The 60,948-nt window shown below is 46.2% G+C and overlaps 3 protein-coding genes across 6 annotated transcripts; 1 reads left to right on the top strand and 2 right to left on the bottom strand.

The window, feature by feature from the left end:
- Nucleotides 1-1,131: 1,131 nt before the first annotated feature.
- On the bottom strand, nucleotides 1,132-9,470 carry NDUFS5 (NADH:ubiquinone oxidoreductase subunit S5). Its single transcript, XM_048501894.1, has 4 exons — nucleotides 9,343-9,470; nucleotides 8,308-8,367; nucleotides 6,854-7,071; nucleotides 1,132-1,436 (listed from the first exon to the last, which is right to left on the bottom strand). Exons 3-4 carry the CDS (start codon nucleotides 7,067-7,069, stop codon nucleotides 1,332-1,334), a joined length of 321 nt encoding a protein of 106 aa, XP_048357851.1. The 5' UTR covers nucleotides 7,070-7,071; nucleotides 8,308-8,367; nucleotides 9,343-9,470; the 3' UTR covers nucleotides 1,132-1,331.
- A 2,528-nt stretch (nucleotides 9,471-11,998) lies between these two features.
- On the bottom strand, nucleotides 11,999-39,276 carry AZIN2 (antizyme inhibitor 2). 3 transcript variants are annotated; one of them, XM_048501413.1, is made up of 11 exons: nucleotides 39,183-39,276; nucleotides 31,548-31,665; nucleotides 27,573-27,747; nucleotides 25,606-25,779; nucleotides 23,920-24,092; nucleotides 21,900-22,034; nucleotides 21,317-21,482; nucleotides 19,843-20,005; nucleotides 17,792-17,904; nucleotides 15,864-16,078; nucleotides 11,999-14,273 (listed from the first exon to the last, which is right to left on the bottom strand). In XM_048501413.1, the coding sequence occupies exons 3-11, from the start codon at nucleotides 27,669-27,671 to the stop codon at nucleotides 14,129-14,131; spliced, it is 1,383 nt and encodes a 460-aa protein (XP_048357370.1). In that variant the 5' UTR covers nucleotides 27,672-27,747; nucleotides 31,548-31,665; nucleotides 39,183-39,276; the 3' UTR covers nucleotides 11,999-14,128. The 3 variants fall into 3 exon arrangements, with proteins under 3 accessions (XP_048357370.1, XP_048357369.1, XP_048357371.1); XM_048501412.1 differs by lacking the exon at nucleotides 39,183-39,276 and adding an exon at nucleotides 32,067-32,226; XM_048501414.1 differs by lacking the exons at nucleotides 25,606-25,779; nucleotides 39,183-39,276 and adding an exon at nucleotides 32,067-32,227.
- A 770-nt stretch (nucleotides 39,277-40,046) lies between these two features.
- AK2 (adenylate kinase 2) lies at nucleotides 40,047-52,849 on the top strand. Of its 2 annotated transcripts, XM_048500963.1 has the most exons (7): nucleotides 40,048-40,210; nucleotides 43,211-43,336; nucleotides 45,924-46,034; nucleotides 46,977-47,071; nucleotides 47,565-47,637; nucleotides 48,922-49,117; nucleotides 51,860-52,849. In XM_048500963.1, exons 1-7 carry the CDS (start codon nucleotides 40,106-40,108, stop codon nucleotides 51,865-51,867), a joined length of 714 nt encoding a protein of 237 aa, XP_048356920.1. In that variant the 5' UTR covers nucleotides 40,048-40,105; the 3' UTR covers nucleotides 51,868-52,849. The 2 variants fall into 2 exon arrangements, with proteins under 2 accessions (XP_048356919.1, XP_048356920.1); XM_048500962.1 differs by lacking the exon at nucleotides 51,860-52,849 and having other exon boundaries at nucleotides 40,047-40,210; nucleotides 48,922-49,290.
- Nucleotides 52,850-60,948: the final 8,099 nt, after the last annotated feature.

Below are 60,948 nucleotides of genomic sequence, written 5' to 3'. Positions count from 1 at the left end.
TTTCGATTCCACATTTTGCAGTCTGCAGAGAAGAAATGCAGACTTGCCCAAGCAACACTAGGCAGCGCAGCCTTCTCTCTGAACTGCCCCTTCCCCTTTCCTCCCAACCATACTTCCAGGTACCTTTCACCCATCCCATGGCACAGACTCCATGCCAGTAATACAAACTTCTGTTCCTTCAAAACACAGAACCCACAACTAGGGCATATGGTAAGCATATTGACAGAACCCCCACATATACAGACCATCTGCATTGTGTCCTGTGGATTGCTCTCTGGGAACTGTTCTACAGATTGGAAAATCTTCAAGAAACAGTAGTACTTCACAGCAATTAGAAACAGAACTCACTACAGACAATATTGACACAGAAGAAAAGCAGACGCTAGCTGAGGAGGGCTGTAGCTCAGTGGAAGAGCCTCTGCTTTGTGTGCAGAAGGTCCCAGGATCAATCCCTGGGATACGCAGTTACAGGATCTGGCAGGAGCTGATGTGAAAGACCTCTGCTTGAGACCCTGCAAAGCTGTTGCCAGTCTGAGTAAGTAATACAGACCTTGATGGACAGATGGTCTGATTCCATATAGGGCAGTTTCATGTATGTAAATTCATGAGTGTCAACAGGATATAAAAGAAACAGAACCTCTCTCCAGGTAGATGGAGCCACAGACTGACAAAGAAGAGAGCAGAGGGAGGAATGATGCTCAGGCCAAGTGGTGGAGGAGGAATAGCAAATGTATTGCGGCTAAGCCAGCCTGAGATAGAAAACATAAATGGCACACCCTATGTACCGATAGTGGCTGCAGATCCCATTTATTCAATGGGGCTCATGCTGGATGGCATCTCAGTCAATTGCTATTCCTTTCCCATCACACCCTTAGGAGCACCCTCCAATCTGCTTCCATCACAAGAAGCTTGGCCAGGTAAGAGAACAGGGGCAGAGAGGGGAGGCGGCTGCAGACAGAAGGGACCTGATGCAGAGGAAGTAGACAATGGCAGGTGGGTTCAAATGAGACGGCAGTGCGAGGTAGCTTCTGCAAGCTCTTTTCAACAGCAGAAGCTTTGGTGCCAGGCTCACTCTACCCCTATTTGGTGAACGGATTATCTACCCTGGCCTTACAGCGAGCAATACTTGAGAACCAGGAAAGATTATTTTATTTCAATGTGGGACAGACTGCAGCATTCACAGGACCAGAGTTGGACAGCAACAAGAAAAAAGCAAGACTCAATCTTGGCGTTCTCCGATATAGCACTGGTAGAATAAAACCCACCAACTCCAAGCCAACAGGGAGCATAATGCTTTTCAGTCTGCTGTCTTGATGGTCTGCAGCAAGTGTTCAAGGGTCGGGGTCCAGTTTTCCGGTGTGGTAGTCAGGTGGGGTGTACTTCCCCTCCTTTATCATCTTCTTTTTCTGCGCTGAAATGGTCATCAGGCGTCGGATCTGCCCAAGGGTGAGAGGAATAAAAAACAGTGGCAGGAGAATGTGGATGCCATCTGAACAGAGCAGGCAAGACTCTTCTGCTTGTTTTGTTTTTTTAAAACAGGTGTGAGAGATGTTCCTGCCCCTGACAAGGCTTCATTTTAACAACCCTCAGCAGACTCTCCCTCCCAGGTCTTCAAGACCCTTTTGTGGATTGTGCTGCAGCTCTATACCCCTCTTCTCTTAAAAGGGGAGAATCACCAGGGTGTCTGTTTCTGTGTATAAGGAAGATAAGAGTGTCCCTTTGGCGAGGACATAAGAGGAGGAATGCCAGCAAATGCTCCCCTGTGCAAGATACAAATGCATCTGCCAAATCCCCTCTTGAACCCGACCACTCAACAATCAAGGAGCCTTGCTGTCCCCTTTTACCACTTAGCAGCAGAAAAGAAAGGCATCTGTGGAGAGATATTAGAAACAAGTTCCCACACTGCAGGTTGGGACAAGAAGTTTCCAATGATCAATAACACCACTCTGATTCTTGAAGGGTTCTAATTTCATTTATCTCAGGGACATCTGTCAATGTCTGATAAGAGATGGGGGGGATGGGCAAAAGCAAATTCTGCCAGCAAGCAGTCCTTAAGTGGCACCCCTCCCCCAGCCCTGTACACTTCTACTTGGCAGCAAATGAACACAATCTGCCAGGTTCATGCTTAGCCAGCCACGATGCTCAATCTGTCCTCTTAGACTTAATAGCCTGGCATTTGGATTTCTGCTTTGCTTACAGCAGACCCTGAAAAGGTGGCAGGTGGACAGGAGAGGGAAGAGAGGCAGAGAGAAAATTCGGTGCAGCAAAGAAAAACCTCAAAAGACCCAACAGAACGCAACTGACAATGGCAAAAAGCAGTGGACTGCTCAGCAATAATGTATCTCCCAAATGATATCCAGCTGCACCCAAATTTACTCTGTGGAAAACAAAGGCTACGGAAAGCCACCACAGTCCCCCTAAGAAAGGTACAGCTGAAGGGCATCAGACAGACAACCACAGAAGGCCATCTAGAACAATTATCCAATGCAAGGTAGAAGCAAGCACCAGCATGGCCCCTGCCCCCACCTGCACAATCCTCTTCCTGCGCCCCCAGTGGAAAGCCTGCAAGCAGCAAAGCCACAAAGGCAACAGTGGCTCTCACTCCCAGCTTCCTTGCAGTGACTTCCTTAAAAGGGGCCAATTACTCCCTTGCTAAATGCAAACTCTCAGCCAGGAGAAGCCAAGGCTTTTGTTCTCCATGCTGCAAGGAGGAGGTGGAAGAAGAGTTTGGATTTATTCCTCCCTTTCTTTCCTGTAAGGAGACTCAAAGGGGCTTACAAACTGCTTTCCCTTCCTCTCCCCACAGAGGCATTTTGTGAAGTAGCTGGGGATGAGAGAGTTCTGAATGGCAAGTACTCCAAGGTCATGCTGCAGGAATGTACGAATGGGAAAACAAATCTGGTTCACCAGATAAGACTCTGCCACTCATGTGTAGGGAATCAAACCCTGTTCTCCAGATTGGAAACCAGCTGTTCTTAATCACTAAACCATGCAGGAGTGGCCCTGCGGAAGTGAAAGTGAATCAATACCCAGCTAGAGCTGCCCCAGGAAGCAGAACTGTCCCCAAAAGGCAGTGGGGAATAAAAATCAATGACTTAAATCGTCAAAAAATAAGAAATGGGATTTTGTTTGTTTCTGCGGAACAAGTTGCTCTGTTTAAAGTGAAATCTGAACTTCGGATAACATAATCAGATGTATGTTTGTATGATGGCTGCGTCCCAGATAGGAGAAATGATCAAGTCGCTCCAGATATCTTATAATACATAATTAGCAAAGGGTTCAACTGTCCGACGACAAACTCTTAGCCAACTGCTGTTCAGGACACATATTCGAGCAAGCCCTTTGTTTCCTGCATGGCCCTCCACCAATAAGGGAGAAGACATTCCATCCCTACCCCCAAGCAGTAGCCAGTGCCTTAGCAATGCTGCTCCAGGGTTGCACAAGCTCTCCTAGCCTCCCTGCCAGCAACCTCCTTGGACTACAGATCAGTTGATCTGTGGGCCAAACAAGTCCTTCCGGTATCCCCAAACCCACCCAAAGCAATCACCCCAGCCCCAAACAAGCCCTCCCCCCGATCCCCAGCAACCACCCCAGCCCCAAACAAACTGATCCTGCCTCCTCCCACCCCCAGCAACTACCCTGGCCCCAAACAGGCCCTCCCTGTCTCCCACCCACCCACAGCAATCACCCCGGTTCAAAACAAGCCCTGCCCACCACCTCCCACAGCACTTCCCCCCGCCCGCCCGCCCGCCCGCCCGCCCAACCTTACCCATCTCCCAAAGACAAGGCTGACTGGTGGGTCAGCAGCCCTGCTGAGCCTGCCACCAGCCTTCCCATTCCTCTGCCCAGCTCAACCCCACTAAAACCCCTTGTGGGGGGAAATGCTTCCTCTTCAACCCTTTGCTGGGGACCACTGCATCTCCCCTGCAATGGACTTTGCTGCTACTCATGTAATGATCATCAGGAGGACCCTTGGTTCCCATTTGATGCCTAGGATGTCTGCAACTGGCTCTGTCCTCCAGCAACAAATATTGGCTACTTTGGATCACCTTGGACTAGCAACTATCACCAGTTCTTGGTTTTGGCTGAGAGTATTCACATATTTGTGGGGCAGGAAAGTTATGACACAGCAGAAGGGAGATGAGAACAGAGAGAAATTTGGGGAAAGAAGCAGAGCTTTCTAGAACCAGTTCAAGGAGGCATTTGAAATTTAAATTAAGAATCTAAAAGGCCGTCATTTAGAGGAAGGCAGGAAGCTGTTCCTGTTGGCAGCAGAGAATAGGACTCACAATAGTGGGTAAAGATGTTGGCTGGATAGGGAAAAAATACAGTAAGAGCTGCTCAACAGTGGAATCAGCTGCCTAGGAACATGGTCAACTTTCCCTCTCTGACAATCTTCAAGGAGCAGATGGAATAACACTTGCTAGGGATGATTGCATTGAGCAGGGGTTTGGACTAGTTGGCCTGTATGGCCCCTTCCAACTCTAAAAGGGACACAATTTGAGAACTACCTAAAAATAAATAATGATTTCTGAATGTAAAGGTAATTATTTACTTAAAATATTTATTCATTAATTAAAATATTTCAGACTTTCTACCTTGCAAAGCTCAAGGCAGCTTACAATGGAAATAAAGCGATAACAAAAACACCTAGAAGGCCACAATTTAAAAACTCAATTAGACTGCCCCCCAAAAGAGCCAGTGGACAGAACTTCAAGACTGTGTAACATTCTCTCGGATAATATTTTTTGTTTTTGTTTGGATTTATATCCCCCCTTTCTCTCCTGCAGGAGACTCAAAGGGGCTTACAATCTCCTTGCCCTTCCCCCCTCACAACAAACACCCTGTGAGGTAGGTGGGGCTGAGAGAGCTCCGAGAAGCTGTGACTAGCCCAAGGTCACCCAGCTGGCGTGTGTGGGAGTGTACAGGCTAATCTGAATTCCCCAGATAAGCCTCCACAGCTCAGGCGGCAGAGCTGGGAATCAAACCCGGTTCCTCCAGATTAGATACACGAGCATTTAACCTCCTACGCCACTGCTGCTCCTAGTCCGTTTAAAATTTCAGTTTAAAATTTCAAGATCCAATGTGCTTGTGCTAATAATCATACAGCTTTTGGGTAGCTGTATTGTCTTTTCCTGTTTTCTTTGTTCGATTTTTTTCCTGCTTTAGATTTCCTTAGGACTGCCACAAAATAAAAACTAGATTAGTCAATTGCAGCCGTAAATAAAACTGTCTTCAACAGCTTCTTGTAGATCAAAAATGAGATGGTCAGGACCATCTCTCTAGGGAGATTGTTCCACAATGTAAACAGTCAAGAAACTATGTTTCTTCTTTATAGCTGAACTCTCTATCATGTCTAATATCCTATGCTTATTCAGGTTTCTATAATCCATTGCTAAACAGATGCTCCTTTATATTGACTGATTTAACTTAACACTGCGAAACCCACTTGAAGTCTCAGTGATAAAAGGAAACTAAGCATAGTAAATAAACTTATAGCACAGAATGCTCTCTGCTAGGTTTTAAAAACAGCATGTCTGATGGTTTTAACCACCCCTAGTTTGCTGTTCTAGTTATGAAATACCTAAAACAAGCAGAAAACTCTGGTTTAAATCCTTGACTGAAATCAGTTGTCCTTACACCAGTCTGTTCAGATTCTGCCTTTCCTCAAAGAGGCTGAGCCTGGTATTCAATGTCCTGCCTTCTGCCATTTTTCTCCCTTGAGGTCATTTTGACCAACAGAGGCGACCCAGTGAGCTTCATGGCAAAGGAGAGGTTTGGACATATGACGAAACACAAAACAAACGTAGCACACTAGAGCTGCATAATTGGCTGATAAATATATTTGTATGTATTGTCGGAAGGCTTTCGCAGCCAGAATCACTGGGATGCTGTGTGGTTTCCGGGCTGTATGGCCGTGTTCTAGCAGCATTCTCTCCTGACGTTTCGCCTGCATCTGTGGCTGGCATCTTCTGAAGATGCCAGCCACAGATGCTGGTGAAACGTCAGGGGGGAATGCTGCTAGAACACGGCTATACAGCCCAGAAAAACCACACAGCACCCCAATATATTTGTACTTTTCTAAGCCATAAGTGCATATAAATCACAGTACAATCTACCCATCATCAAGTGATTATACAATAATATCCTTATACTACTCAATGTGAATAAATTATCTTTGAGGATATAGGCATTCCCAAACATGTGGCTATTATTCCTTTAATTGGTGAAGCTGACAACTTGCTGGAAAAGAACACCAAACAGGTGGAGTTAGTTGTGGTTTGTGTGCGATAGTCCAGAAGCTTTCCATCAGCAGCTCACGCAACTCTGAAGAATCACAGCGTGGGTGGAAAATCAAGAATATGTTAAAGGACTAAAAGACACTATAATTTAACCGATACCACAATGATTATACTTCTATTCGCATTGAATGTTCATGACTTACCTGTAGAAGTAGGAAAGCCTAGATAACAGGAAAGCCTATGCCTATATCCTCAAAGATGCATGAACTGTTTTAACAATATTTATTCACATTGAGTAGAATAAGGATATTATTGTATAAGCACTTGATGATGGGTAGGTTGTATGGTGATTTAAATGCATTTATGGTTTAGAAAAATACCAATATATTTCTGAGCCAATTATGCAGCTCTAGTGTGCTATGTTTGTTTTGTGTTTCATCATAGATCCATTGGTTCATTGGCACACTGTTCCATAAAGGAGAGGTTTGAACATGGGTGTCCTCTGGGCCTTATCCAACACTGCCTACCCTACTGCGTTCTCCAAGCATTCCTCCCAAGCATTCTACGGGAACAAGCTCTTGCAGGAGGTGCCCTCATCCCCCTCAACTTACCATTTTGTAGTTGTTCAGGCATTCAAAGAGATCGTCCATCTCCACCTTGCATTCAGTCTTGGATCGGATCTGCCCAATGCCGTCAGAGCATTCCAGCCACTCTTTCTCAAAGGCATGGCACACGGCAGCCCGCTGGTAAGGCTGCTTGGCGCTCTGGATGGTGAACCACCTGTCAATATCAATGCCCAGCTTGTCTTGGATGTCCAAAAGTGGCATGGCTGAAATGTAGAAGAAAGCAATAATGGGCACTAGGGTTCTAAAAGCAGATCACCCAGGTGAGTGCAAGTGCTGGTGAAGCTTTGGAAGGGACCCTGACTGCAGGGGAAATGAACAGCAGAAGGATTAAGCATTTCACTGGCGGGGGGAATCTCCTGCTACTTTGACGATTACTACCTGCTGCCTAGCCCACAAAGTCATCACAAAGGTGCTCGATGTGGTGCTCGATGAGCCTGTTCAAGGCGCCTTTCCATCACAGAGAACTTGCCTAGCTGGCTTGAGTTCCAAGTCAATAGACCTCAATGAGGAATTCTTAAATCCCTTCAAGAGAAATCAGCCCTATGCCGCTGCCGCCACCACCACCACCAGAGTCTTATGCCACCACTGGTTCAGTCCGTCTGGAATTTCTTTCTTGGCTCTTTAAAGACCCTTTAAAGATTCTTCTTCTGGTCTCACCCAGGGAAGCCTTGCCTACCGTGGTTATTCAAACATACACAGGAGCCTCCTCAATTTCTCTTTATGCACTGGAACATGTGTGCCAGGCTGGACTTTGGGGGTGTAGAAAGGTCACTACACTCCCACAATAATTTTAACTTAAGTGACTCATTTTAATGCTAAGTTATGGAATGAATTCATTTTAACACTAAGTTATAGATTGAATATATTTTAATGCTAAGTTATGGATTGGACTTATTTTAACGTTAAGTTATGGATTGGATTTATTTTTAATGCCGTTATAGATTGGATTCATTTTAACGCTAAGTTATGGACTGAATGTATTTTAACGCTAAGTTACCGTATGTATGGGACAAGTGAAACAAATTAGGCTTCAGTGTTGATTTTAGGGTATTTATATATTACAATTACACGGGGAATTAAGGTTGAGAGTGTGTATAGAATTTGTTGATTCGCGACTGCAATTTGCTGTATAGAATTTGTCGGTCCCTGACTGTAATTTGCTGGTCTTTGACTGTAATAAAGTGAAATTGAATTGAAATCTCACTACACTCCCACTAAATTTAAGTGCACTTTTAGTTGCGGTCAGTGATTACAAAAAGGAGGAAGACTTTTTAGCAAACACACCTCATGTTTAAGACAGGTCAGGCTAACTTAGTGGTCATATTTCTGTTGCCATGTGTTGGTCATTTCTGAAGTCCTATGTTGTTAGATGGATAGCAGTCTGCCTTCTGCCAAGGAACAGGCAGACAACTTAGGAGTGAATCTGCATCACACCCTACCTGCTTACTCAGCCTCTGCTCTTAGAAGCCAGTAGGAACTGTAGACGCTAGGAACTTATCCTGTATGGAAGGAAAGAAGAAGAGGATCAGGGACACAGAGAACACACAAGGAAGGCTTAGATCACTCCTTTTGCTAGGCTCTCCAACCCCTGCTCCCTTCAAGACTTGCCATTTCCACACTGAGAAATTTCTGGAGATTTGGGGGCAGCCCCTTGGGAGGGTGGGACTGGAGAATGGGGATGGATCTAAACAGAGTTGTCATCCATTAAGTCCATCCTCCAAAACTGTCTTTTCCTCCAGGGGAACTGATCTCTGTAGTCAAGAGATTAGTTGCAATTACAGAGTTACCACTTGGATGTTGGTAACCCAACACGCACCTTTCCACAGGGACCAGAAACCTCAAACCCTCCCCCCTCAGTAGTTATAACAGCAGCAATTCAATATGTTTAGCTCACATTCACTGAGCAGAATGGGGAGGGAGGGAGTTAGCAAGTCAAAATAGCTTCCTTCCTGAGCATAGGTTCAGAGTCACTGAAACTGTGCAAGGCAACGACATACCTACTCTCTGTTTGCCCACGATAGCAACATCCACAGACGGTGCGCATCTCCAGTGCGAAAATAAAGCGCATACCTGCTGTGCGAAGGATGCAGCCCACCAGTTCCCGGCCGGCATAGACAGACTGAAGAACGAGGAGGTCGAGGGCCAAAATTGGCAGGATGGGCCACTACAGCCCGCTGGTTCCCACCCAAATGAAAAGCTCCCCCTACTCTGCTCTTTTTCGCGAGACTTTTTAAAATCAATGGCGAGATGTTCCAAAACGGGTGCCTCCGCCTACTTCCTGAACGAAGCAAGAAAGTACCAGCCCCCCCCCCCCCCGGTTTCCGCTCGGATGTAGACTGCCTCTGCATACAGAGGCTCTGCGTCCCCACAGTCCGCCTCATTTTAGAGCTGCGTCGGCAGAAGATCAGCTCCTGGCAGCAGACCCCTCTCCCCAAAAGCGGCGCCATTAAAAACCTCGTTTAGCCACCCCTCACCTGCTCCTTTCCGCGTCCTTGCCGTCCTTTCACAACACCGCTACCGTCACGCACACTGCTCGCGTTTACGACACTAGGGCAGCTCCTGCGCCACTGAGGAGGGAGGGAGGAACGGCACTCGAGTTTCAAGATTACCGCCCCCTAGAGGCCCGGATGAGAAAGCAGCACCGCCGCTGAGTCTCGTTCCTGTGTGTTGCACTCTTTTCCATCCCCGCCAGGCGCCCTCTGCAGCACAGAAGAGGGAACAGCAGCCGGGAGTGATGCTTGGTTCCTTTTTTTCTTTCCAACCTGGATGGGCCATTCCAAAATGCGCACGCGCGCAGAGATTTTGACATCTGCCTACACTAGGTGACAATCTGGGAAATTGCCTGACGGAGGATTTTTTTTTCCAAACCGCTTTGTTATGCAGTCTTGCCTCACAAGACATGGTGTGATAAAAGCTGTTTCCCTCCAGAATCTTTTAAGCGGAGTTATGACCCTGGGGCATCTACCAGCAGAGTATAATTATATGGGGAGATGTAGGGAGCAACACACATTTGCAACCCCCCCCCCAAAATTAGAAATTGATGAAATGACAGCTGCATTTCCTCTGATTTGGGAAGCCGACCCCCTTACCAAGGTCACAAGATTCAGACTGTGACATTGTTGCAAATATTTCAATTACTGGTTCATTAAAAAGTTCCCCATTTTGGCTGGGGAAATGATAGCCACAGGGGGACGAGCCAGTAAAAAAATTTTGGGGAAAGCACAATGCCCTGTTGCTGCTGTGAAATGAGAGTGACATGGAGAGTCGTCTGTGTGGAAGCAGCCCAGAATGTAACTGATGGGGTGAACGGTGGGAAAGGCTTATTGCCTTGATGACGCAGCAAAATCTGGCTGGCCTTTATTCGCCAAAAGATGCTAAAGCAGAGTCCATATTCCACTCCTACCAATCAGAAAGGTACACCCAGAGGTGGGATGCAGCCTATTCGAACCTATTCGGTAGAACCGGTTACTAAAATTTTCTCAGTTCGGAGAACCGGTTATTGATGATTAACTCCACTAGGGACAAGGGGGTAATCTCTGTCCCTGCGTACAACAAATCTCATCAAGTGGGGGATGCAAAATCACCCCCCAGGGGCCCTGCGGCCCCCCTGCCTCCCATGGCACCCCCACCCCCACGTGTGTATGAACTGTATGAAATAATACAATATATGGTAATTCTATTTTTTTGTGCATTGGAATAAAGGTTGGGAAAGTATTATAGGTAAAGATTTTTCATTTTCTTTTTTCCCCTTGAAATTTATATTGGAAAGAGAGGAGTTTAAACTACTCGTTTAGATTAAGGATTTTGGATCTCTCCCCCGTTAGTTTTCTTTCAAGTGGAATAGATAAAGTAGTTATAGGACTCTGAAGGGGAAGTAGAAAGGAGGGAGGGAGGGAAATATGGGAAGGAGGGAGGCAATATAGGATGTTTTAGTTGGGGGGGGGGTTTGAGAGAGATAGACAATTAGATATGTTTGTAATATGTTAACAATTGTAAACAGTTTTTGGTTTCTCTCCTTACTTATGTTATTATTTAAAATCAAACAATATAATTATATAAAAATGAAATAATATACTGCCTTTTGGTATATTGCTTTTTTAATACTTCTAACAGTCATTATTTGAATCTAGAGGCGGGCCAAAGGGGAACTTCGTCCTTGCCCTGTATCCTTGCCCTGCGTCCTTGCCACAGCCCCGCCCAGGAATGACCCGCCCCCGTCGTGCCCAGCCCAGTCCCATTGGCGCTACGCCACTGTTTGATTCCCACCACCATTGGAACCTGTTACTAAAATTTTTGAATCCCACCACTGGGTACACCCACACAATTCCACCAGCAACTATTCAGGGAAAGCTTTGGTTTGGGGAAGGCTCCTTGGACTTGGTCAGATGCAGTGTGGGAAGGCCCCAGAGCTCAACTAGACTCCAGCATCTCAAACCTCAAAGCATTCCTCACCTCCATTCAACTGGAGCACCACTGCAACCTGTAAGCAAAACTGCACTGCTTAGAAAAGGACAAACATTAACGGCTTTTAACCAGGGCCGCACCCACATGGAGTGCAAAAGCATGCCTAACATACAAACATTTCCATACTGCTCACTGCTGCTTCCCCACCCTTCACTCCTTCTCTTTTCTCTCACTTTGCAAAAGTGCAGGTGCATGGGCGATTCCACCAGAAACCCCCCCCCCGCCCCCCGGTCCTGACCACCACCACCAACCCTTTCCCCTCACTCTTAGTTTCCCTGGGGGGCCATGCTGGAGACAAGCCCTTTAAATGTCTAAAAGGGGAAGGGAAATTGTACATAACAGTAAGCTGCCCCTAAGTATTTTGAACATGGAGCATAGTTCTGCCCCCCTTCCCAGTAGGGTTGCCAACCTGCAGGTAGTGGCTGGCAATCTCCTGCTGTTAAAACTGATCTTTAGGTGACAGAGATCAGCTCACCTGGAGAAAATGGCCACTTTGGAAGGCGGGCTCTATGGCATTATGCCCCGTTGAAGTCCCTTCCCTTCCCAAACCCCACCCTGCTCAGAGTCCACCCTCAAAACCGCCAGGTACTTTCCAATCTGGAGTTGGCAACCCATCTTGCTGGTCAGGCCATAAAGTGTCCACACAGATGCTTCCCACAGCAACTCTAAGAGAAAAACAAGTTTATTTTTTCCTCCAGTTCAAAGAGGAAACTCCAAGAAAGCCATAAATCACACCCAGAATGAGTGCAAATTGATATGGACATTCCTCTTTAATGTGGCCAGTGGGGGCTTACTGCTTCAGATGTGGTGAGGGAGTAGCTCAGATCCAACAAAAAGCATACAAGCCTCCTACAGAGATCTGTGCAAACTCCTTTTGGGGTATGTGTGGAAACAGTATTCAGGACATCCATACGCATCTGTAATCGAGAGGATGCTATACACTGAACTGCACCAGATATTCACTAACAGGTGGAAATCTCTTTGGTTGCCACCTGTTCTTTCTGGTAGATCTCCTGTAGGAGGGAACATGGCATGATACAGATGGGGATCTCTTCAGATCTTGGAATCCAAGCAGGATCAGTACTTGGGGACCACCAAGGAAGCCAATGGCAAATCACCCCTGCTTCTCACTTGCCTTGAAAGACCCTTGTTGAGGTCACCATAAATCAGTTGCGACTTGATGGTGTTTACATAGGTACACAGAGTTCTTGTATCTTTAATGTCAATATGCCAAGTTGAAATTCAACAACTGAACCTTTTCCCTGGGAGTGGAAATGCAGTGAAAGGAAATGGGGGGTGTAGTAGATTTCTGTTCCTCATACAGGAGTTGAGGGACCCACCACAGAAGAAAAAGGGCAATTCAAGGGGCTTTTCTAAAGCCTGACAGTTGTATTTGTTGCCAAAAACTCCCAACATTTCTCTGGGCTCTTTCGGAACCTCTGGGTAGAGGGAATACATATCCACAATGCATTGTTCTGTTCTGATCCAAAGGTGATGACCTCCCCCATCTTTTTTTTTAGCACACAGGTTGCAGATCCGTGCAACACTTGTAGCAATACACTGATAAGAACAACACAAGCAGGGTCACTTTTTGCCCTTACCCCACCCCCCACACTGCTCTGCTTCTGCCCTCCCTGATGATCAGGAGGGCTTTTTGCAACTTTATTCAAACAAGGCTGCATTTTAACACAATTTTTCTGGTTGCAGCAGCGGCAGGGAGAGAGAAAGAGAGAGAGAGAGAGAGAGTGTAGAAGAGAAGGGGGATTTTGTACAAAGTCCCCATCTTCAGCAGTGTGTGGTCCAGGGAATGGCTTTGCCTCTTTCTTTTTTTGGTGGGGGTTACGCCAGGAAAGGATCTACAATATTGACATGCTTGCTATCACAGGCATGTCGATATAAATGCAATTTAAAGTGCTTTAACAGTGCCCTTTATCTTGCAATTATGGGTGTGATGAGATCTGTGCCTTTAAGAGGAATTGATAGGCGGAGTTAAGAGAAGCAGGAAAAGCTGCAGAGGCCCACTGAGACCAGCAAGCTAGCTTCAGAGCAGGCAGACAATGGCTCCTCATGTGTAAATAGAAAAACGAGAGGAGATTCCTCTGCAAGCCCACTGTGCACTGAAGAGCCCCTGAAAAGCCCCGAGATAAGTATTCCATGCATAATGGGCCACACTATATGATCCACCTCAGTGAGAAAGGTGAACTACAAATAAAGCAAATAAATAAATAAAGCGTGGCAGCTAGCCAGAGGACTTATAACACCTCTGCCAGGCAACCTTATGAACAGTGGGCTGCAAACAGATGTAAAAATGGGACAGGCGGTGGGGCGGGGTGGTTCTCAAGTTTGAGGATGTGTTGATTAGAACCAGCCTGGAAACAGTGTAACAAAGTGACATCAAGAATGCATTTTTTAAAAGTCCCCCTGCCTGCCCCTGTGAATATCTGCTGTCAAGTGAGGTGAAGACACAAGGCCATCATGAGCCAGGCTATGCTAGAAATTTCCAAAGGAGTCAGGGAGGGTTGACTGACCCCACTCCAACCCATTGGGTTCAAGGAGGGGGATCCTGGCCAGCGCAGGATAGTAGTGAGGGATCGTGGGTGCATGCAGATAAACACAGCAGCAAGACCATGCGTCAGGAGGAACAGGATTTATGTTGCATACTTAAAAACCACACAGCATTGGGAGGGGGGACAAGCTCCTACTCAAGGAGGCAGGAAGGCTGTTGAGAGAGGAAGTGTGGCAGAAATCTGTTGGGAGGACCGTCTCCCCTCCCTGGTGGTGACTGATATGTGCAGCTCACATGATGCTTGCTGGAGCAAAGACAGGAGTCACGCACAGGGTCTCCGTGATCTCCCAGCCACAAGACAATGGGGCACATGTGCTCTCCTGGTCCTCTTCTTCCGGCAGGAGCAGCTTCCCCTGCAGGAGTTGGACTGCTTCCCTGCAGGCCGCACCAAGACCCAAACAAAAAAGAACCTAATCAGCTCCCAGCTTGTTTTTCTGAGCCAGCAAATAGCAGCTGTCTTGGGACTGTTATGTGGGGGAGGGAGGAGGTGTCCAGTAAATGTGTTTCAATAAATTACTGAAGGTCCCAGGCCAAATTTGGGGCTCATTTGCCCCAGTCTCCCCACTGAGTGAGGATAAGGAGATGTAAGCAACAACCTTTGAGAGTTTAAAGATAATAATAATGAAGAAGAAGAGTTGGATTTATACCCCGCCCTTTCTCTCCTGTAAGGAGACTCAAAGGGGCTTACAAACTCCTTGCCCTTCCCCCCTCACAACAAACACCCTGTGAGGTAGGTGGGGCTGAGAGAGCTCCGAAGAACTGTCACTAGCCCAAGGTCACCAACCCGGCGGGTGTTGGAGTGAACAAGCTAATCTGGTTCACCAGATAAGCCTTCACAGCTCAAGTGGCAGAGCGGGGAATCAAACCTGTTCTTAACTGCTGAGCCACTGCTGCTCACACTAATGACTGGATTTATACAGCAGTTTTGGGTGTTCAAAACAGTTCATGTACATTATTTACGATCAAGATGAGCTCTGCTCTCCCTATTTTTCAGAAGGCTGAGAGGAGTTGCCCACATCCACTGGGGGAGTTCATAGCAGAGGGTGAGACATTTAAGGAGCACAGATTGGCCTCTTAGAATAGGACCAGACATATTCCCAGCAGCTGTTAAATGGAAACACAAGCAGCATGGGCCCCTGAATCAGACCAGAGCAACTCTTCCCCAATCCCCAATTCTTCAGATGGGGCCTGGAGATCTGAAGGAAACAGAGCTCAGTTCCCCTGGAAAAAATGTCTGCTTTGGAAGATGGAAGTTTGACAGTATACCCTGCTGAGGTCCCTCCCCCTCTCCAATATCCACTTTCCCCAATCTCCACCTCCAAATCTCCAGGAATGTCCCAATCAAGAGTTGGCAACCCTACCCCAACTGTTAGTGACTCTGGAAGGGCTAAATAGAGCCATCTGCTCTTTGGAAGGGTGCAGTTTCAACCGGCAAAAGCATCAGGGAGGGAGAGCTTTCCCTTCGTGCCGTGGTGCCAATATGAATCAGGGCCCACACAGCCGCTATTCCCTTAAAAAAACACTAGGTGGATGCACTTCTGGATCCCTCAGCACCACATCTGGCTGTTCACTAGATCTACATTGTGCTGACTTGTGCCAGTGTGAATTTAAAGTGTGCTGTAAATTAGCGTTGCCAACTCCTGGTTGGGAAATTCTTGGAGACTGGGGATGGTGGTGGTTTGGGAGCAGGAGCGTTGGGGGTGTGGAGTTTGGGAAGAAGAATTACCTCAAAAGGATACAGTGCCATAGAGGCTGTCCTCCAAAGCAGCTGTTTTCTCCAGGGGAAGTGATTTATATAATCTGGAAATCTGCTGTAATTTCACCTCCTGGTTGGAAACCCTAACTGGAATCCACACTATATGATGCAAATATGGCCCCTCCCACATCCAATCCCTCCCTTCCCTGCAGAGCTGATTCCACCACCCGCTTTCTTTCCTCTCAAGGGGTTCTAGGAAATCCTCTCACCAAGCCACCCTAGACATGGCATAGTAGATCCGTGCTGGCTGCTCTCCGCTGAGAGAAGAAGAAGCTGGTCCCGTGTAGGCCCCCATGGTCTCAAAGATCAGCCAGTCTCCAACATGCAGTTCAGGGAGTTCCATGCCCTCTGCAATGCGGTCCAGGTTATCCCCCGTAGGACCCCAGAGGCTGCTGTTGTACAAGGGGGGATCAGGAGACAGCTTCTGCATTGGGAGCGGGGAGTTAACAGACAGTAAAAATGCTCACGGCCATCTGTGATTCCTTGTAGCCCAGAGGACAAGACACTGAAACAGAATAGCTGAAATTCTGAATTTCTATATCCAAAACCCATTTCTGTACATACTGAGCCACAGGCTCTACCAACTGATTTATTGTCAACAGTTCTGATCATTTGAGTTCTCTCTCTCCTCCACTCCCCCCGCCACGCAACCTGGCCAATGGCTTGGTGCTATTCGGGAATGTGAAATTTAACTACTCGGAATGCGAAATTCGCTGGATGCCGTTTTATTGCATTAACCGCTGTTTTTAAAGGGATTTTAGCTATTCTATAACTAGTGGAGCTTATGTAATTTGTACTTTATCTATCTGCATTTAGTTCTTGCTCCCCTTGTTCTGATTGTATTTCTAGTGGAATTTTATGTTGTACACTGCCCAGAGCCTTTCGGGGATAGGGCGGTATTATAAAACCAAATAATAAATAAAATAAACAAACAAACAGTATCAAAACAACACCAGGCAACCAACCGTTTAAGGGTTGAATCCAGCAAATGGTAAAGTTCAAATTTCAATCCTATTTGGGTTGAACAGTGCATATAAATGTTTTAGACAGATACATAAATTGATACCCCACCTTCCTGATCAATGGGGACCCAAAGTGTCAATCTCCTCTGTTTTATACTCACTTTAACCTTGCTAGGTGGGTTTGGCTGAGAGAGCCGCTTCCTGGAGGTTGCTTGCACAAACAAGGCAAGCCAGAAGCAAAAAAGTCAACTGCCAACCTTGATAATTTTTGTTTAAAGTCAACTGACAATCAGATCGAGGAATGGAAAGGGAATCAGGAGTCACTGCTAAGGACAGGCCAGCCATTTCTGATAACCTCCAAGGACTATTTTTGGACCCAAGGGGAAATCTGTTAATAACAGCAATCCAAGGAGTTGTGCTTTGAGTTTTATGACAAACCAAGTAAGACATTCAGTGATCAAGAGTTGAGTGGGATTTTTTTTGCTCTTTGTCATTTTTGATATTTGCTTTTTCTTTCTACCCTTTATCAACCTTGGGCATCTTTGGCGGAGATCAGAAAGCTCTCCACTGTGTTCCCAACAAACTACTTAGCTGCTTCTCTAAGGGCAGTCTCACATGTGAACTCACACAGATGGGACTGCTTTACACTGAATCCAATCCTTGGCGCATCAAAGTCCATATTGTCTATTTAGACTGGCTAGCAGCACTCCCAGGTATCAGGTAAAAGTCTTTCACATCACCTGGTACTTAAATGGAGATTAAACCTGGGACCTTCTGCATGCCAATTAGGTGCTCTAGCACTGAGCCATGATCTTCCTCTCCCTCATCTCATTTATTTTGTATATGCAGGAAGTGAGAGAAGGAGAGGAAGATCATAGCTCAGCGATAGCGTATTGCTCGGCATGCAGAACGTCCCACGCTCAGTTCTCCCTCCAGAAATCAGGGCTTGGAAGCATCAGAAGGCAAACCAATCAAAACCACAAACTAAGACTATTGCTTCACATATCCATACGTTTGTGTTATTAAAATATAAATATGTATTATTTCCCAATATATTTGCCAGCTGAAGCCAGTCTCCCCCCGGCACTTTAGCACCCCACAGATTTGAGCAGATTATGTACCAAGCGAGGCTGGGCTTCTGCTTGTGAGACCCTGAAGGGCAAAGATCCTTTTACCTTGTGCAAGACTGGGACAGGGCATGTGTTGTTGAAGATGACAGAACTGAACGAGCCATAGACGCCGTCGTTCAGGTGGTAGACGAAGCTCTTCTTGCCTCCAGGTTCCTCATCTGGGAGACAGAGGGGAAGAGCAATACAGGGCAAGCTGGTGATGTCTTGAGACACTGGAACCCCTGTCTGACAGAGGAGGGCATCTGTCAAGGATGACCCTGCCTTGGGGCAGTAACATAATCAAGCTTTACCTGGGTTTAGTCTTTGTAACTTCCCTGAACAACACATGTCATAAAGCAGAAAAAAAAGCTTTATTGAAGAAATGATATTAAAACAAGGCATGCAGTTCAGCGGCAATGAAACACATAAACAAAAATAACGAAACTGACTAAGTCTCTTACTTACTGGCATCCTAACCCAGCTTAGTTCTTACAGCAAAGAGTCCCAGAACATAATACGTATATCTTCTTGGCAGCAAGGAAGGGAAGGGTAAAGGGATAAAAATGATTTTGTCTAGCTATACTTATAGAAAAATGCTGGCCATAATTTCCTGACCTCCTCAACCAATTACTGGGCAGTATCCAAGGAACTTTCCAGGATATGACTGCGTTCCCTTCATACCAGATTCACAACTGAACAGTGGGAGCTAATTAACAAGACAGCTTTGACCAGTAACCATGGGAGGGGCGTGTATGCGGCAAAAACCTGCAGAAAATCAGAAAACAGTGAACTTGACTGGAACTAACTGGAAAATTCTTCTAACATGGCTTCTCCCTTGTATCTTCTAAGCCCACACCTGCCTTGTGCATAGTGGTACTTCCACCTTAAATTGTGACACCTCTTGACCAGTGACAAGTAGGTTGCATTCTGTACTCTGACTATGTGCAAAAGCCACAATTTTGCAAACTTCCACCAACCTAGAGTAGGTATGCAAGCATTATTTTGGGGAAGTTGCTTTTTTATTTTTAAAATTTGAATTAATAAATGGCCCTGAGTTGTAGGAAAGACCAGGGTGTAAATAGTTTTTTAAAGAACTTTTACTTCATCAATGACCAGAAGTGTCCGAAACTGTAGCTACTGATTTGGACAAGTGCATCTGCCCCAATAGCAATTCCCCTGAACTGTTTAAGGAAGGAAAAAGTGGGAAGGGGGGGGGGGGAGATTTAAGCCTCTCTCCCACCAGGTTGAGATCCCCACCTGAATCCATGGCTTTTCCACTTAGGGGCTCATTCACAGAATCTCACTGTAGATGGACAAGTTTACCCTGAGCTGGGAGAGTGCTGTGGGCAGAAGAGAGAACGCTGCTTCCACATGCCAGGTGACAGGTGAGTGCTTAGGTGGAAAGGAAATACACTCCTTGTGGCTCCCACAGTGCACCTTCAAGGTCTTAAAATGAAGTTGCTGGGAGCAGGCAAACTATGCCTGTGATATACCAACAGAACCTACAGCAGGATCTAAAGGCTTTCAGCATTTGTTCAGGATCAACAAGCAACGGGGGAGGGGGGATTGCCAGCAGACCAGCAGCACCTGGGCTCTTTGTTGGCACTGAAGTCAACCAAATTGGGGGGAACATGCTCTGTTGCTAGCTGCCCAGGCTTGGCACTGCCAGCGTTCCAATAAAAGTAAGCTTCGTTCCCTGGCTGTGTGCCCTTCCCAGGCAGCCCAGGGGCCATCTTAAGCCTGGCTGCTCTATCTCAGCTTAGCTCAGGAGGACCAATCTGGTCTTTTCAGCAGTTTTTTAAAATTAACACTTTAATATATTTTTACCATTAAATAATACAACTGTTGAAATTACCTTTAAAAAGAGGCACAGGTGGGTGAGGAGAAATGTGAGAAAAACCTTGGAAGGAAAGACCCCATTCCCTCCCCTACCATATGTAAATAGGCTGCTGTTACATGCTCAGAAGCCCTATAGTTTCACAACTTCCAGGGCTGAGCCCTTGGCTCTTAAAGTAGAGTCTGAACTCAGGCCTGGCTCCACTGCTCTCCAAGCACAGACCACTCACGGTGTTTGAAAAATCTGCTTGGTGACTGTCCCATTCTGCAACCAAACCTACCATCAGAGCCTGGTTGGTCCAGGGGAACTTCCTTCTTGCCAACAATGTTGACCACAAAGGTAAAGGCCAAATCCACGTAGTAGCGTCCCAGTTCTGCAATGATCTCCACCCCACAGCCTTCTGGGAAATACAGGTCTAATGCAGAGTTGACCACAGTTGTTGTCTGATTAAGCAGGGAAAAGAGTCCAAAATTCTTTTGTTACCACCGTGCAGAAACAATTCCAACCAAATACTCTGTCTTGTTCTCCAGAGCCATAAGTTCAGTAGTGCACTCATCTCTTCTGTCACAGGTTCCCTGATGTTTCTGTAGGGACCAGGCACACATGCTCTTTAATCTGCTGTGCTAGCACTCCCACAGAACCTGTATACTGGTTCCTTCCCCTTAAAACTCATCAAATCAAACATATCACATTTTTGGTGTTTATTCAACAGCTGGCCCGACCAGCATGGTAAGCTAATCTGATCTTGGAAACTAAGCAGGGTGGTTGACCACCAAGGAAGCCCAGGGTTGCCACACAGAGGCAGGCAATGGCAAACCACCTGTGAATGCTTCTTGCCTTGAAAACCCTACAAGGCCTCCATAAGTCAGCGGTAACTTGATGACATGTCCCGCCACTATTCAACAGTTAGTGCCTTAATATATCATCCACCCAGAAACCAATATTTCTATTATTACTCCTTGATCATTAATCAAATACATACTGGTGAAATGCACAGCATTACCATGGCCCGAGTGTTTGTGGTGATGACACTGGTGGACTAGTGTATTTCAGGGAACCCTGGGAATGGTCAGTGTCCCTTCAAGTGCAGTGCACCCCGCATATGCACCCTTTCCTGCACTCTGCCAGGAGGAAGCTGGGTCACCTGAGGGTAGGCACAAGTCTTGCATCTGCATTGCCCTGGTGCTTCCACTGATCAGTCCCATCTGGGGCTCTGTTTTTTTGGTGTATGAGTGAAGAACTTTTACTCCATGGGTGACAAGAAGTGTGGGACACTGTAGTTTCTGCAGCTACTGATTGGGACAGGTGTGTCTGCCCCAACAGCAACACCCCAGAACTGTTTAAGAAAGGAAAAAGTGGGAAGGGGGGGTGGGGCTTAAGCCTCTCTTCCACCAGGCTGAGGTCTTTTTTAAGCCCACCAAGGAAACTTCTTGGCTTAGGAGGGACTGAACACATGAAGCTGATACTGAATCAGCCCATCAAGATCAATATTGTCTACTAAGACTGACAGCAGCTCTCCAGGATCTGAGGCTGAGAGGTCTTTTCCATCACCTACTGCCAGTTATTTTTTAACTTGAGAGGCCAGAGATTGAACCTGGGACCTTCTATATGCCAAGCATGGACTTTAAGCCATGGACTCCCCCTATCGCTTTTGCCCATCTTGATCCAACTTCCTCTCCTGTGCTCCAAGCTGGCCAAGGGCCTTTCCTGTTCATTCCCGACATGAACGAGAGTGTATTGAAATATCCTTGTACCTCTTCAAAGCATCCTTTGGCTTCTTTGGCACCAGGAAATCCACCTCCAATATCCAAGAGGCGCATCTTGTAGCCCAATTCTGCACCCATTTCAAAGACCAAGCGAGCATCTGCTATGGACTGAGTGAAGATCTGAGTATCGGTAAAGCCTCTTCCGATGTGGAAGCTAGAAAGGAAGGCAGGTAGGTAGCCACATCATTTTTTGGAAACATTAATCACATTGCAGACCTGAGCCCCTGCTTCATAAAGGAGCTTCCTCACCCCCTTGTTGCTCATGGAAACCACCAAGAACCTAACCCTAGCCACCATCTTGGATGTGAACATGCCATGTCCCTCTCCGTTCTCTTCAGCAGAGTCACTCCCTGTCGTCCTCCTCCATCCTATCTTGATATGTCCTCCTTGTTTGTCTCCTCTTGTTTTAGATAGGCTTCTCAGAATCAGGCCGTAGCATCAACAGTGAGGGAGGGAGGTATGAAGGGAGAAGGAGGGCCAGGCCCAGTAGGCCGGCCAGATCACCTTCACGAGCCAGAGGGAGTAAACCAAAATCCCCTTTTTTACTAGTGCATGAAATTCTGTTGCTTACCTGACTCCAACCACCTCCATGTTCATATCCTTTGCAGTCTCTAGGAGATGCCGGCAGGATTTCAGGGTGGCACCAAACGTCACACTTGGACAGCCAGGGGACTTGGACTCATCAGTTGCCAGACTCAAAATCATTCTGTGGAATTATTGGTGGGGAGGGTGTCACTCAGAGGTGGGATCCAACCAGTTCTCACCACTTCTCTAGAAGTGGTTACTAATTTTTTTTTGAGTGCCGAGAAGGGGTTACTAAAGCAACCTCCCTGCCCAATAGGGACTGGAGGTGCATGTGTGCGGCGGCACCACTGTTTGAATCCCACCACCATCTGTTATTAAAAATTTTTGATCCCACCACTGGTGTCACTGAATTTGGTCCACTGCTATAGCTACTGTCCGATCTCAGGCTCAGGATGCTAGTCTCATCAGATCTCAGAAGCTACGCAGAGTCAGCCCTGGTTAGAATTTGGATGGGGGACCAGCAAGGAAGTCCTGGATTATTATGCAGAGGCAGGCAATGGCAACCACCTCTGTTTGTCTCTTGCCTTCTTAACCCTATGGGGTTCCCATAAGTTACTTTCATGGCACTTTTTACCACCACTGTTACTACTGTCTCTGCTGAGGGGTTACTACTCATTTCACACCAACAGAAGTGAACAAACTGTCTCAGGTTGTGCTAGGGAAAAACATCATGTTCTACATATAGGATGACTTCTTAAAATCACCTTTTCTTATCGTTATATTTGATTACTTCTCTTTCCTCATGTCCAAGAACAAGGTTATCAGTGGGACAGTGGAGCATTGTGGGACAAAGACTTACAGCTACAAGATCTGGGCAGAAAAATCACATGATCCTACTCTTCTTGGTGGCACACTTTTTGAATGTGGGTAGGGAATGCATTTTTGAATGTTTTCCCATTTTAAAAATGCTGACATTTAGCAAAAGATTGAACAGAAGTCACCAAGGATTTTTTTTCTCTTGTGAAGATAGTTACAATGTCTCCACAATGCGGATGTTTTTATTTGTTTACTTCAGTAATTCCTTGCCTTTCTATCCAACGGAGAACCAAAGGGGCTTACATCATTCTTATCTCCTCCATTTTATTCTTACAATCCTCACAGTGTATGAATGGTCCAGGGGAAGACTTCTTTAGATCTTGGAAACTAAGCAGGGTTGGTACTTGAAAGGGATGCCACTGAGGAAGACTCTGCAGAGGATGGTAATAGCAAACTACCTCTGCTTCTCACTTGCCTTGAAAGCCCATTGCTGGGGTTACCATAAGTCGGCAGCAATTTGACAGCACTTTACATACACGCACACACACACACACTTGACTGACCCAATGTCACCGAGTGAGCTTTCACGGGATTTGAACCTGGGTTTCCCAGAGCCCAGCTCTACATTCCAGCCACTACATCACACGGGCTACACCATGCATAGTCATAATAGAATGGTTGCCTGTTGTTAAAGCACCACTTGAATATTTGTTCATTTAATTGTTTATTCCTTACCTTATTTTTATTTTTAATGCATAATAGTGTTAAAAGGGTTGGAAATTTTGGGAAGAAAAGGTAGGTGAGATGATGGCTGCCCAGGCCGAGTTGATGACTGCCAATCAGCACTGTGTACTGCCAATTTCTTCTGCAAACTCACAGAACTGTCCTGTCCCCCGCCCCAAGGAGTTCATCCCTGGAGAAACCATGCTTGCTTTGTACAGTATTTAGTGTACTTCTACAATAGCCCAACTGCTCCTGTGACATTACACCAGCTCGCATGCTCACATATCAAGGTGAAAACATCAAGGCTAGCCTTCTCCTTAATCTCCTGGATCTTCTTTACAACCATGAGAGCTAGAAACTGTTTTTCCTTGAAACCTGGCTGTATCTCAACAAAGGAACTATAACCTTTATGGAACTCTGAGGTCTAAGTTCCACAACTCATGTTCATATTGCTGAAGGCTCTTCTGTTGATTGCAACAGCCCCCTCTCCCACATCCCTTATCTCCACAAGAGGCATGTGTGCCTACCTAGCAGTTGGGTGGCTCCTCGCTACCTTCCCGAGTTCCACTTCATTATCGAAAGTCATCAGCTGCACTCCTTGGCTGGCTGCATATCTGATCTGGGACATCTGCTTGCAGGGGCCCGTGCAGATGATTCTGTCCACTGAGACTCCGACACTTTTCACCAGTGCCAGCTCTGGCTGAAGGGAGACAGCAAAAGGCATTGGAAGAGGTTCATTTTCTGGGCACTGTGAGGTTCATACAGGCTCTGGACTTCCCTGTCTCTGTACAACCAGGAATGCTAGTGGGCAGAGCTAAAGGTAGGCATTTCAAGCCAAACAATGCAGAACAGAATCCTCCTGACCTGGGAGCCAGGTATGCCAGAGACTGACTGTTCCCCACTACCTGCAACACAGCTCCCAGGTTAACAGCAGCTCTTCATTTTGAGACTTTCTGTCTGCTTCCTGTGGATTCCTACTTTTGTAAAACAAAAATGCTATTGTCATCAATGCAATATTTTACAAATGTTTTGTATGAACTAGTACTTGTCAGCTGTAGGATCTTAAAAGTACAATGCATGTATTCTTCCTTGTGCATGTAGATTAGTTTCTCCTCTCCCGCTTTGTGCTGTTATGATCATTATATAAGTAGCAGATCATCACTGGGGATAGTGTATGCCTTATATCGACTCACTATAACAGGGGTAGGGAACCTGCGGCTCTCCAGATGTTCAGGAACTACAATTCCCATCAGCCTCTGTCAGCATGGCCAATTGGCCATGCTGGAAGGGGCTGATGGGAATTGTAGTTCCTGATCATCTGGAGAGCCGCAGGTTCCCTACCCCTGCACTATAATAATAAAGTGTCTGAACTCCGCAACAAACACAAAAGCAGAAAAATTGGACCCCCATACTCAGGGGAACCCGCCAGAGATGCAGACTTTTTAAACCCGTAAGTCTCAGCTGGTCACAGGCGTAGCTCCAAGGGGGCGGGGACAGGAGACGCACTGGGCGCACGCCCCTATGGGGCGTGACGGGGAGCGTTCGGGGGCATGGCAGAGGACACACCAGTGCACTGGGCGCTTTTCCCTCTTGCTACGCCTCTGCAGCTGATTTATGGAGACTTTGTAGGGTTTTCAAGGGAAGAAGAGGCATTCAGGCCCCTTCCGCACATGCAGAATAATGCACTTTCAATCCACTTTGCAGCTGGATTTTACAAGTGTGGAATAGCAAAATCCACTTTCAAACCATTGTGAAAATGGATTGAAAGTGCAATTCTACATGTGCGGAAGGGGCCTCAGAGGTGGTTTGCCATTGCCTGCTTCTGTGTAGCTTCTTATTGATGGTCTCCCATCCTAGTACTAACCACAGCTTGGCTTAACTTCTAAGATCTGATGAGATCAGGCTAGCCTGGGATATCCGGGTCAAGGAAGAAAAGCAAGATTTTTGTAAAACATGTAACATTAAAAAACAACAACACTAAATTGTCTGAAGAGGTCTGAGGAGGGTCCAGAAGGAGGGAATGTTGAGAGAAAAGTCAGAGGGGGAAGCTGCTGAGTGCTTGTAGAAACCTGGTAGAAGTATTGGGGGTGGGGGGTGGGGGGGCAGGACGTCCAGTTACATCTTCCTGCAATTCTTTACAACCCACACAGTGCATAAAATTAAAATAAAATCCAGATTCCTTTTCATGGAGGCCCAGTTAACGATGCTCCTACCTTACTGGTGCATCCAAATCCAACCCCCAGGCTTGCCAGCATCTGGACCACTCCCTTACTGCGGTTACATTTCACAGCATAGAAGGGCTTGACACGGGGCAAAGCTTTGAGGAGGCGCAAATGTTTCTTCACCACATCTCCAAGATCTGCCACAAAGAAGGCTTCTTGGCTACCCTGGAGACCATGAAGGAAATTCAGCAGTCTTATTTCTGAGGCAAATCACCCAATTTATTTTAAAATTGTTATATCCAGTAATTTGGATAGTTATTACCTAAGGCACCTGATAGTATATGTGGTCAACCTCTAGTGAGGGCTGAATGCATTTTACTGAACTAGGCCTGAGTGTTCCAGGTTCTAAACCCTCAGACAGGGTCTAAGTGGTGGTGGAAAGCGCCATCAAGTCACAACCAATTTATTGTAATCCCAAGAGGTTTTCAAGGCGAGGGAGAAACACCCTTGTTGATCTCCCAACCAGTGGCGTATTTGCCTAGGGACAGGGGGTACCCTATGTCCCCAGACGCCACTAATCTGGTCACGTAGGGGCGCAAAATCAGAAGACGGTAAGACAGCAGAAAATCTTTGCTTGTCGTCTTCTGGTGCTATCAACATGGGCAAGGCCAAGGAAGCCAGAGGACGCCCCCCCCAAGCCTCGCCCCCCTCCCGGCTACCAGCCCCAAGCCCCATCCCCCTCTCGGCTGCTGGGTCCCCGGCAATCCCTTCTGCCCTCACCTCTGGGGAGGACAGAACCAACTGGAAGTCTCCATGCTGGAGCCTTTGCTTTTATAAGATCAGGGGGGGTGTCCCTGCCGCTCAGGGGCATGGCCCCACCCCCAAGCTTATAAAAGCAAAGGCCCCAGCACAGAGGCTTCCAGTTGCTTCTGTCCTCCCCAGAGGGAAGGGCAGCCAGGAGGGGCTGGGGCTTGGGGGTGGGGCTAGGGCGGGTGGTCACAGACCCAGCCTTGCTGTTTGACAATGGGCCAAAGGGCCAAGAGCACTTTCTGTCAGCCATGTATGGTTGCCTGTCTCTCTCCAAAGACTCAGCTGACATGGCCATGCTTCTGTAGGCTCGTGGCAAGATCACTGGATGGCACTCTGCTTAAGACTGGCCTTGAAGGCAATCCAGAAACTGCATCTGGTCCAGATTGCAGCAGCCTGATTATTGACAGGGGCTAGCCAATAAGAACATATGTTACTCATCTTAAAACAGCACAATTAGCTACCAGTTTGTTTTCCGAGAAACCCTTTATGGCCTGAGCACCCACCTACCCAAGGCCTCCCCACATATGTCCCTGCATATGTCACCTTCACCGTTCTCGCTGTTCTCCCGTTTAAAGTAGCTTTCCTGGCATCAACCAGAGCCCAAGCCTTTTGCCACTGCAGCTCCCACACAAATTTTCAGAAGGGTTGCAAGACCATCTTATTTGTCTGGGCTATTCATGAGGGTATAACCCACAGGCAATCTTTTGATTGGAGGAAGGTTATCTGGGGGGGGGGGGGGTTATTTTGTTAGCTTTAAATTGTAATGCATTCATAATGTTTTAATTCCAAGCTGCCTTAAGCTACAGAATATAAAGATTTACATACATAATTAAATAAGTAATGCAAAATCCAAGATGCAGGATGATTACTCTCATTGTGCATAAATCATTCTCCTTATCAAGTGAAAGAGCAAGGGCTGCACCGCCAACCGAAGCCTCATTCCTTGAACATTTCGTGTTCAATAATTTTTCTAGCTTCAGAGGTCTCACAACATACTGTGCATACTCATTTAAGGATTTTTTCCTCAGTGCTAAAGGACAGAAATATCTCTATAGCCTTGAGATTCTCATGAAACTCCCTTGTCTTTGGGGGACATGTCCCTCCACTGCTGACTTCTGGGAGAACAGTCAGGCTGTGTCCTCACTTGACCCCTTCTTGCTACCTTGACTGCCTATTGGCAGGGGGGAAATGCATGAGGAGCCTCTTACGCTCTGGGAAGCCTCTTTTAGGAGGCCCTCCAGAAGGTCCTTGGTGGTAAAGCCCTCCTCCACTACTGTGATGTCCAGTTCATCCAAGTAGCCATTCATCGTCACCACCGAGGGAGGATCTTGCTTCTCAAGTCTCTGTCAGAAGGGGGGGTATAGTTTTTAAGTATGCAACACACTGCAAAAGAAAGGAAAATGGAAGAATGGTTAAGATCTTTCTCAAGCCATCCAAGCCCAGAGAAGATGTTGATCAGCAGCCTTCCCACTCACTGCCTGTGCACATCCAAGTTCTACTTCCCTACCAACCAGTAAAATTCTTTCTTCGCCCTGAAAACACTTTTTAGAGGTGTGACAGAGTGGTCACCTTTAGATCTACCAGGTACTAACTGACATGGTGTAGTGGTTAGAGCATCAGACTGGGTTCCAAGAGACCCAATTTTAAATCCTTACTATCACATGGAAGCTTGCTGGGTGACGCTGGCTGAGTCTCACACACATACAAATAGCTTAATTGATCTCACAGGATTGTGGTGAGTAGAAAATGGAGAAGAGAAAAAGGTAAGTGGCTTTGGGGCCTCATAGGGGAGAAAGGCAGGGTATGACAAAAATATGTAAATAAATGAATAACTACCCTAGCCAATTTTTAAAAGGCCAAATTCAAGCTCTTCTCCCTCATAGTGATTAGACTCCACTCCAGGGGTCAGAGCTCTCCCAAAGTTACAATTTATCTCCAGACTATAGAGATCAGTTTTTTTCTGGAGAAAATGGCAGCTTTGGAAGATGGACTCTACCAAACCCAACTGATGGCCTTCCCCTTTCCAAATCTTGCCCGCCCCCCCAGACTCCATATCCAAACGTCCTGGTATTTCCCAACCCAGAGCAGGCAACTCTGCTCCTCCATCTCCTGTGCCGTTTGGAAAGCAAAACCAAAGCAGAAATGTGTAATTTAATTTTTTTAACTTTTGTTTTCTGGTAAACAACACAGCTGAAAAAGAAAAGAAATTAGATAGTTGTTTTTTACATCATCAGGAACTTTGAGCAGACATCTGTAACATGATAACAAGAATAATACAGTGTTCTGGGGAGAGGGGGCATGCAAATAACTCAGAGGGATAGAGATATCCCATCACCCTATTGACCTTTGTTGGTTCCTGTCTTTGAACTTCACCTCTTCTTCCTTCTCCCTCCCCAACCTTCCCCCATTATATTCTCTCTAATACTACTGTCACTTCCACCCTCTTCCCGCACTCCCACCTCTCTCTCCCTCCCACTTACCCTTGTATCTCTCCTATTGTCATCGTTCTATTGCCATCTCTCTTCAAGCCAGCTGATACAGCCCACCTGCTTCCTCTGCGGCATTTTCTACTGCAGTTGCTTGCAACCCCCAAAATGGCATGTAAGATCTTGCGACATAGCATTGTGAGATCTTGTTTTTTCTTTAACTCTCGGGTATTTTAAATCTCCTCACTTTTTAAACTTTTCAGAGTTCTTCTGTAAACTTGGCATTCCCCCAGGTTTGTAGAGAAAGTGAGATCCCCTATCTGTATATGGCCCTCGTGTGCAGATTTTTTGATCTGCATTCTGGGGCCATGCTCAGAATTAGATATAGCGTCAGGGAATCTTTGCTGAACCAAAAGTTGAATTATAAGTGAGCTTTAATACATAGAAATGAATGTAACATAAATTGAGTTTCCTTTCAAGTTTGGGTTGTTTTCCATGCGTAATAAAAAAGGATACTTTTTTAAACAGTGGTTTGAATTTTTTTCATATTTCTGTCTTCATATTTGTCAATGATAAGTATTCTATCTCTGCCAAGCAATTTTTTTTTATCAGCACATGTTTTTCCCACTTTGTTGTAGAATTAAACTGAGATTTGTACATGCAATTCAGGACAACTTTGGGGTTACATGATGCTTGGTGGCCAAAGATATGAGACAGAGCTCTGGCTATACATCTGCTAATCTTGGGGGAGATCTGCCATATATAACAATGAGAGCCTCCTTGCCTTCTACAGCAAAGTTCAGGCTTATTTGCGAAGACTACATTAGACTACTGGATGGGCGGTACTATCTAGTACTATCTAATACTTTGGATGCCGTTTCATCAATTATGAGACAGCTTGATGTTAACAGTTGTGCTCCCCAAATCTCATTTCAAGTCTCTTTGATAAGAGGTTCCTCAAAACCCCTACCCCAGAGTTCCACTAATTTTGGATGAGACTCCCAAAATAGTGACTCTAATTGTTGACAGAGATGAAGGACAGTCCCTCTATGATAGGTGATCAATTATTGTAAATGGATCAAGTCTCTGTTTATTTGGGGGCAGGCAATAAGAAGTGGTTTGTCAGAAATTGGCTATTTGCAGATTTGCAGCCACCATGAACCAGACTTTGGATGGGAAATGGTGGGGTAAAAATCAGATAAACTAAACTTATATTGATTCCATGAAACATGAGTGCCTTCCATTTTGGGTCTTAATTTCCTCCTTGGTTAACATGCTTGTGTAGGACTCAGAGGCATAGCAAGGGGGAAAAACACCCGGTGCATTGGTGCGTCCTCTGCCCCCGCCCCGTTCCAGAACGCCCTGCCCTGGAACACCCCCACCCCGCCCCCAGAACATATTCACCACACCCCCATAGGGGCGTGCCCCCCACCCTCTTGGAGCTACGTGTCTGGTGGGACTGGCTATCATAGAACTGGTTCATCTTGTCATAACCCAGTTTTCAGATCTGTACATTTGAGGTGCCTGACTAAAACTGAGGTAAATATTCAATGGATACACCAGTCAAACCACACTATCTTCTCTATCTTTCCCTGAGTTACTTTTATTTCAGGTGGATTACCATATGTCTATAAACTCACACTCTGGTATACTAGTGCTCATACACTCACACTCTCTGGTATTTGAACTTGGGTACAAAAGGTTGTGAATAATGTCAACCCCCATGATTTAACATTCAGTTTCCCCACAATTATCATAGAAGCAGGAGGCTGGTTGCTGTTTCCCACACTTAGGATGGGGAAACTTGCCCAGTTAAACACATCTGAGTCACTTGCTCATTTAAACACATCTGAGTCACTTCAAACACCCTGTTCGCTTTCTCAATGAATGAGAGATATTGCCAAAGAAAAACAGCTGGGTCAAGTCTGATGTGTTTGTGTTGCTGGAAGAACCAACAGATTTCTGGCAACTTTCAGAATGTCGCTTTATTCATTTATTTGGACTGTACTATGATGAATACATAAAAATTATCCACCCAAGTAACCCAAATTATGTGACTGCTACAGTTTATGCAAATGATGTAATTTGCATAATTCTCATTTTTGTGAATAATTTGTCTAGGGGGAGGCGCACAGACCAGGCAATTACTGGATTCTGTTTGAAAAATGCATTTCTACCCCCTGCCCAGCTCTGCTAGAATATTTCTGCATGTAGAACAGCAAAACTGGTGAAATAACACCCCAAAGTGGGTTTTGCACAGTACACTACTTGGGTGTGAGTAGGCAGAGAGCCCACTTAGGCTCCCCTTTTATTTTTAAGAAGGAGCTGCCACGTGGCTTTGGGGAACCCATGAAAACACATGAAAATAGATCATGTGTAGTTTGGTTCTCAGGTGGAGGTCTTCCACATCACCAGGTATCTGACCCTTTCAAACTGGAGACACCAGGAACTAAATCTGGGACTTTCCACATGCCAAGCAGTTGCTCCATTATGGGGTCCTAAACCCTTCCCTAAATGGAAAAGCTTTCTCTACTCTTTCAATGCTTTTGGATATAAGAGTTTCTGCAGTTAGCTTTTTAATAGGCTTCTAGCAAACACAGGTCTCCGTGCACCAATGGCTCTCTCATGCTTGGGTCGTGAGGAGTAGGAAGTGGAGTGCAGAGTGGAGAAAATGTGTCTGATGTTCTGGCTTTTTCCTCTGCCTTTGCCCCCTCCCAGTTCCATGGGTTCCTTCAAAAACTGAACAGGAGGCCTCACCAGGTCCCGAAGCCTTCCTCCTTCCTGGTGGCTAGATGTAATGTCAGGGAGGTTCGCCGGTGAACTCTGAGCTTTTGCAACACCCCGAGGCACAGTTGCTGCTGGGGATCTGAGATCTCTGCAAAAGGAGAGAGACCCACATCATTACCATGATGGTCAGACAGACATTATAGGTTGACAACCTCCAGATGGGGCCTGGAGCTCTCCTAGAACCACAAACGATCCCCAGGTTGACAGAGATCAGTTCCCCTAGAGAAAATAGATGCTTTGAAGAGTGGCCTCTATGGCATTATACACTGCTGAGGTCCCTCCCTCTCCCCCCCACAAACCCTCCCCTCCCAAGGCTCTACCCACAAATCTCCTGGAGTTTCCCAACCTGGAGTTGGCAACCTTAGACAGAGAGACTGGGAGACTTGGCCCATCCATCTAGTTCATCACAAAACACATACACCCCTTCTCCCCTGCCTCCCCAAGACTCCATCCCTTCATCAGCACCACCTATTTTTCCCCTCCACCCACCTTAAAAAGCATTTAAACGGATTTTGCCCATGAGTCTCCCAAGAGTAAATATAGGCTTCGGCAGTAGCTGCTGCTCCTCCTCCTCTTCCCCCCACTCCAAAGCCTACACCATGCAAAGTAGCACCAGCTAATCTTGCCCTCAGGAGGCATCCTGGTCCCTTATATATGCAGCTCCCCCTCCATCTCTGCCTCACAAGGGTTGCCTTGGCAACCGAGCTCAGCAATCTGATTGGAAGAAAGAGATCAAACACAGCCCAGGCACTCCATCCCTCCCCCCCCTCGCATTCCCCCTTGTCATCTTCTGCATTCAGAAAGCTAGAGGCTCTGGGCCAGAGCATGCTGGAAGAGTGAGGAATTCCCAGAAGGAAGGGGAGGGCAACTCTCACATTCATTACCACAGGCTGTTGTGGGGTGGTTAATGCATTTCCAACAGGCACAGAGACTAGACCAAGGCTGTCCACACATAGCATTTGTCCCACCTGCATGTCCAAGAACTACAGGCCTACAGATGTGGGCCGGACTCTAGGGCTCCCCTTTGAAACTGTGGAGTACAGCCAAATGCCTCTGCTCCCTTCCAGTTGTAGAATTGTGACAGTGACGTGCGTTTCCTTCTCTCTTTTCCCGAACACAGAGATGGTGCTTTCCAGAATAATCTTTTTTTTTTCTTTGAATAAACTTTGAGGCTAGGCTGACAGAGACCCTGTGCTAGACTGTGGATTTATGGTGGGCTGCAGGGCCATGTTTCAGCTAGATACCATAAGCAGTCAGACCTCCTTCTCCCACTAAGTAGTGTCACAAAGCCACAAGGATAACAGCAAGATGCCATCACAGACGAGCTCTGTCTCCAGCTGGACTGAGATGGGTCAGTGCTGCTGGTGCTTTTAGATCTAACTGCAGCATTTCACACTGTTGATTATGATCTTCTGACCCACAACCTTGAACTGGTTGGCCTCATTTCTCCTGGAGTGGGGACAGTGAGTAGCACTGCAGGGAGGGAAGGTCAGCAGCACCCACAGGGGGCAATTCTTTCCCTGATATTATTTAACATCTACATCCAACTCCTGGCACAGATGGATTGGAGCTTTGGGCTGGGTTGTCATCAATATGCTGATGACACCCAGCCTCTTCTGTTAATGGAGGGTCAGCCGGTCGCCACCCAGGATATTCAGGCTCAGTGTCTGGAGGCTGTGGCAGGATGGTTGCATCAGAGCAAGCTGAAATTAAATCCAGTGAAGATGGAGGTCCTGTGCCTGGGATGAGGGGTGCCGGAGTGGGGATTCCAACCATCCAATTTAGAGACCTACCTCTACCACAAAGAGCCTGAGTGTGATTCTGGACTCCTCCTTGTCCATGGAGGTCCAGGACGCACATACAGCCAGGTTGGCATTTTCCATCTCCGCCAGGCCAGGCAGTTGGCCCCCTGTCTGTCCCACGTGAACTTTGCCACAGCGATCCATCCAATGGTCAACTCCAGGCTGGACTACGGTAATTCGCTCTATGCTGGCCTGCCCTTGAGACTGCTCCGGAAACAACAACTGGTCCAGAATGCGGATACAAGACTCCACATTGGAACATACAAGACCAGCACTCTACTGGCTGCATTGGGTTACCAGTTGAATTCCGGATTGTCTTCAAGATTTTGGCATTAACCTTTAAGCCCTTGAGCAGTCTGGGACCATTGCATCTTTGGGACTGCATCTCCCCATATTGCCCATGGAGGACCTTTCGATCCTCTGACAGCAATCTATTGGTGGCCCTCAGCCACAAGGACATTGGGCCAACTTCCTCGAGGGCCAGGGCCTTCTAAGCCCCAGCTCCTACCTGGTGGAATTCACTCCTGGCAGACATCAGGGTTCTGTGGGATATAAATCAATTCTGCAGAACCTGTAGGACCAAGATGTTTAGCTGGACTTTCAACTGAAGCTGCCTTAGTCTATACCCGTGGTGGCGAACCTTTGGCACTCCAGATGTTATGGACTACAATTCCCATCAGCCCTTGCCAGCATGGCCAATCCTCAAGATTATATTCCACTCCTCTTCTGCCCGCTTAGGACTCTAAAACTGGGGTGAGAGTTGGTTTTTGACATATGGGTAATGTGCTTGCTAAATTGCCATCTGAGAAATTATGATGTGTTATCTGTGTTTTTTAAGACTGTACTATGTGGGTCAGCCATCCTGAGCATGGCTTTGATCAGGGAGGACAGGATACTAAGTCAAATAAAATAAAGTTAATAAAATGGATGCCTCTCAGAGGGTTTTGATATATGCTTTGTGTGCCTCTCAGAGGGTTTGGGGATATATTTTGTGGGCAGGAAGGCAATTGACCACAGAACTTTTCCTCTGGCCCTAACATGTGCCTGGCAGGACAATGGGGCTAATAACAAAACATTGTTGATATTTTCTTCAGGAGGGACAGTGACTTACTGGTAGAGCATCATCTCTGCTTGTAGAAAAGTCTCTAGTTCATTCCCTGGCAGTTCCAGTTAAAAAGACCAGGAAAAGAATCATAGAGCTGGAAGAGATCCCAAGGGCCATCAAATTCAATCCCCTGCAATGCAGGAACCCACAATCAAAGCACTCCTGACAGATGGCCATCAAACCTCTCTTTAAAAACCTCCAAAGAAGGAGACTCCACCACAGTGAGGTAGTGCATTCCGCTGTCAAACAGCCCTTACTGTCAGGAAGTTTTTCCTGATGTTTAGGTGGAATCTCTTTTCCTTCACCTTGAACCTATTACTGCTGGTCCTAGTCTCTGGAGCCGCAGAAAACAAGCTTGCTCCCTCACCAACATGGCTATTGTGTATCCTCTTAACCTTTTTTCACTAAACATGCCCAGCTCCCTAAGTCTCTCCTCGCAGGGCATGGATTCCAAACCTTTTACCATTTTGGTTGCTCTCCTCTGGACCCGAGCTTGTCAGTATCCTTCTTGAATTGCAGTGCCCAGAATTGTACACAGTATTCCAGGTGAAGTCTAACCAATGCAGAATAGAGAGGTACAATTACATCCCACAATTACATCCCTCGATCTAGACAACAGATTTTATTTATTTATTTATTATTTCGATTTCTATACCGCCCCATCCCCAAGGGGCTCCGGGCGGTGCACAACAAATTAATACAAACAAATAAAACGGCAAACCATGCAATTAAAACAACAATGACCCATAAAGCTCCAACATTAAAATATACTAAATTACATTAAAACAGCGGTAATATCATAATAAAAGGCACCCGGTAGATCCTTCCTTTAAAACCCTCCCCTGGGTTTTAATATTTGATAGTCTACAATATCAAATGCTCTGATAGATGTGAAAAAATTAACAGAGACATTGTCACTATCCTTTTGTAGCCAGAGATCATTCAGTAGAGCAATTCAGTCTGGTTTTTCTAAACCAGTCCCACAACCAAACCAAAATGTGTGAAAGACAGATGAATCATCTGGATGTTGCTGTAATGCAGTGATGGGGAACCTTTTCAAGACCGAGTGCCCAAACTGCAACCTAAAACCCACTTATTTATCACAAAGTGCCAACACAGCAATTTAACCTGAATACTGAGGTTTTAGTTTAGAAAAAATGGTTGGCTCCGAGGTATGCGTTACTTGGGAGTAAGCTTGGTGGTAGTCGGTGGCTTTGCTTTGAAGCAACTGTGCAACACTTCAAATAGGTGAATCATGACCCTAGGAGGGTTTACTCAGAAGCAAGCTCCATTGCCAGCAACCGAGCTTACTCCCAGATAAAGGATTGCGCTCTAGTTCTTCCCATGAAAATCAGTGGGGCTTAACAGTGCTTAACAGGGTTACCTACACTGCTTCCCCAAAACTAGGTCTTAGGTTTAATGCTAATAATCTCCCTGAAATAATTACACTATTATCACACTGGGGGCCTGGCGGGAAGGGGGAGGGGCGCGGGGGGAGAGGGAAGTAAAACGTTTACTTTCTGAAACCCAATAAACCCCCACCACAAAATAGCTGAGTCCTTCCTGCTCGCTGTGGTACGCATATGTCGTTCCCAGCAGCCCAGGCTGGCCTAGATATGTGGGGGGCAATTTTCCACACACCCCCACATGACGATGATGTGAAAGACTTCTGCCTGATATCCTAGATAGCTGCTATCTGAGTAGACAATACTAATCTGATTCGGGTATTCATGTGTTCATAATAGTGATTTATTTTCCAAACCATCATGTTATCCCTATGAAATTTTATAGATGCAATTAACACATTGATTAAAACTCAAGTGATTAAGCAAAAGTTTCTCTTACAAGAAAAGTTCTCTTCCAATCAAGAACACAAGCTGATCCAGCCCCCTTTTAATCTACACTAGAAAATGTCAAGTGCTCCCTCCCCATTAAACTTCAATTTTTATTTTTCTATCAAATTGTTTTGTTTTGACTTGGAAAAGGGTTCAAAATGCTCTCAATCCTCCAGCACTGGGATGGTATCCTTGAATTTTTGTCAGAAGGGAAGGTAGAGTCTTTGGTTGATCATTCTTCCTCCTTCCAGTGGTAATTGGATTATTCTGCTTCTTATCAAGTCTACGAACTTGAGATGCAGTAGGGTAGGAGAAAGAGGAGTAAGGGACAGGGGTTACTAGGGGAGCGAACGTATATCTTTTGGGCTTAGAAGGACTTTCTGGAAGATTCTAACTTTGCTCCCATTTCCCCACAAACGCACACCTTTCTCTCCTTCTGCCAGATGCAAGGGAATTCAATTACTCATGTATGAGGGTGGGGGAGGTCTTAATGAGCAATTGCCTCATGCCTGCTTATGCTGGCTCTCTCTGGATAAAAGGATGAGCTGGCCACAGACAAAGATTTCTAACACAGGCCTCATGGGTCACTTTCACATCAGAGTGTCTAGCATGGCAATCTTTGCATGTCAGAAGAGCTTATACAAGCTGCAGATAACTGCAAAAAAAGAAAGCACAAAGGTAAGGTGTCTGCCTCACAAGGTGGGGAGAGGAAGGGAAAGGAGCTTGTAAGCCACCTTGAGTCTCCTTACAGGAGAGAAAGGTGGGATATAAATCCAAATTCCTCCTCCTCTCTTCTTCTTTTTCTTCTTCTTTATCTTCTTCTATAGTCTTCCCTTCATTGACTGATGCTGGCATCTAGTAATTGGTATTGCACTGTCTCTAAACCTGGCAATTCTATTTAATTATAATGTCTGAGAAACATATTTCCTCCTTTTTTATTGTACTAAATGCATGCCATCAAGAAGATATGATTGATGGGCATTTGTTCCCAACCCAACTACTAAATGTATAAGAAAACATTATTGCAAAAAACAATATTTCAGAACTTTTTCTCTGATAACATCACAAATATAGAAAGGGAGCAAGGATGCACATTTTCCATTATAACTCTGCAAAGAAAAGTGCTAGAGATCTATTTTTTAAATGAAAGCGGAGAACAAATAAATTGTATTGATGATTTATTATAATGCTACAATGACCTGGCAATTCCTGATTTTTTTTAATTTATAAAAAGCCCTCTGTTGTAGAGGGAGAAAATGGTGGCTGCAGCAGCCCGAGTCGAGGACAGCATGGGGGAAACTACTGGGTGAATGCCTTCTTGCCAATAAGAATGTCTCTGTGTTCCATATTTGCATAGATAATCACCTTAATGTGAAAGCAGTTTCTCTCTCAGCCTACCCTGCCTGAGCTCCCTGCAGGACAGAATTTTGTTTTAAAATGTAGTACATAAATAAAAGCAAGGTTCAAAGGCTTGCCCTTGGATATATTCCAGGTTAAACTACCTACCCCCCAAAATCCATTTTGTGTTGCATTTGTATTGGTTAACATTTCATTACTCTTTGTGCCCTAAAATTCAAGTGTGCCAGAGGCACCTTCAGTTGTGCTCTGAACCTACGACTTCAGGAGTCTCAGAGGTTCGTTCTTTCTTCTCTACAGCAAGCAGCATATCCTGTAATCGAAAGCCCTTTACAGAACAGCACTGGATTTGGCCAGAGGCACAGAGTACAAACCATTTGTGTGTGGGGGAGAGGTCTGCCCTACATTCCTCATTCATTTCAAACTTTCCTGTGAAAGGAGACAGAGTAGCTTTCAGCAGCTAATAATGTTTCAGAGCCAGAGCAGTGTAGAGTTTACTATGTCTGGCTAACACAGTGAGGTGGGTTCAAATACCCAATGGCTGGATTACCTTTGACAACCATGCTTTTTCATAGCCTAACCAACCTTTCAGGATTGTTGCAACTATCAAATAGCAGGGGGGAACCATGGACCCCATGCGGGGCTCCTGGGAGGAAAGGAAAAATGATAATGCATAGGGAAATAGATTTCCAGCCTCAAAAGACCTCAGAAAAGTAAGCCACCCCTGGATAAAACTTCCTTTGCCCATTTTGGCTGCTATTCTCAGATGAAAGCTTTGCAGCACCCCAAAGAACTGCAATTAACACAAAGGACACCTTTTTAACAAATGGTGGTGGAAAGTGCCATCAACTCACAGGTAACTTACGGTAACCCTGTAGGGTTTCCAGGCAAGATACGTTCTGAGGTGGTTGCCACTGCCTGCTTCTGTGTGGCAACCCTGGATTTCCTTGGCAGTCTCCCATCCAAGTACTGAACTGGCCCTATCCTGATTAGCATCTGAGATCAAGCTATCCATGTCAGGGCTAAACCCCCTGCAAAAAGTAGCTGAGTAAATATTATATTAGAAAAAAACGCAATGGCCAAAAAGTGAAGTCTCAAATCTATATGAATGGCCCTAGCGTTACTTGGAATGACAGCTGTCGTACTGGCTTGAAAGACTCAGCCTTGAGTTTGAAGGTTTGGCAGCTGATTTTGAACCTGAATTGCACTGTACTTGTGGCGATGAATCATTGAATTATGAACAGTTGTCCATACAGGCAGGAAAGAAGGGAGAGGTGTCAAAGCAACCCTTGAGATCAGGTTGTGGGGAGAGGGGAGGATGAAGAAGGCAGAATGGCAGTGGCAGGGACCATTGGAGAGTGTGACCTGGTCTGACTAGCTGTTCCTTCTCTGCTCCTGTCTGTCTCAAGCAGCCCAACCCAAATCCTTCATCTGAGATTCAAGCAACTCAACCACTCACTGCCAGAGGCGTCATAGTCACCTCCAACTCTTTCACACCATCCATTACCTGAACCTGGGATCTTCTGCTTGCCAAGCAGATGTCTACCAATGAGCTATAATTCCTTTGACTGCTTTCCAGGCAAGGGTCACTTTTGCAGAGTCAGTTTCCATCCTGTCCTTGGTGTTTAGCCCCCTGCTGCTCCCGAATGTGTTAAGTTCCAACATAAGGCGAGCCAATGTGGATGCTTGGAATGGCAACACTGCATAGTAGTGCCAAGACTCAGCAGGAGATGTGGGCCAAAGGATGGCTTGAAAGGATGCAAGGAACTCTGAAGTACAGTTTACTGACTCTTGTGGGGCGGCATCTCCGGCCAGCAGCCAAGCCTCTGCAAAGGAACAGAAGGCTCGCCCCTCTCCCTCTTCCCAGGGCTGGGTCATACACGGAGGGGATGGCAGACTCCACTTCAGAACTGGCTGTCCCTTGGCATCACAAAGACCCTCCGAACAGAAAGCAGGAAGAAATGTTATTTTGCTTGCAATGTGGTTTGTAAAGCCACGCCACAGCAAAGAGCCCTCTCCACTCATTGGCCACTCCATCTCCCCCTCGCGCCCTGCACGTGTGAACCAGACCGTTAGTGCAGATGACTATTAGAATACTTTGCAATTCACCAAAGGGAGCTCTCAGCTCAGGTGGGGTTGAATAAACACGGGCCCTTTCTCCTTACAGAACAACACACAGCAAGCACCGTACATGTGAAAAAACGATGCCACCTCCACTGACACGCGTACTGGTTAGCGCGCAGGCGCACGCCCGCATCCCGCCCCCTTGGACGGCATGACGTTGTCCAATCAGAACACACATAGTGTGCTCCCCGAGCCTATTGGCTAGCGCTTATGTCTAATTCGGGGCGGGCCTATGGAGCGGCGCGGGAGGCGGACCTCCCGGCTCATGCTTTTCCCCCGGTCGGGCAGAGTTGGAGGTGTGCAGAGATGGCTCCTAGTGTGGAAGGCGGAGAGGGAAGCCTCGGCCGGGGGGTCCGTAAGGGCATCCGGGCTGTGCTGTTGGGGCCGCCCGGGGCCGGGAAGGGAACCCAGGTGAGGGGACCTCGGTGCTTTAGGGTATCCGCTTCCCGCACCGCTAAAGGAACCTGGGTGCTTTCGTTGGCCCCGTCGGGAACCTGGGGCAGCGGGGGCTGCTGCCGTCTTTCTTTCTTTCTCACGTGTACAGACGGCCTTGTAACCGGGGGTTCCAGCACGCACGAGCCCTTACTTCGCACTCTGAGGCCGGTTCACACGTGCAGGGAAAATGAGACGGCTTGAATGGGTTGCAAGGACGTGGTTTCCAATTCTGAACGTACCTTTGTGTTAAATAAGGAAAAAAGTATGTGCAAGTAGAAAACTAGCATAGCAGGAGATATAACTTATCTCTTCTGGGGTAGATTGCTATACGGGTTTTGCTTTTTAGCCCCGGGGAGTATTCTGCAGTGTCGTCCTTCCACCTGCGGGGGAGTGAGGAAACCAATGGCAGAAGCAAGTTGGGAAACTTCTCCAAAGTTACCTGATAAGTAGTTTACTTTTAACGGACCGGCTTTGAGGATCCTGAAAGGTTTTGTTTAGTAGTAAATATTTGTACTCCTAAAATAAGTTTTACTTGAAAGGTGTTTGGCTGGAGTAGCCTCCTTGCTTGGGTGCTTTTTTGACTAAGCTAATGTGGGCCTCCATCTCCTGCCTTTGTGAGCAAGGCCTGGTACTCCATGGATTTGGTTGCATCTCATGAACTCCTATCCTGGTTGCCTTGTGTATCTTCTGTGCTTTCCTCTTCCAGCCCTGGGCATCCAAAGAAGAAGTAAGGCCAGAGCCTTGGTGATTCCCTGCTACTTGAAGTAGGGCATACTAGATAATGTTGCTGTTTTTTGAGAGAAGATGGGCTTCGTGTGCATGTGTGTTTCCTGCACATTTTATCTCAAAAAGCGATGCAAGCTACTTGTGGGAGCCGCATTCCTGTGGCAAAAGTTGAGGGGAGGGTCAGGCCTGTGACTGGTATGCGAAAGAAATGGCTGGGGTAAAATATCCTGTCATATTTCCTTGCCCTCTCTTGAGACCAGCTGTTTTACTTAAAACCAGGCCTTCCAAAACACAAACTACTTGGGAGTAGGACTCCCTAACCCTATGAGAACAGTCCTTCCCACTGTTTGTGTCCCAAGTAATATTCCTTTTGCTCTACTGCAAGGCAGCTAGCTTGCCCTTTGTGCTTACTTGGGTGGGGCACGATGGCATGTCTGATGTAATCTCTCAAGATTTTTTTTTAAAAAAACCTTGCTTGCAAAACTGGCTTTCTTCTGCCGATTTCACTTATGTTGTACTAAGACAGTAATTCCCAAACAGCTGGGACAGTGTAAGAAATTACTTAATGCAAAGTTGTCATGGACCAAAGCACTTACAGAGGAGGCTGCCTGCTGTATCTCTGTTAGTATCACTACTTTGGTCTTGTGTGCTTGAGGTGATATTTTATTGGGCCACCTCTTTGTATTAGGAAGCAGCTAAATGATCCACTTGCCTGGTACAGAGAGTTGCCAAGGTTTCGGTGCTTTGCCTGTGCTGCAGGCACCTCTGAGTGCAGACCTTGACAATCATCCAGTGATGTATCAGGCGTCAGCTCACCTGAGCAGTTGAAGCTGCCTGCACTGAATCAGAGCCTTGATCCATCAATTTTATTTTATTCAATTATTACTCTGCCCATTTCTCCCCTAAGTGAGGCTCGTGGCTGCTTACAACAGTTGGATATGCAAATCATAAAAATTAATTCATATAAAACTCAGTAATTCAAGTATAAAACGTAGTCACACTATATGATAAACTAACTAAATCTAGAGCCATGGTGCCATTTTTAATGTTCCTTCTGAGTTCACTAAATACAAAGTAGTCAGGGGGAGGAAACAGAACCCAACCACCAGCACTGATAGTCCAGTTCTACCACTGTGATACTGAAACATTCAGTGATTTTAATAACTTTAGTAGATGATATGCACGATAGATGAAAGATGAGTGAGGAATATGCATGATAGATGAAAGATGGGTGAGGAGTTAGGAAGCCAGCTGATGTAAAGAACCATTGATGTCCTCAATCATAGGCCTTGTGAAACATCTTCATCTTATGAGCCCTATAGAACTGCGCCAAGTCCAGCAGGGCTCAGGTTTCCCTAGACAGGGAGTTCCCCGAGCCAGCAAAGCTCCAGAAGCCAAAAAGACTCTTGCCCTGGCCGAAGATAGTTGGATAATATTCAGGCTAGGGATCACAGGCTTGTTGTCCTCCTGAAGAGTGTAATGCTCAGTGAGAGGAATAATGAGAGAAACAGTCTCATAAATACAGGGTCAGTCTTGTCTGTTCTGAATGGCGTCAGTTCTGTCCAGGTTCCCAGGTGGAGGTCTTTCATATAACCTGCTATGTGATTCTGTTAACTGGAGATGTCCAGGATTGAACCTGGAACCTTCTGTATGCCAAGCCAATGTGGTACAACTGAGTCATGGTTCCTTTCCTACCTGCTATCAGTTGGCTCCATTCAGAGCAGATACAAAGGGTGAGCTGGCACTCATTGATGACCACATCTGAGTTTGTAGCTCTGTAGTCTTAGTTTGTCCTGCTTGTCCTGAATCATGTGAACTTCTTAGTCTACCCCAGTGATATCTGAATGAAACCTTCATGTACAGAGGCAGTATACCTGAGTGCCAGATGCTGTGAGTGAGGGCTGTTGACTTCATCCTTTTTTTGTGTACCTCCTAGGAGCTTTTGGCTGGCCTCTAAGGGAGGCAGGATGTGAGACAACGTACCATAATCTAGGCTTTCTTCTCCATTCTTGGCTGTGTGACTTCCTTCTCTCAGCTGCAGGGACATCATAAGTGATGGCTGGCTGGAGGGAAGGCAGTTGCCAGGCCCTGTTGCAGTTGTCACTTTTCCACCAGTGGTTCTAAATTCTTGAGGAGCACTTGGACAAAGTCATCTAATTTCAGTGTTCCCTCCATCCCAGAAGCTGTAGTGTAGATGTGGCCTGACCCTCCCTTGCCTTCATTCATTTTCCACTGCTTTTCCTTGTTCAGGCTCCCCGGCTAGCTGAAACATACTGCGTTTGTCACTTGGCGACAGGGGACATGCTGAGGGCCATGGTAGCCTCTGGTTCAGAGCTGGGGAAGAGGCTGAAGGAGACGATGGATGCTGGCAAGCTGGTAGGTACAGGAAGTTCCTACTTTGATGCCCTTCCCTTCCCCCCCATCCAAGCCGTGTGTGGCTGGCAGCAGTCGGCCCCCTCCCCAAAGATGTTCTTCAGTCCTTAACTTATGTGTTCTGGAATGGAAACTTATGACCAGGGTGGCATGCTGACGATGGGCAGAGACTTGCTGAGTGAAGTTCAGAACCTCATATGAACATTCCCCTCACCACACTGGTTGTAAATTTTGATGTGTGAATTGGTTTTGTGGAGTGGAATTTGGCATTCAAACTATCTTTATTCTTAGAAGTTTTTTTTCCCTTCCTTGTTGCAGAGATGGAGGGCTGCTTTTTCTCCATCCATTCTGCTTCATAGTTCTGCTTGGTTCTGTCTGCTGAAATGAATTGGTGTAGTAGAAGGTTTGCAAATACACACGAGTGTGTGTGTGTTTATTTGTTGCTAAACGTGAAGGAAACTCAGTTGCAAAGGGATTGTTCCTCTCTTCTTTTCATCTAGGCCCTGATCAGTAGCTTTAATATTTCCTTCCTGGTCAAGATCTTCAATGTTTCTAATTTGAAAGATCACTGGTTTTTGAAATATGTAACAGTTTTGGTTTTACCTTTTTGGTCCCTCTTCCAATTTGAACCTGCGGAAAATTAAAAGAGTTGGCCTCGTAAAGGTCCTTCCTGCTCACACGCTGTGGTTCTTGTTGACTACTCTGGACCCAGAACAAATGGCTTCCTTTCGTTCCCTGGCAACTACTGGGTAACCTCCAAGTGTTGTTTGTCATTGTTGGAGTGAGGTTGTGATTGATCACACAGCCTTCATCCTGATGTCAGCAGGCTTTGAGAGGAGAGGCCTTGGAGGCAGCAGCTGTGGGGATTAGATAAGGATGTTGACCCTTACAGCCAGTAATCTGCCTGGGTTGTATGACACATCCCCAGACCTTGGGATGGGAGATAATGGCAACTCAGTCCTCGCCCATGGCATCAGAAATGTTCTCCTATATCTAAATTAACATAAGATTAATATGTTTTAAATACTCGGGCCAAGTGCGGCCAGAGGTTGTTTCCAGCCTGCTTATCTGGCAGCACCCCCTTCCCTGCTTAGTCTGTGCCGTCTTCTAGACCACAGTGCCCCTCAAGGGATGGCAGGTACACTGAGAAATGTTGCTTGCAAAGCAGGTAGATTTGGCTGTAAAGTGCCGCTTCCCTCACACTACAGCTGTCCCGGACAAATGGCCTTGGCCCTGGGGTGTCTGGAACATGTGGTGTGCTGGAGTTATTGACCCTTTTTGGATTCCAGTCCTCTCATATAGTGATTTTAAGATGGTGGGCCAGGACTTGGCGAAAGTGGGGTGCAACTTTTTTGCAGGTGTGTTGCAAGCCCAGGAAGGACATGGAACAGGATAAGCTCAAAGCCAGGACTGCAGGAGCCCTGATGGGCAGCGTGGGTTTGCTTTTGCACGTATGCTGGATGGCCATGAAGTGCCTCCTGTTGCCCAGCCATAATATACGCTTCTAAATACCAAAAAGGAAACATAAAATGTTAACTTGCATGGAGTCAATTGCTGTGAGATTCTTGTGTTTTTGTATTGAGGAGCAGGGGGGTAATCTGTAAGCAGACTCCAAAAATGAGCAGCAGTGGCATAGTATTGTCGAAGGCTTTCACGGCCGGAATCACTTGGGTGCTGTGTGGTTTCTGGGCTGTATGGCCGTGTTCTAGCAGCATTCTCTCCTGACGTTTCGCCTGCATCTGTGGCTGGCATCTTCAGAGGATCTGATGTTGGGAAAGCAAGTGGAGTATATATCTGTTGGAATGTCCAGGGTGGGTGGAGAAACATTGTCTGTGAGTAACAAAGAAGGCAACCAGGTCAATAGTTGAGGGCCCTCAACTATTGACCTGGTTGCCTTCTTCGTTACTCACAGACAATGTTTCTCCACCCACCCTGGACACTCCAACAGATATATATATACGCCACTTGCTTTCCCAACATCAGATCCTCTGAAGATGCCAGCCACAGATGCAGGCGAAACGTCAGGAGAGAATGCTGCTAGAACACGGCCATACAGCCCGGAAACCACATAGCACCCAAGTGGCATAGTAGTTAAGAGCAGGTGTACTCTAATCTGGAGGAACCGGGTTTGATTCCCCGCTCTGCTGCTTGAGCTATGGAGGCTTATCTGGGGAATTCAGATTAGCCTTTGCACTCCAACACACGCCAGCTGGGTGACCTTGGGCTAGTCACAGTTCTTCTGAGTTCTCTCAGCCCCACCTACCTCACAAGGTGTTTGTTGTGAGGGGGGAAGGGAAAGGAGTTAGCCCCTTTGAGTCTCCTACAGGAGAGAAAGGGGGATATAAATCCAACTCTTCTTTTTTTAAAGTAAGCACAGAAGCGAACCCTGCTTAAAACACTTAACCACACTCTTAGTTGATAGTTGCTTAATCACGTTTTAAGTGTTTGCAGGAGGGACTTGGCATAGGGAAAGGCAGCTGGTAAGTGGTCCACCATCTGGTAGGTGGTCCGGAAGCTCAGGTTGACATTGCAGCAGTGAGGTGCACATTCCTGTCTTTTTTTTTCTCTTTCTGCTTCTGATAACTGTAAGGTGAGCGATGAGATGGTGGTGGAGCTGATTGAAAAAAACCTGGAAACTCCTCCCTGCAGAAATGGCTTCCTTTTGGATGGCTTTCCCCGCACGGTGCGGCAAGCAGAAATGGTATGTGTGACAGCAGCATGCCCCTCCTGAACTTCCTCAGGCAGCTTCCTGGAATTTGGCTTAGGCCAACCTAGTTAGTTCCTTATTGTCACTCTTAACTGGTGTGTGTTTTCTGCCTTGCTCTCTTATCTCCTCGAGAAGGCTTATAGTATGAATGTGCGCCTTTAGAGGCCTTTTGTGAATTTGCTGACACCATCGTAGGGTTTGCAGCTATTCCAAGGGGCTACTTTGAGGAGGTGATAGGCTGCTGGCAGAACCCAGGCTAGTTCAGAACTAGTTTTTCTAGTGTGGAGGAAATGGGCAGGCCCATTCTGGAGTGTAACTAATGTCTGGCCCACTCCTCCAGCCACTCCATCCCCTGCAGCAAAGCAGTGGAGGAGAGCACGGATACACAGCAGGGGCCCGACACTGTCCCTACCATCAGCAGCATTGGGGGGGAGGGGCGGCAATCCTGCTTGAAGCTACTGGATCCAAACCTAGCTCTTCTGCCAGTGCTGCAGGGGCTAGACTTGGGGCCGGTCAGAGGTGGTGTGGGCACAGGAGAGAGTAGGTGCCCCTTGCTTTGAGTGACAAAGTGCCTTGAGTCACCCCTGAACTGTCTTTTTTCAAAGGCCCCCTTACTCAGAGCAAAGTAATAAGGAATAGCTGAAAAGAAAAGCCTTGCAGAGTGGGCATTATAGCAATGCTACTGAAACAGTGCTATGAGCAGTTCAAGCAGGCAGGTGTTTTCCTGCTGAGTGCACATTTACAGTTCTGTTTGCAAAGGGGCAAAGGCCCCTTGCAAATCCCCAGCCGAGTGTTCTCATACAACATGGTCTTGGGCTCCCCTGCTGAGCAGCAATCCTGCGAGCCTTGCTCTCCTTTTCAGGACAGTCTGAAGTCACCCTCTGTGCCGTAATAAACTTTCTGTTTCTCTTTCCTCCCCTTTCGAAATGTTACCAGCTTGACGAGCTTGTGGAGAAAAGGAAAGAGAATCTAGATTCTGTCATTGAATTCAGCATTGCTGACTCCCTACTCATTCGGAGGATCACGGGACGGTAAGAGCTACTTTCTGTGGGGAAAAGCGTATCTTTCGTTCTTCTGGATGGCTCAGGACAATCATTAAGTTGAACCCAAATATGAAGACTCCAAAGAGGAGCTGTGTTGCTCTGCAACGGCAAAATAAACCAGGAGCCCCAAGGCTCTTTAAAGACAAAACTTACTCTGGGTCAGAGCTGACTTTACATGCATAAGATTGTATGTCCACCAGGTTTATCCTAGGGTAGACTTTACATTTTGACTATGTTGCAACATTGTGGAAGTGTCTCACACTCGTGCCAAGTGAACAGGCTGCCCTTTGCACTTGACTTTGTTTTGAACTGGCCTCTTTTAATAACATAATTGTGGCTGCCGCCTCCTTTGTAACCCCATGAAAGTTTGTGACTCCTGCCATCTCATGGGAACCTCTTTAGTATGGCCTTTGGAACTAAGCTGATTCTAGAAATGAAAGAGTAGTGGGTCTGTAACATACTTTGCTGTGATCTATTCCAGGTTGATCCATCCAGCAAGTGGCCGCTCATACCATGAGGAATTCAATCCTCCTAAAGTCCACATGAAGGATGATGTATGTGACCTAGTTAAGAGGGTTTCTCCTGGTTTCCTTTTATTGCTTTAAATCTTTGTGGTACCTTCAGGGGGCTGTGTGCAATCCATATGACTTCTGCTGCCAGTTTGCTTTTGAGAGCCAGTGTGATGTAGTGCTCTTGAACTCTAATGTGGAGAACTGGGCTTAATTCCCCACTCCTCCACATGACTCTAATCTGGTAAATCACTCCCCACTGGTGTACCACTCCACCCTCCTACACATGACACCTGCTGCGTGACCTTGGGCCAGTTGCAGTTCTTTGGAACTCTCTCATCCCCACCTACCTCACAAGGGGTCGTGTTGTGGGGAGAGGAAGGGAAGGATTTTGTAAGCAGCTTTGAAACTCCTTGTGGTTGAGAGAAGCGGGGTATAAATGCAAACTCTTTCCCCCTCCTCCTTGGCTAGGTTGTTCTCAATCAAAATGTATTTGATGCCAGTGGAATTCCCATTGACAGACTTTTAGTGTTCCATTTCCTGGAAGGGAACACTAATGCTGACTGTTTGGCTGAAATCATAATTGTAAGCTGAGCTGGGTTTTGTGGGGTGGTTCTAGAGGCATAGTAAGGAGGAAATGCACCTGGTGCATTGTCCGCCCCATCCCACCCCGGAATGCCCTCGCCCTGGAACGCCACCCCCGCGCCCTCGCCACACACCCCACAAGGGTGCCCCCTGGTGTGTGCCCCCCCCCCCATTCCCTTGGAGCTATGCTTCTGGGTGGTTCTCTGCTTTTGAGACTCTTACATTTCATCTTTTTAAAATTCTAGATCCTGTGGCTTCACTAGTATGCTTGGAAGCATGTGAGTTGCGCCTGCGGAAGTTTGGGGTTATTAAATAAGATTTTCAGAAATTAAAGCTTCATTGTCTTGCACATCTTTCTGCCTCTTCACATAAACAAAGCCAGAGTAAAGTTGGAAAGAAGAATTTTGTAGGATAATACAGAATTTAAATATGCTGTCTGTATTGTAAGTTTCCCCAGCAACAGTGCAAGGGATTCTGGGATGCAGCTCTTCCTTCAGACATCTGAACTGCACCATCCACCAAATGTCTCGGGCTGGTTCTCATTTGCATTAGAGAAGCACTTGATCCTTCCTCAGAGTCACCTGTACAACGTTGGAGGTTGACAACATCTGGAGTTGCATCAGTTTTTTAATTGCCTGGTACTTTTAGCTCTGAAATCTACTCGTTCGAAGCTTAGGGTACTTCACCACAGGAGAGAAACTGAACTGCCCAGACTCTGTTTTCATCTGCATTTGTTCTTGCCAGGTGACTGAAGAGCCTCTGATACGCCGTTCGGATGACAATGAAGTAGCTTTGAAAGCTCGGCTGAAGTCCTACCACACTCAGACAACCCCACTCGTTGAGTACTACACCCGACGTGGGATCCACACAGCGGTGGATGCTTCCCAGTCCCCTGATGTGGTGTTTGCTAGCATCTTGGCCGCTTTCTCGAAAGCCACATGTAAAGACCTCGTTATGTTTGTTTAGGACTCCTCTCGTTTCTGGTGCTTCCTTCTTTCCTGTCTTCTTGAGTCAGCTTGAGGGAGAGAGAGACAGTGTTGTAGGAGAGGCTGCAGTGCATCCAGGGAGGAAGGTTCTGCAAAGCCTCCATTAAACAAAACCTTGACTCCCTAACTTGTGTATGTGTGTCTATATGTATATATCTTTGATGTATAGAAAAACAGTTGGACTGTGCATTCAGGTAACCTGCAGGGGGCGCAGTGGTGTAGCACGCCAGTTTCTGAGGCTGGAAGCTGACGGCCTCTCTGCAGTCAAAAGTGAAACTGTTCTAGTGTTTGCCCCGGAGATGCTGTTAAATTGGAAAAAAACCAAAAGGCTGCAGTTTCTTTTGTTCTGCCTTCATACCGGAGTGGTTTGGTGCAATGTTCGTAGGAGGGCTGAAGGTCATGGATCAACTGCGGTGGGAAGGAGCGTGCTGGCCAGCCTCTGCATTTTTCACTGTGTAACTGCAGGAAATATATTGTTTTCAGCTTGGAGTTTGCACAGAGACCTCAGGGTGGATGCTTGCAAGAAGACAGTGTCCGACTGGCTGTGCAAACACCTTGTTTTTGACTGGACTAAGATGATGTGTAACTAATGCATCACTGGATATATACCCAGAGTAGTATGCCTCTGTGTTTGTTGAACTGCAGAATATTGGTATCTGGCGCTCAGTTCCAAACCTCAGTTCCAAACCTCTTCTTGGCTTCTGTCTTGTTTCTAGCCCTCCTTGCAAGGTAGAAGCAGCATGGTTAGGAAGGGAGATTCCCTAGGTGCTGGGCTTCATATGCTTCTCAAAGCTAGCTGGACCAGAGCATGTGTTGTGCAGCCAGCAAACAATGTGCAAAATTGGCAATTCTGTGCAGTTTCTTCAGGAAACAGGTCCAGATTTTTCTTGACCTGGAGTTTGGTTTTTCTCTTTTAGTGGGTTAGTCAAATGTGTTGCAGGAGTTGATAAAAAGAGGACTAATTAATAAGGTGAGGATGTATGCTTTTAAACTGAATTGTGGGCATGCAACTGTGCCTTTGGTAGCTAAGGTCTCAAGGCAGCCTGTAGTTTTCTGTTTGTGACTGCCTTAGACAGTTTTAGTGGCACCACAGTTCAAATTGGGTTGTGCTTACCCAGGAGAAATTGCAGGTGTTCTTCACCAAGAAGCCCAGGTGGACTTCATCCTGTCTTTCTGGGTTGCTGATTTGCTTTGGAAGCCGATCTGGTTGGTCTCCTTTTAGGGAAAGGTCAGCTGCTAGTCTTTAATTAAATGGGAAGAGGAAGGAGCCCCTGTTCTCTCAGCAGCCTTGTCTTTGGACAGAAATTCCTGTGGCATGGATCCTTCCAGCCCTAGAAGTGGCCCAGTTTATTCTCTCATGGTGCTGACCTGTCTTTGGGATCTTCCAGAGAGGCCCTTGAGGGTCTCCAATTGAGACATTGTGATGGAGGATCTGTTTCCTGTGCATTGTTTGCCAGCCACTGTGTCTTGGCCTGCCATGGATTTTAACTCTTCGGTTGCCAGGGCTCTAAACAGGCTCAACCTCTGGCCTGTGTGGAAGTCTCTGTGGGATCCCAGTGAGAGTACTCGTTGGCCCCTAATCTGTCTGTTATCTGGTTCTTTTCTGTGCTGGGTCGATCAGGGCCACCAAAGCGACAGAATGCTGCGGAGTGGGTGTTCCTCAGTCCCCGCTCCTTTGTGCTTGTCGTTTCTTCCCCCTCTCCTCACTTGATTACTTAAGCGTATTTTGCTTCTGGGTGACCCCTTTGAACTAGCCTCTCTTCTCTTTGAAGGACACTTTCAAGTGGCGGACTAGAAGACTTTACTTCTAGAGTGGGTAGGCAAGTGGGCTGCTCAGGCAACAGCAGAGTGTGTACCTGTTATTCATGGCATCTTGGAGCATTTTGTGGTTTAAGCAGAGGGGACTGTGCATTTGTAACTGAAGTTCTGTAGGTAAATGCAAAACGCTAGTCAGCTTCATGGTCTATGGACTCACCAACCCCATCCCATCAAAAGGTTTGGTCGTGTCCCTCCTGCAAGAGGTCCAGAACCAGTGGGATTTTGATAACCTCTTGGGTAGACAAGTAATCAGAAGTTGCTTATTGGAGCCTTATGTTGTTTATTGGTTCCTAGAAAGAAGGTCATGTCACAGAATCAGTTCCATAAGGACCCCGAAATAGGTTCTTGTTTACACTTGGCCTGCTCTTGTTCTTTTTCCTACATCACCCCAGCCAGCAGGGAATCATGGTGTTAGGCTAGAGGTGCAAATTGTGTGTCTTCTGAGGAGACAGATTGAATCAGGCATGCAAGTTTCTAGTCCCTACAGAATTGTTTCTTTTCTGTCTCTGCTGATGTTCTGTGAGTTAAGAATTCTGTGAGATTCTTGGAGCTATAACAGTTTTCTAGAAGAATCTTTTCAGATCTGCCAAATGAGGGGCTGATGTAATCTAATAGTGAGGGGAGAGCTCTTGCTTCACAGTCTTTGAAGCAAAAAGCTAAGAATAGCCTTACAGGTTAGGCAAAGAGTCCATCTAGGCCAGAATTCTGTCTTCAGCAATAGCTGGACAATTCTCCAAGTCAGAGCTTTAAAACTTTTCTTTACCATTGGTTCTGTTGAATTTCTGCCTGTCTGCCCTTGGCATTTTTGGGGAGGTCTTTTATTTTTGGTCTGTTCTCTTATTTTGTTTCTGTTCTTTTTTGTCTTCATTTCATTTCAGCCAAATGAACCCAGGCGGTGGACAGGACGGGACACCATCAAGTGCTGCATGTTCCATCACCCTTATCCCATACCCTTGGGAAAATGGGCAGGGAATGTAGGATTTTTAAAGGGGGGTTAACAGAATCAGGAAAGCCAGGAGTATTGGGGTGGGGGATATCAGAATCATGTCAAAGAGGAGTGTCTATCTGAAGAAATGAATATTTTTGTAGAACAGTAAATGCACATTAAAATATGATTTGGGAAGGAAGATCTTGGTAGCTTTGAAACACAAGTGCTGGTTGCAGATTGTGACACCAGATGTCTGTAGCTTGGATTCCACAGCAGGGTTTAAAATTTTTTTTAAGCATCTCAGGCTCTTGTTAACTTCTCCTGATAATTCAGATGATTTAGAAGCTTGCTTCAAATGGACTGCAACAGTTCCCAAACATTGTACTGCAAGAAATCAATTAAATGTTCCAGCAAGGCCACAGAAGTACCCAGCCACAAAGGAGGCTACCTGCTGTGTCTGTGATTTTGCCATTCTGGCCTTTCTTCCATCTAGTCACACCTCATATCTGTGCATGAATATGATTGGCATTCCTGGTGCTGAAATGCACTAGAAACTGCTTAGTCATGCCCAGAGCACTGACTGGTGGAGGAAGATGGGTTGGACTGCTCTGCAGGGATGTGAGTTCTTGCATTTGCCTCCAGTTTTAAATCCAGGATTGGGGGAGAAACTGCTGCTTCTGTCGGAAGTTCATGGAAAACTGATCTGGCTGGGGCAGCTTTTCCAGCTTTCTTCTCAATAGGAATTCAACAGTAGGCATCTATTTTTTTTTCTTCTATCTGAGGTGCTTCCTGCCTTCCTACTCCAGACTAGTATCCCCTCCAGCACTGAAGGCCAAAGCCAAAGAGCTCTCCTTTTAATGATTAGCTATGCCCTACATCTGTTCACCTTCCATTCTTTAGAGACCATGTGCTGCCTTAATAAAATGGATGCAAATTTGTACCTGAGCTGTCTGTGTGTGTGTGCGTGGGAAGAGGGAGGGATAATGGTAAGGAGAAAGGAAGACCCTTTTTGCTCCCCTCTTATTCTTGTTAGCCGAGGTACTTGCAGTGGCTTCTCACAAAATGCATAGTCCTTGGGATTTGAAGGAATGATTGAAATCCTCAGATTCTAGAAAAACAGGTAACAGGTAACATTCTCATTTGTGGTTTGGAGATCGCAACTATGAAGTCTTGCCAACTCTCAAGTACTTATCTCTCTTTTTTTTTAAAAAAAACTATTCAGTCAGCTGGCCTCCGCAGATCTGCAGCAACTTCCAATTTGTGTTAACACTGTAAAACCAGGCTTTAATAAGATCTAGGGCCTGGCTCTGGGGGCTGTTTTGAGTGGCAGTCTCGGTGGGCCTGGGCAAGTTGCTGTTCTGTCTGCTTCAAGCAGCTCCCACTTTATCTGCTATCAGTGTAATTATAACAACACTGTTTTGGAGCAGGGTTCCCCAACATGCTGCTTGTGGGTGTCATGGAGCCTGGCAAACACTTTTTCTGGTGCCCAGGTGTTTTTAGGAAGAAGATGGGGCCAGGTTGGACTTGTGCCAAGCAAGGCTTCTGGTTGACAATTAGAGATTTGATTGACACAGCAGATTTTAAAAAATGTTGCTTTCCAGCTGCTTGCCACCATAGCACAAGAATCTACACTGGCAATCATTTTGTGGTTGGCTCTGTCTCCTGTGGCAGCCATTTTGTTACGGCATTCCCCCATGCCATGTCCAAATTCCGACTGTGCCTGCAAGCTCCAAAAGGCTGGGGATCTGTGTCTTAGAGAGATAGTTAGAAGGGTTGCTCAGACTATAGAAATGGAGCAACCTGAATGCTCTACTGTATGATCAGGGCAGCATTGTGTAGCTTCCATTTTGTTTGCTAAACCCCTCCTGGATATGAACCTGTGTAAATGTGGAGTTTTCTTAAATGCAAAGCTTGCACAATGCTGCAGTGTTTGAACTTCATGCTTCTTGGTGTGTACTTGAGATCACCCAGTGCAGCTTATTGTGCTGATGTTTGGAGGCTGCCCTTGCAGTGGTGACCCAGCAAAAAACTTCAGCACAGCCCTGCATTGTCTGCATTCTGTGAAGGCAGATTGCCTTGGCTGCAGATCCTTTGGCCCTCAATATTCCTGTTCGCTAGAAACTCCTTTATGTTTGGAGGCATACTTCCTTACACGAGAGTGTGCTTCCACCAGTTTGCTTTCCAAGAGAACTGCTTTGGGACATGTGAGAGGTTCAATCATGTTCTATTCCAGTCCACATTCCATGATGCACTCTTGGAGCCTGATTCTCGACATGATTACTCAGAAACAAACCCAGCTGCATTCCGTGATGCTTGTTCCAAAGGGTCAGAGCTCCACAAATCTGTCTGGTCGTGTTTATAGATGCCAGAATGCCACAGTAGAAACAACATTGTGCACCCTTATAGTGCTGGGAAGGGTCACTGATGTTACTGTGAGCTCTGATGGCTAATGGATAGCAATAAGACCACCCTAAAAGACCAACACTCTCATCTAGCTGTCTTGCGGACATCTCCCCTGTCAATGGGGTTAGCTTATGGACCAGACAGGCTCCTGGTATGAAATTTCATCCCAAGATGGGGCAAAATACAGTTGATGTTTCTTATAGGTTCACACTGAAAAACCACCTGCTTTCTCACTGATTAAATGTGCCTTCCTTTTATCAAAAGCCTCTTTATAGCTGACCTTTCTTCAAACTCTTGAGCAACTTGTGAATTTAGAATTTAATCATTAAATGTTGCTCCTCATCAGAATGAAAGGCAGCATTTAATTTTTTTCTTCTTTTTATTGCTCTATTTTGCTTTTACATCAAGACCAAAATATTTTTAAAAATGCCGAGTCATCACCCCACCCCTTAAAGCTTGCCATTGCTGCCTAGTCAAGGCATGCCCTTTTTGAGGAGTGGGGTAGGGAGATATTTTGCACTGTTTTTCATTGCTGCTGTTGCCTCCCTACCTTTTTTTTTATATATTCATTTATTTACACTATTATCTGCTTTTTTCACCAAGTCTCGAGGCAGGATTACATAAAGTCAAATACGTCAACAGGTAATGTTTTAATATTTCTGGATTGGGCAGCCCATATATCAGCTTCTGGGTTTTTACCTCAATGTAACATTTCCTGCATTTTCCCAGCAGTGTAAGAAACTTGCTCAAAGAAACATAAACCTCAGTGTTGGGGGGGGGGGGGGGATTGAGTGTGTCCCTATTTGGAGCAATGTCTGGCAAAGCTTTGAAGGTGATCCAAAAGAGTACATAGTAAAGGTCTGTTTATTTTTTGCATGGTTAATAAAGCTTTGGGGGCAGTTCTATCTTCTCCAGTCTCTGGGCAGAACTGACGTCTGGCCCCCTTTTTGTTTGTTTTGTGTATCCCAGCATTTGAATTTGTGCAGGATGTCATGAGGCCTACCTAATTGCATTCTGGCCTTGGTAGTGATGGTGGCTGTGATGCTGGAGTGCAAGGACCACAGGAGGGAATTCCCCCTTCTGTTGCTAAAGCAACCATTGCCATGGCAAACAGCAAACATTCAGGAGCACAGTGGAGAGAATGTCATTGGCTGAGAGGGGCAGATTGTGAAAATGGGTGGAGAAGATAATTGGCTGGGGAACAGGAGCACTGCAGAGTTGAGAATAGAATAAGAAGGATGTCCTAAGCAGGTAAAAAAACCCAATCTTCTAGGGTTGCTATTATAAGTTTGGGCAGTTTGGGAGTGGAGCCTAGCAGCAACTGTTTGGAGAGGAACACAGCAAGGATAGAATTCAGTAGACCCCCCCCCCCCAACCACCACCCCCAGCTGCCTTTGCTCATGGGGATCTTACTCCTGTAAGCTATAATTCTGGGAGAGCTCCAGGTCCCACCTGGAGGTTGGCAAGCTATTCCCTTTTAGCCCTACTCTGTTGAAAAAGTGCCTCTTACTTGTAGCGATAAAGCATTACCACCTTCCACCTTTTTGTTTTTTTATTTTTAATAAGGCTGCAGAGTTTTCTTGGAATTTTTCACCCCTTCTTCCACTAATGTCACTGTAGGTACCCAGTTCTTTGGAATTGAAAGTTTACATGGTTATGGTTGCCAAATCTATCCCCCTCACCAAATATCAAAGGTCTTCCCCTTTTTGTAATGCTTAATATTTATATAGTATGCTGCAGAGCACTTTGCATCCATTTGTCTCAGTCGGCTAGTATGTCTACTGAGGTGGAGAGAGTACACAGAGTACACTGATTATTCCCACAAGATTCATATGACTGATGCTTGCCTTTTCAGATAATGTTAAACAGTTTTTTGAAGATCAGCTGTGGAACATGGCCCTTAATGCACAATTTGGCCCTTGGAGGAAGTGTGTTTCAAAGGCAAATTTCTAGACCTCCAGGTTGCAGAGAGAAGTATGAAAATATCAAGGTCAGTGCTGGCCGGCAGTCAAAAGGATCAGGGTATGCCCAGGGCTCAGGAATTTGATTTTCATGATCCTGGATGTCTCCTTGATTATTCTTGTACAGCTTTTATTTTTTGTGTCCTGTTACACCCAATGTGCTTCCCAGCTCTGTATATTTCTAAAGGTCCAGTAGATCAAACTACAGCCACTTGTGGAATTTGAACAGCTAGTGAGTTCATCAACAAAACTGCTATTGTGGGGCATGCAGGCAATTACAAAATGGCTGCTGGTGGGGTAGGTGCAAACAGAAAGTATTGGAAGATTCTATACCAAGCCTTGTACAGTGCTGGGGGAGCCAACCAGGGTGATCCTTGCAGACATGAAGGCAAGGCCTTCTGAGCCATCTGTCCACCCTGGAGATGGCAGAAAGCCAAGTTCAGTTCCTTGTTTTAGGGATTGGATACTGTTTTATTTCAGTTTCCAAAGAATCAGAAAGGCTTGCTCCCTGCTTGGTCACAGAAAGAGTTTGCTAATTCCTGAGATGTAAAAAAACTTTTTGTCAAAGAAAGGTATATGACTGTTAGGGTTACCAGCTCTGACTATGGAAATGCCTACAGATTTGGGGGCAGTGCCTGAGAAGGAAGCTCAGCAGGAATGCAGGGTTGCCAGCACTATATCAGCACTAGGTCAGCACTATGCTGGCAACCCCTCGGAGCCTGAAAAGGGGGAGTGGTGCTGATACTGTGACATTCCTTCTGGGCAAGTACCTGGAAATGATGCCAAGGCACCCATGACATGTTAGGAATTTCCCCAGTCCATAGAGATTAGGGGAAGTTCCTAGAGCATTGTTGATGTTGTAATGTCAATTTGAGTACCCATTATAGCGCTTACCCTGTTGCTCTGCCACCCCCATTTTCTTCTACTTCATTGAACAAGTATGGAGCACAGGGGCAGAAGCTTATAACTTCCTGATAAGACTATGAACAAATGCCATAGAGTTGATTTTCTGAAGCTGGCAGTTCCTATGGGAAAGCTTGTCTCTGGAGATCAGTTGTTCTGGGAAAACTCCAGGTCCTACCCAAAAGTTAGCAACCCTAGTGATGCATACCTGCTTAGGATGAATTTGGACCCTCACTAGTCAGTCAGCTATTGGGGAACATCTCGAGGACTCTCCCCACCCCGATTACATTCAGGCTCTTGGATTTTATCCCCAAAAGTCACAAAGCAAATGGGCAGCGGAAGCCATATCTGGGGGTGCCATCTTGGCTCTTGGGTAGACAGTCCTAAACAAAGGCAGCACTATGTTTACTCCCAGACTCCATGCAAGACAAGGGAGAGCCCAGATATTTTGTGGCAGTAGTACAATGGCAGGAGCTTAATCCCCGCTGTACTAGTTACTTGAACTAGACATCAGTGAGTATCTCCATTGCCAAACTGAATGCATAAGTTTCCAAGAGTATGTATCTTCCAGGGAAAACTCTGTGGCTTGTCCTTCTGTAAAGGGGGAGATGCATTTTCCTTGATTAAAATGCCCCTAAAAGATCCTTTGGAAAGCCTGCCCTGCTCAAAAACAGATGGAGGGGTGTGTCTTCCTTGAAAAGTACATGTTACTCATTGCCACAGCTGCAGCTAGTTATTCACATGAGAACAATTCTCAGGAGTTTCTTAGCCAAAGACCTCGTTTCCTGCTTCCAGATAACAGGGGTCTGTGAACCCCTGCCACTTGGAGCTAGAGATCTGAAGAGGTTCCTGTCTTCAGGCATATTTTCTTCCCTGATTCTATGGTGTCTGTCAAGTCACAGCCAACATATGGCAACCCTATAGAGGTTGGAAGGCAAGAGACAAAACATAGGCAATTTGCTGTTGCCTTCCCCTGCATAGCAACCCCGATATTCCTTGGTAGTCTCTCATTTAAGTACTAACCATGGCTAACCCTCCTTAGCTCCTGAGCTTTGAGGATCAGGATAGTATGGGCTAGTCAGGTTGCTGTGCTGTTACTATCTCAAGGCTAGACTATAGTCCTATATTTGGTGGGGGCCTTATGACCTGCCTAGTTTATCCCACCCCTGCTCAGAACAGCCAATCCAAAGCTAGTGAATTCCCAACACTCCTTGAAGATGCCTCCAATGAGAGGCCACCCTTCCCCCCCCAAAAAAAACTGTGTTCTCCAGAGCAATGCTTGCCAGTGACTCTCTTGGCCCCTATTTGCTTTTTCTTCAAAGCAAGCATTCCATTCTGGAGTTCTCTCTCTCTTAGAGTAGGAAGGCATCAAAATGGTTTCTGCAGGGGACACCCATTCAGAAACATTGTGGGAGAAGGCTTACCTGGTGCTCATCTAACATTTTGTGATTGGCTATAGTACCCCATGGTGTCTGCTTGGTTTAGTTGGGGTCTAGAGATATCCTAAAATTATAGCTGATCTCCAGATTGCAGAAATCAGTTTCCGGGGGGGGGGGGGATGGCTGCGAGCAGATCACCTCTTGGGTGCCAGGCTTCAGAAGGAACAATGACAGATTAGCACGATTGGAGGGGGTGGCTGCAGCGAACGGCTGAGGCAGGAAAAATGACACCGATTTGAATAATTGAATTTTTATATCCTGCTTTTCTCTACCATAAGGAAACTCAAAGCAACTTACAACTGGGGTGTTGTGTTGTTTCCGAGCTCTATGGCCGTGTTCTAGTAGCATTTTCTCCTCACCTGCATCTGTGGCTGGCATCTTCAGAGGATTCTCTGAAGATGCCAGCCACAGATACAGCCGAAACGTCAGCCCACTCTGCTACTAGAACACGGCCATGCAGCCCGGAAACCACACAACACCCCAGTGATTCCGGCCATGAAAGCCTTCGACAACTTACAATTGTCTTCCTTCCCACAACAGGCAACTTATGATGTAGGTGGGACTGAGAGATGTCTGAGAGAATTGTGACTAGCCCAAGGTCATCTATCAGGCTTCATGTGGAAGAGTGGGGAATCTAATCTGGACCTCCAAATTAGAGTCTGCCAGTCTTAACCTCTTAACCTGGCTGGGGGATCAGGAAAAATGTGTGCATGCACTGCACACACACGTGATCACCTCCCATGCACGTGGCACACAAAAGCATGACTGTTCTTTCTCAAAAGGAATATTTAAAAATAAAGTGGAGGAGAGAATATTGTAAGGTTTCCATTGGGGAGAAAAGTTGGGTGCCAATGACGTAAATGAGTCAATGCAGGGGGAAACTTGGCTAGTAAATGAGCAAGAGAAAATACAAAAAAAAGTTTCAGTTGGGAGGCCAAACTGAAGCAAAACTCTTGAGTGAAACAACTATACATTGAAGTTACTAGTGGCTTGATTTCTAACATATCGGCATTTGTTATTTACCCTGGATTCAAGGCTGCTGGGAACGGAGTTTTTTCCTGCTTTTCTGGCAGCATTGTATTATATTTGTGCCCTTCCTCCTATTTCTCCATGCTTTCCCTCCATCTTTGTCAAACCTGCTTTGCTGAGGAGTTTTGGCAAAGATCTCTGTGAAGCCTGAATGGGAGGGCAAGTTTAGGTTGCCCTGCCCACATGGTAGCTGTTTTCCCTGACATTGTCCCAGCAGAGTAATCTTCCCCACTGTTATTTTTTTAAATTGGCAATTGAATATTGGTCTGTTAATATACATGTAAATATGTGTATCTGATTCCTTGAATTCCTAGCGTTCATTTTTTAAAAAGTCTCTAGCCTCTTTCTTTGCAGAGATAAAGAGAAAGGCATGTTTCTGCTACAAGGCGGTAAAGACTTTAGTATGTGCCTTCAAGTTGCAGTCAATTTATGGCGATCCCTGCAAACAGACTTTCAAGGCAAGTGAGAAGCAGAGGTGATCACCTTACTGTCCTAGCTTCTGAAAGCTGACCAGAGCAACCTATTCCTTGCCACCTTTCCACCCAGTACATGCTTTAAAAAAAAGAGAGAAAGTTTGGAAGTCAAAGAAATTGGCATAATGATCTGTATGATGTTATATTGATAGAATGACATTCAGTTGATCATTTGTGTGTGTGTGGGAGCCTGGAAAAGCCCCCTGGGTGTGGCTAATCCTGACATGCTGGAGAGGGAAACTGGGGAATCTTGCCAGGTGAAAGCCCCCTTGCTCCTTTACTGTATTATCTGCAGCAGCAGCAATGGGGAAAACTACCTCAGGCAATGCAATTTCTTATTTTGCAAGCATTTCTCAGCAACTTCTACTTAAACTAGAAATTACTCTTTAGAATGGAAGGATTCGGTTTCGTCTCCTGAAATTTTAGGGAAGCAGTTGACGCTGAAGAATTTGCGACATATGTTATATAGCATGTCGCAATTCGATTTACTCATCTTCCTTGCAGCACCCCTGCACAATAATGGCAACTAGCTCTATTTCCCCCCTCCCTCACCACCGACTTTCCCTTTTGCTAGATTTCAAGTAAAGGCTACACCGTTGCCAGTAGCAACATGAAAGGCCTTGCCTGCCCTGCTTCCCACAAAACGACAAGAGGGTTACTGTAAATCATTCTCAATCAAAGAGGAAATCTCTGGGTTGTCTGCGATGAGGGAATAGCTGGAAATTAAAGGCTAATTTCTAAAAAGGGGGTAGCCCCAAAGCAGAAACTTCCAAGAAAACCCAGCCCCTGCTTCAGGGAGTCTGTTCCAAAGATGACCAGGTCCTTTTGTTA

Source organism: Sphaerodactylus townsendi, linkage group LG06, assembly GCF_021028975.2.
Source record: "Sphaerodactylus townsendi isolate TG3544 linkage group LG06, MPM_Stown_v2.3, whole genome shotgun sequence".
Classification (NCBI taxonomy): Eukaryota; Metazoa; Chordata; class Lepidosauria; order Squamata; family Sphaerodactylidae; genus Sphaerodactylus; species Sphaerodactylus townsendi.
This window is presented reverse-complemented; position numbering and strand designations above follow the sequence as displayed.

Excerpts from the sequence above, each read along its gene's own strand:
- AK2 (XM_048500962.1), top strand. The coding sequence starts at position 40,106 with ATGGCTCCTAGTGTGGAAGGCGGAGAGGGAAGCCTCGGCCGGGGGGTC. Across the intron at positions 43,337-45,923 it reads CGATGGATGCTGGCAAGCTG|GTGAGCGATGAGATGGTGGT; the intron begins GTAGGTACAGGA and ends GATAACTGTAAG. Across the intron at positions 47,072-47,564 it reads ATTCGGAGGATCACGGGACG|GTTGATCCATCCAGCAAGTG; the intron begins GTAAGAGCTACT and ends GATCTATTCCAG.
- AZIN2 (XM_048501413.1), bottom strand. The coding sequence starts at position 27,671 with ATGAATGGCTACTTGGATGAACTGGACATCACAGTAGTGGAGGAGGGC. Across the intron at positions 25,780-27,572 it reads TAAAAGAGGCTTCCCAGAGC|GGTAGCCAAGAAGCCTTCTT; the intron begins GTAAGAGGCTCC and ends CATGGTCTCCAG. Across the intron at positions 24,093-25,605 it reads GATTTGGATGCACCAGTAAG|CCAGAGCTGGCACTGGTGAA; the intron begins GTAGGAGCATCG and ends GTCTCCCTTCAG.
- NDUFS5 (XM_048501894.1), bottom strand. The coding sequence starts at position 7,069 with ATGCCACTTTTGGACATCCAAGACAAGCTGGGCATTGATATTGACAGG. Across the intron at positions 1,437-6,853 it reads GCCTGAACAACTACAAAATG|ATCCGACGCCTGATGACCAT; the intron begins GTAAGTTGAGGG and ends ACCCTTGGGCAG.